Source organism: Alosa sapidissima, chromosome 4 (assembly GCF_018492685.1).
Source record: "Alosa sapidissima isolate fAloSap1 chromosome 4, fAloSap1.pri, whole genome shotgun sequence".
Classification (NCBI taxonomy): domain Eukaryota; kingdom Metazoa; phylum Chordata; class Actinopteri; order Clupeiformes; family Clupeidae; genus Alosa; species Alosa sapidissima.
The window spans coordinates 39,029,103-39,099,102 of record NC_055960.1 but is presented as its reverse complement, the minus strand read 5'-3'; the positions used below and the strand labels follow the sequence as shown (position 1 = coordinate 39,099,102).

Genomic DNA, 70,000 nt, shown 5'->3' with positions numbered 1-70,000 from the left:
TCCTTATTTTCTCTGCTGCAGGTGTGTGTGTGTGTGTGTGTGTGTGTGTGTGTGTGTGTGTGTGTCCTTATTTTCTCTGCTCAGTGTGTGTGTGTGTGTGTGTGTGTGTGTGTGTGTGTGTCCTTATTTTCTCTGCTGCAGGTGTGTGTGTGTGTGTGTGTGTGTGTGTGTGTGTCCTTATTTTCTCTGCTGCAGGTGTGTGTGTGTGTGTGTGTGTGTGTGTGTGTGTGTCCTTATTTTCTCTGCTCAGTGTGTGTGTGTGTTTTCTGCCCAGTGTCTTGAGGCCGTGTGGAGCTTTAGCGATGCGCCTGCACACGGACTTACCCCTGTCAGGATTCTCTCTGTACCCTACTGTGTGTGTGTGTGTGTGTGTGTGTGTGTGTGTGTGTGTGTGTGTGTGTGTGTGTTTGAGTCATCTGGGGCCCTGCACATTCATTCTGAGATGCCTCGACCAGAAGCTCGTGGGAAAGTTTCAGGGTCACGTTTCTCACCACCAACGAAAACACAGAACCACCACAGACAGGTCAGCAAGAGAGAGAGAGAGAGAGAGAGAGAGAGAGAGAGAGGGAGGGAGAGGGAGGAATAGAGAGAGATAAGGAGAAAGAGAGATTCTATGAATATATAAATATATTTTGAATGTATGATATATTTTATATTTTACATATACACTCTGTGTAAGTAAAGAAATTACAGTGACACATCATTACATCGTTGAAAACAGCTACTACTGCTAACTGCTACTACTACTGCTAACTGAATCTACTTTAACAGCATCCTACATTCTTCATTCATTTAAATCTGTAGATATCTGTTCTTTACAAACACAAGTCTTTATAAATCTGTAGATATCTGTTCTTTACAAATCTGTAGATATTTGTTCTTTATAAATACAAGTATTTACAAATCTGTAGATATTTGTTCTTTACAAATAGAAGTATTTACAAATCTGTAGATATCTATGGAGTGAGAATTGTCTCAAAATGATTTAAATATATATAAAAGGATATATATACATATACATACATTTATAAATATCCAAATACAAAATACAAATATAAAAATGTGACATACAAATAAATAAAAAAATTTACATAAATAAACGTGTCTTTGTAAATATATTTACGAGATTTGAAAATAAATATGCTTGACTTTGTATGTGGAATCTGCATTTGTGAATCTCCTTTTTGCTTTTATGTCGATGACGTAATTTTGAGACATTCCTACTGCACACCAAGATCCACAAATAAATACCACTAGATTTGAATGCGAAGACACCCTCCACTGAACAACCAGCAGATGGCAGTGTTGTACAACATGTCTGTTATCAACTGATAGCAACTGAATCTTTCCGACGCTGTTTTCCCTAGTTCAGTTCAGTTCAGTCAAGTGGTCTATGACTAGCAGGATTAACGACATGGAAGACACTGGATTAAATGGATAGGTAAGTAATAACAACTAGCCAGAACGATTTATTATCGGTTTTGATGTGTAGTGCCGTTTTTAATTTCATAGACTGTATAAATAAGTCAATTTAGTCAGCGTACAGCTGCTAACGTTAACAGCTAGCTAAACAGCTGGTGCCTGTTCAGCTATGTTGGTGCCTGCACAAAACACATTAAGTTAAGATTTCCCTTAAAATCCGATTTAGGGCCCCCTTAAAATAAAATGTAGTTTTCCCTAAAGTTATTGTGTCTTGCAACTCAAGTGACAGGCTGTGTTCGTGTTCGCTGTTTTACAGATGTTGCAGATCTTATGTTACAGATGTTAACATAGCTTCTAGGTTAACATAACGTGAGAGCCAGCTCAGCTGAGATCGCTATCTGACAGACTGCCATTAGCCTAATGTCAATATTGCTAAATGGACTTATGTATACAGTCTATGAAATTAAAAATGGCACTACACATCAAAACCGATAATAAATCGTTCTGGCTAGTTGTTATTACTTACCTATCCATTTAATCCAGTGTCTTCAATGTCGTTAATCCTGCTAGTCATAGACCACTTGACTGAACTGAACTAGGGAAAACAGCGTCGGAAAGATTCAGTTGCTATCAGTTGATAACAGACATGTTGTACAACACTGCCATCTGCTGGTTGTTCAGTGGAGGGTGTCTTCGCATGGTATTTATTTGTGGATCTTGGTGTGCAGTAGGAATGTCTCAAAATTACGTCATCGACATAAAAGCAAAAAGGAGATTCACAAATGCAGATTCCACATACAAAGTCAAGCATATTTATTTTCAAATCTCGAAAATATATTTACAAAGACACGTTTATTACAGTGCATGAAAATGCACTGTACTGTTCGTCCTAGGCATTTTAATATTATTATTCTTCTTCTAACGCAGTTAATGCAGCTTCAACCGTTTAACGTAGAAACTTCATTCAAACTATGTTACGTAGGTCTTACTTAGGACATGTGGGCTTTGTATTTTTCAGCTTTGTAACTTTTATACTTTTTAAACTATTAATTAAAAACTAGTCAAAATTTCCCCATAGACTTAACATGGGCTGATGACATCACAATAGAGCCGTTAAGCAATTAGAATCCTATGGCAGATGTTCGGGCCACCTGCATCAACTGCCAGTCTCAGGCTTTAAGCATACAAACTGGCCCTATTAAGACTACACACCCTGTTCAACTGCTTCCTCTGCCAAAAACTGTTTCAAAATAAAAGTCCTCACTACAATATTTCACTGTTAAACAATTTAACCAAAGATCCTTGATTACTAGCAAGATAGAGCAACGTAATTCGTTACTATGGGAGCAAAACGGGACAGTTCCGGTCTGCATAAGTGGGAGTGTCACCCTACGTCACTAAATAAACTTTCTCTCTTAATAAGCAATAAGAACAAATAAACATAATTGTGTTCACAGTATTATTGTATATAATCGTGTATGATACCAATGAATCATTCTTTAGGACATGATATGAATAATTTAATTAGTCATGTGAACCGAGCTAGCTTAAAATGCTATACAAGTGGATGGGAGTAGCTATGGCAATAGTACAGCTATGCGCTAACAAGTGACTAGTTGAAGGACTTCGCTTAAACTTAATATACTGTTGCAAATTCACTTGAGTATAAACTATCCACTTTAACTAATGTCAGTAATGTTATTCAGCTAGTTGTCATTTCAAAGAAATTACACTTCTCCATTTAAAATGTTACCTTAGCTAAGAGGCTAGCTAGCATGCTAACAACCGGACAGTAACTGGCAGCAGCATGGTCTGATATTAGGTTATTTTATTACAAATCCGAACACTAAAAAATTACACTTTTAGGCTTGAAATGATCCCAAACACTTACAGATTATGACAAAATTTTCCAAAAAAACCTCAACAAATCCAGAAAGACATAATGACCAATTTATTGGTAAAATTCCACAAGTCTCCATTGACATTAGTGCAGCGAGGGTTTACTCTGGTCTTCATAAAGGGGGATTTTCCCCCCTCCCCCTTGCAATAATCGAACGCGGAAATTGTCGAACGTTTGCGCCTCTTGCTCCGCTTTAACCCTCTCTGATTTAACCCTTTAAACTACTGAACTTTTCAACTGTTCAGCCATTGTAACTGTTTGTCTGCTTGTCATCAACTATGACTCCTACCCACTGTAGCTAGTTAGCTAAGTTAGCTAAGTAACATGGTTAGCATAGTTAGCATGTTAGCATTTTTAGCAAAACTGCTAAAAACGATTAGCTAAGTAACATGGTTAATATAGTTAGCATGCTAGCATGTTAGTTAGCATAGTTAGCATAACTGTTAAAAATGATTAGCTAAGTTAACTAAGTAACATGGTTAGCATAGTTAGCATGCTAGTTAGCATAACTGTTAAAATTATTAGCCAAGTTAGCTAAGTAACATGGTTAACATAGTTAGCATGCTAGCAGGTTAGCATGTTAGTTAGCATTTTAGCAAAACTGCTAAAAATGATTAGCTAAGTTAGCTAAGTAACATGGTTAGCATGCTAATTAGCATAACTACTAAATATGAAAACATTGGCTAAGTTAACTAAGTTAAGTAACTTGGTTAACATTATTATCTTTGATAACATAGTTAGCATAACTGCTAGCAAACATTAGAGCCATTCCAACTGTCAGTTATCGTCAATTATCTACCTAAATAATTTAACCATTTAAATTATTCATCTATTTAACCGTTCAATCATTCCAACTATATTAAACCTTATCTACCAAGCAAATCATTTAACTATATAAACTATCCACCTATTTAACTGTTCAGTCATTCCAACTATATTAAACCTCATCTACCTAGCAACCAATATAGTTTGTTTTTACTCTGTATGATATTTTACATCATATTTATTGCATTTTCATGCACTGTATTTCCTTCAGGAAATGCTTTTCTAGTTTATATAAATTTGTTTATTTATTTGTATGTCACATTTTTATATTTGTATTTTGTATTTGGATATTTATAAATGTATGTATATGTATATATATCCTTTTATATATATTTAAATCATTTTGAGACAATTCTCACTCCATAGATATCTGTTTTTAACAAATCTGTAGATATTTGTTCTTTCTAAATACAAGTCCTTACAAATCTGTAGATATTTGTTCTTTATAAATACAAGTCTTTACAAATCTGTAGATATTTGTTGTTTTTTGTGTGTGTGTGTGTGTGTGTTGTTATTGAGCCAAGTAGTTTCTGTTCTATGTTTTCTTTCACTCAGACTGTTATGTTGCCCTGTATTCCTTTCCAAAAGTTCCCAATTTGGGTATACTAGCACAAACACAGCAACAACCCCCCAGCCCCAACGTACACATACACACACAGCCCCAACACACACATGCACACATACACACACACAGCCCCAATACACACATGCACACACACACAGCCCCAATACACACACGCACACACACACACACACACACAGCCCCAATACACACATGCACACACACACACACAGCCCCAACACACACACATGCACACACACACACACACAGCCCCAACACACACACACACACACACACTCCTGTAGAAATGTAAGAAACACTGGAGATCTCTGAGCTAATTCATGGTAAAAAGTAAAAATAAATAATTTATTACTAATGTATTACTACTACTACCTACTACTACTATTACTACTTAAATATCTATAATATATGATAATGCATTAACACTACTACTATAGAATATATATGATAATGCATTACTACTACTACTATTACTACTTAAATAGATATAATATATATGACAATGTATTACCACTACTACTATTACTACTTAAATATAATATATATATATATATATATATATATATATATATATATATATATATATATATATATAATATGATAATGATATAATAGATAATATATATATAATATGATAATGTGTTACTGCTGCTGCTGCTGCTAGTAATTAAGTGTGGGAACATGTTGTATTTGTGTAGGTGCTGGTGTTTTGGGTCAGCACTGGGTTATGTAAATAAACTGTGTAGTGTAGATAAAACACACACACACACACACACACACACACACACACACATTGCACACTTCACACCTCATCTCCCTGTGTTTCACATGGGTCGTTTCACATGAGATATATATATATCTCACACAAGCACACATGCACAAACACACACACACACACACAGTCCCATGTGTTCAGTCCTGTGCACTGCAAAAAAAATAAAATCTAACCAAGTGTTATTAATCTTGTATTAAGCTCAAAAAATCTATATGGTATTGTTTTTAGTTTAAAGAGACTTACTTAGTGCTCTCTCGAAAGATCGTTTTGATTTAATTTTATGGCAGTTGACTTATTTTAAGGAGTCTTATCAAGAAAATGTTGCACATTTTACAAGAAAGCACAAAATAAGTCATGCTGAAATTAATCCCAAAGCGCTTCTACTGTAAGTCTCTTTACACTGAAAACTCTATCGACCTCATTGTTTGATCTTGATACAAGATTAATAAAAACTTGGTCAGATTCATTAGATAAGCAGGTTTTGTTTTTGTGTAAACGGAAACTCCCAGTGTGGGCTGATGCGAGGGCAAGGCTAGTGTCGAGAGTGTGTGAGTGTGTATGTGTGTGTATGTAAACCCAGTGCAGACCAATGCGATATTTCACATGGCTTTAGTTGCTTTCTCACACTGCAAAAACTGCTTATCCATATATCATACCAAGTGTTATGAAGATATGATATGTCTTATATTAAGATCAAACATCTAGTTGGTATTGTTTTTACTATAAAGAAACTTTCTAAGGAAGATCATTTTGATCAATTTAACATACTTTTTTAGACAATTTTGCTTAATGCACTGGCAGGCAAATTTGCTTGTTTTAAATACAAGAAGACTTTGATAATAATGTGTGTGTGTGTGTGTTACACGAGAATGCTTTGATTTGTAATAATGTGTTATATCTGGAGGGCCACTTTTGCAATGCAGAACTAGTGTTCAGCTTAGGTCAGGTTAGGTGTGAGTGCCGGTGCTGGTGTGTGTGTGTGTGTGTGTGTATGTGTGTGTGTGTGTGTGTGTGTGTGTGTGTGTGTGTATGTGTGTGTGTGTTCAGTGTTATATCTGGAGGGCCAGTACTGCAATGCAGAACTAGTACTGGTAATAGACAGTAAGCGTGTTCAGCTTCTGCTTAGGTGTTCTGCGTCCTCTGTGTGTGTGTGTGTGTGTGCGTGTGTGTTCAGCTTCAGCTTAGGTCAGGTTAGGTGTGAGTGCCCGTGCTGGTGTGTGTGTGTGTGTGTGTATGTGTGTGTTCAGGTTAGGTGTGTGTGTTGGCGTCGGTGCCCCCGCGTCTGACTGCTGGCACAGATGGCACCACCGTGTCTGCGCTCTGAATGAGACGTTTGATGTGTGTGATTCATCTGAAGGCTGCAGTGACCTGCTGAACTCTCACTCTCCATCAGCAGCCCTTTCGGCTGGGAAACACTCTTTACTCTTAAAACTGGCTTTTCACTCTCTCTATATGTGTGTGTGTATGTGTGTGCGTGTGTGGTGTGTGTGTGTGTATGTGTGTGTGTGCTTTCTGTCTTGATAGCGATCGTTCAAATGCGTGCGTGTTTTTCTCTTTATGTAAAGTTCAGAGACTCTGAATCCAACTCCGCTGAACATGTAAGATTAAAGTTTTTTTTTTTTAAACATGTTAACCATTCATTTTGATACAGTTCGCCTGTGTGTGTGTGTGTGTTTCTGTCTAACCCAGGCAACTCCATACAGCATGGCAACATTGAAACGTCATAAAACAATTTAATGTCAGAGAGCAGCAAACCGTTTTTTAAACCTCTAATATTATTGAAATAAAGAAGAGAGATTTAATACACAAAACACTTCAATATTGTTATATTATTATTCATATTATTTTTAAACCTCTAATATTATTGAAATAACTTTGGTTGAAACATTTGTGTGAAAAAGTTTTAAAAGAATTACTGACATAAAGAAGAGAGATTCATTACACAAAACACTTAAATATTATTGTATTATTACTCATATTATTCATTAAAAATCATTCCACAAAAAAACGTTAATATAATGTAATTAAATGCAATTTTCATAATAAACAAATGAGCTCATTGATTTCCCAGCTACGGACTTGTAAGTTATAAATCTCACAGTCGTCGGTACAGAGGAAACAAATGCTGACAGCAGTGAGGTTTCAGTGTGTGTGTGGCTGTCTTGCTAAGTCGTTAAGTACAGAGACATTTCTGAACGAGTGGTATGTGTGATTATAATACAAGACATCTTTAATGGTAAAAATATGTTAGTTACAAAAGCAGACAGAAATCCCTAGCTGAGTATTGTGTTCCGTTTGAAGCATTAGCTGGCTGTGTAAAATTCTGCTCTTTTTTGAGTTTTCTGTGTGTGTGTGTGTGTGTGTGTTTGAAGCGTTAACTTGCTGTGTAAAATTCTGCTCTTTTTTGAGGTTTCTGTGTGTGTGTGTGTGCGTGTGTGTATGTCTTTGAAGCGTTACCTTGCAGGGTATCTTTTCTAATGCCGGTGTGTGTGTAGCCCAGTAATGCTGCTGTGTTTGTGTGTGTAGCACAGTAATGCCGTGTGTGTTTGTGTGTGTGTGTAACACAGTAATGCCGTGGGAAACTACAATCCAGGACTACAGTGTGTAATTCTGAGTTCTTTGTGTGTGTGTGTGTGTGTGTGTAGTTCCTTTGTGTGATCACCACTCATCTCTGTAGTAAATGTGTGAGTTCCTTGTTTCAGGCAGAGGGCTGTGTGAGTGTTGGGTTTGTTTGCGTGCGTGTGTGTGTGCGCGTGTGTGTGTTGTCCTCTCAGGTCTTCAGGTTTAGGGAGGTCAGGCGGCTGCGTGTGTGTGTGGAGCCGGAGAGGCTCTCCCCGGTGGGTGATGAGAGCGAGTCGTGGGCGTGGCTGTTGCCATGGCGACCGCAGACGAGGCGTGCGGCGCGGCGTCTGAAGTGGCGGTCCAGCAGCAGGTAGATGGCCGGGTTGGCGCAGCTGTTGACGAACGCCAGGCAGGACGAGAGCAGCATTGCCCGGCCCAGATCGGCCTGCCGCACAGCGTCCATCTCTGCCCCCGTCAACCTGACCACCGCCAGCAGCGCCCGGCACACGCTGAAGGGCAGCCAGGACGCCACGAAGGCCGTGACGATGGCCAGGACGATCTTCAGCGTGTGGCGTCGGCGGGCCTGGGCACGGGGGTGGGCGGTCAGCGCGCAGTGGCGCTGCAGGTGCAGGCAGATGGCGCTGTAGCACAGCACGATGACCCCGACGGGCAGCGCGAAGGCCAGCAGCACCATCAGCAGGCTGTACGCCTGGAACGCACTCGAGTGCTCCGGGTCCACACAGAGGCCCCGTGCGTCCAGGCGGCGGAAGAAGAGTGCGGGCGCCCCTAGGGCCAGCGCCAGCGTCCAGACGAGCGCGCACGTAAAGCGCACGCAGCCGTTGCTGCGCAGCAGCCGCGAGTCCAGCCGCCTCACCACCGCCAGGTAGCGGTCAGCGCTCATGCAGGCCAGAAACGCCACGTTGGAGAAGCGGTTAACGGCCACCACGAAGCTGCTCAGCTGGCACAGCGGCTCGCCGAAGTCCCAGCGGTACTGCACGGACGCCGAGACCGCCCACAGCGGCAGCGTCGCCACAAACACCAGGTCGGCCACCGCCAGGTGCCGGACGAAGGTGTCCACGAGACGCCCCCCCGCTCCCCTCGACCACCCCAGCACCGCCAGCACAAACACGTTGCCCAGGAAACCCACCAGAAACACCAGGAAGTAGAGCACGGACACCGCCCGGTCCAGCCACTCGCCAGAGTCGTCCGGCGGCATCAGGGTCAGGTAGTAGTCGCCGGAGCCGTAGTCGTCAGAGTAATCTAACGGCAGCGCAAAGGCCGTGGTGTAGACAGTCATCGCTTCAGAGTCGTTATTGGTCAGCGCGGATACAGCGGCAGTGACAGCCATCGCTTCAGAGTCGTTATTGGTCAGCGCGGAGACAGAGACGTTGTATGCCAGCGCGGAGACAGCGGCAGTGACAGCCAGCGCTGAGGATGCGTCCGCTGAGCGCTCAGTGGCAGAGTGGCACCCGGAGACAAACAACTCTAGTTATGAGCAAAACCACAATGTGCTGCTTCTGCATTCAGCTCAGCTGTGTCTCTCTCTCTCTCTCTCTCGCTCTCTCTCTCTCTCTCTCTCTCGCTCCCTCTCTCTCTCTCGCTCCCTCTCTCTCTCTCTTTCTTTAACCAACTCTGTTTATCTCACCTCACTCTCTCTGTCTCTCTCTCTCTCTCTTTTTAACTGCCTCTCAATCAAAGTCAAAGGTAAAAATATGAGCACTAGCATTCTGTTTTATACACACTTGAGAGCAGTTAGGGAGAAAAACAAGTCGAGTAGGTCTGTTTTTAAACCATTTATTTCATTTTTTCCCCCAAAAATGTTCAAAGGTTTTTTTTACCCACAATGTGCAAAAGTGCAAGACGGTGCCAAAGAGCTGTGCAGACGTTTCAGTGCAAAAGAGGAGCTTATACAAACAGCCAATCAGTGCCTAGTACAGGTACAGGTGGCATCCAATCAGTGCCTAGTACATCACATCACATTACATGATTTGGCACAGTGATCAGACACTTTCAAGATACAAAAACAATCAGATACATACATTTGGCACAATTACAGAAAGCATGACATATCTAATTCCTCGTTTAAACCATGAGGGTGCAGTGTTTGTAAATCAAATATCTGCATTCACACTGCAACATTTCCAGCACGTCTTCCTGGAGTCGATAGGTCAATGCCACACAATTCCAAGTCCTTGATTGAATGATTGGCATCTGCAAAATGCCTTGCAACAGCTGATTTAGGATCAGCTCTGCGGATAGAACTTTTATGTTCATTAATTCGAAATCTGAGTTGTCTTGTAGTTTGACCAACATACTGGATACCACATTTCAACATTGCTAGAGCTACATGTAATAACTTTAATCTTATACTCTTGCATTTTAATCTTATACTCTCTCTTTGTCACAAAACTAGAAAACATGTTGACTTTTTTGCATTGGAACACGAAGCACAGTTGCGGCACAGGAAAGAAACCTGTGGCATTGGAACATTGTCCAGACACCCCTGACGGTGGACGTTCTGTGGCATTAGAACATTGTCCAGACACCCCTGACGGTGGACGTTCTGTGTGTCACAGACATATTTCGCTCTAGAAAAAAGAGAAAAGAGGAGGAAATATAATATATAAGATATTATAGTAGTATTTAATAGTATTTAACAACATCATCAATTGACAAGACATTCCAATGTTTTTTTACATCACATATAGAGTAGCCTAGTCAAAGATAATGAATGCGTAGCAAGATGGGTGGTCCTAGTTCATGCATATGAGGGCAAAGTGGAGTTCAGTCAGAGACGGGCTCTGGTTTAGTTCCCGCCTGCACAGGGGCGTGTCACTGACATATGACTGGTGTTTGAACGCCTCGGTTCCACGCCAGACAGAAGCCGGAGTACAAAACAAACTTGGTGTACACCTTCATTAATGTTGATTTTCTCCCGACTGGAGGGTCATACTGTCACGACATTCTCCTGAAATAGGGAGGAGGGTTTGGAGATCATGATACCGTGTCCAAAATGTGCATCCATTGCTCAGAAAAATAAGGCTTTGACAAATTCTGGGAAATTCTTGGATTCTGCCATAGACCTCAATGTTAAAAAGGGAGCCCGATCACTGCATAAATGGGGGATAGTGGCCCCCCCTCGTGCAGGGCGTGTACTACTGCTACCCTATTTGCATACATTTGCGGGGACAGGAAATGGCCTCTCAGGAAGTATCTTCGTATTCAACCATCTTTGGCCTAGTGGTAAGAAAGTGGTGTTAAAAACGCACAAAAATGATTTTTATCTTTTAGGTCTAGCTTTGTCAAGTAGATCATTTCTATTCCTCCCATGTGCTTTGGCAAACACCTAATTTCAGACTTCACAGGGATATCCTCTTTGCAACAACTTATCGAGAAGCGTGTGGGCCTCAACTTGAAAATCATCATCCCTCTCAGCCTGAGGAACTGACTAAAGGGCATTTTCTATCAGAGGGTTTGGTGAAGAGTGTGGTGTAGCTGTGTCATCATGTCCCATTAAAAATGACCCTCGTATCGAGGAAACTCACTTGGTGATGGTCATATTCCAGACTGAATTCAATTGACTCCATGCAATTATTTCGATGTTGGAGGAAGGTTTGAAGGCCACTACTAGAACCTCCCCAGATTAAAACTACATTGTCAATATATATTTTCCAAAACACAATAGATGGTGAGAAAGGATTGTTGTTGTAGAGAGGTTTGCGCAGTCAGGGCACAACTTGCACCATTGCTGTCTCATGTGTCTGGTTGCCATGGAGAAAAAGTCATTCTTTGTTAGTATTTCAGACATGTCAACCAAAACATCTGTTGGGGGACATTATCGGATCTGGAGTATAGGAAAAACTTCAGTGCATCAAGGCCATTAGAATGTGGCAGGTTGGTATAAAGACCACATCCACGGTGGCTAAAATGAGCTCACCACTACTCAAGGTCACATCAGAGAGTTGAGTAATGAAGTCACCACTGTCGTTAAGATATGATGGAAGTTTTTCCACTAGTGGCCTTATGTCATGGTCAACAAAACTAGATGTACCGCATAGCGGTACAAAATATGACCACCGCTCAGTCCTGTACATCCATTCCGCGAAAATAAATCATATAAATGAATTTGTCTCCATCTTCTACTCCATCCCCCACTCTTGAAACTTTTGTGTATGCTTGTTTGGAATGTGTGTTTGCGGGCCGCACACAAAGTAGCCTACTGGCGCTGCAAAGGTGAATAGATTTGTAGCACTTACCAAAAAATTTGTAGCATTGTTATAAAACCTTTAAAATATCTAAACAATCACAAGTAGGACAGTCCATCCATTGCAACTGGACTGATGAAAGGTCACTTACACCTTTAGGCTACATTGTATTTGGGAAAAGCAGAAGGTAGCAGCATAATGTATTTATTTATTTATTATTAAACAAAACAATCCCTGTCAGTTCCATGCAGTTTTCAACAGCTATCAAGAAGAGAGGTCATGTCATGGATTTTTGTGTTTCTTCTTGTACATATGCATAAGTTTAGTCGTCTAGTTCATATGATATTCAGCTTTATTGTCAATGCACAAATTAAAGGAGAATTCCGGTGTGATATTGACCTAAAGTGTATCGAAACATGATACCGAGTGTGAACGTATGTCTCATAGCCCATCTCGGCTTGTCCCCTGCACTCCAAAATCTGGCGCTAGTTAGCCGATGCTACCAACATCTTTTTCAATAGTGGTGCTTCGGCATCGGGCTAGCCATGCAAATAAATCACTGTTTTACACCCATTTACGAGGCTCAATGTATCTCCACACTTCATTGGTAGACTTCCGAGGGCCCTGACATTTAAAACTAGACATTGAGAACTTTGAAAAAGCACTGGTAGTTTACTTACAAGACGATTTATACAGACAGTATCTTCACGAAGTTTAGCGTTTGCAGCCATCTTGAATTTAGTCACGATAAGTCGAGCAACGAGTAAGAATGAACAGCTATGATAAGGGATCAGATTCAAAAAATAATTCAGTGGAAATGCATGGATTCCAGTTGCTGCTACTGGAAGAAACTGGAATCCATGCATTTCCACTGAATTATTTTTGGAATCTGATCCCTCATCATACCTGTTCATTCTTACTCGTTGCTCGACTTATCGTGACTAAATTCAAGATGGCTGCAAACGTTAAACTTCGTGAAGATACTGTCTGTATAAATCGTCTTGTAAGTAAACTACCAGTGCTTTTTCAAAGTTCTCAATGTCTCGTTTTAAATGTCAGGGCCCTAGGAAGTCTACCAATGAAGTGTGGAGATACATTGAGCCTCGTAAATGGGTGTAAAACAGTGATTTATTTGCATGGCTAGCCCGATGCCGAAGCACCACTACTGAAAAAGTTGTTGGTAGCATCGGCTAACTAGCGCCAGATTTTGGAGTGCAGGGGACAAGTCGAGATGGGCTATGAGACATACGTTCACACTCGGTATCATGTTTCAATACACTTTAGGTCAATATCACACCGGAATTCTCCTTTAAATACCAGTAGTCTAAAACAAAATGCCGTTTTACCCAGTGGTGCAAATAACTGACATGTCCAAAAGGGCCTTAATGAAATGCGTTGCTAGACTGTTCATACACATTTTAACGGGCCAAGTTGAAGAGCTACTATCCGTTATTGTTTGTGCAAATAATATGCTGATTCATGTTCCCTTGCATTTTGCAACTATGAGGTCCATGGTTAGTCTGGCTTTCGCCAGACCAAGCTCAATATTTTAAGAAATCGAAAGAAAGCGGCAGATCAGGCTGAGTTCACCCAGCCTAAATATTGTTTAATTTTGCGATTGAGATATCCACGCACTAGCACCCAGCCCCCCCCCCCCCTGCGACGTGTTCGCCCCCGGTTTCAGAGCTATTCCAAATGCAAAAATGCATAGAGGGAGTTATGACAAAGCCGTGACTGTTAACAAACTATAGGCTATATAAGGTAGGCCCTATGCTACCTATTACACAACATAAATTGTCACTAGGCTATGCTGGCGACCCAAATAAAATCTCCTTTGGGAACCAATGGCTTACAGTATCAAGCGGACTTAAGCTGCCACCTCTTGGCAAAAAGTTAATAGTTTTCCATATCAGTAGTAATACATTTCATGCAGCTGTGTGAATCACGGAAAGCGACACTTCTATATGGAACCCAACTCACTGTACAGTAGCTCAAGGTCTGTGGCTAAAGCAGCCATAATGAAAGCGTTATCATTGTTTGGATACTTCACACACACATGTTTTTTAATCACATAGACTACTACCAGAGAGGGTTAAAGCGGAGCGCTAGTAATCAAGGATCTTTGCTACTACTACCAAGCTGGAATCAAAGCACATCTACTCCCCTCTCACACCCTAAACACACTTCGAACAAACAAAAAACGTCTCAGTCTCACGGCATAGCCATAGGCAAAACTGTATTGGACCGGTGTAACGTTGGTACGAATGATTTTTGTAGCACGTGCAACGATACAGCCCTGCCCTGGATACATCTCTCAACGTGCGCTCTAAAAACATTTGGTTTAAATGGAGATGTAGATCACGGGTGCGTTAATAAATCTACATTGCGGCGAGTTGACACAAATTATTCACTTTGACGAATTTATGTCGTTTCAGTCCTAGTTACTTTACTTTGAGCCATGCTCTTCCTTACTTGAATCACCTTTGAAAATAGAGGATTGAAGTAGCCTATATGGGTGTTTGGGAATGAACGTTGACTCAGATGCTTTTTGAGACTTTGATCTAAATGTCCCAGCCCGGTGTTTAGGATGCATCATAGACAGGTTATCTTTCAGGTAGCCTACAGTATATATTTTCCATTAGAAAACCATCACGTAGCGAACGTGTTGTGGCTAACTCACTTAGCTCCTGTTAGTAGCCTAGGTTATGGTCATAAGCAAATGAGATGACAGTCGAAAGATGCAATTAGTGCTGTTATCAATTTGCTTGGTAGCCTATAACCGCATGTATGGTTTTCTACAAATACATCAATAATCAAATTGGCCTCCATCACTCAACCAATGCTAACGGTAACATTATTTTACCTACTCTAGGCTATTGATATAACTTAAGATTGCCTACCTGGAGTAAAAACCAAGCATGTCCGATAAACATTCTCAGATTTATTTCGGAATTACAGGTCATGCAGAAATCATCCTACCCTTATTAGACGTTCTCTGTGGTAAACTACAGTCTTGTCCTAGGAAGCATAGTGTCTTTCCAACCCACTTTAGATTAACTTCCAACAAAATTACGTCTCACTGCAACAATGCGCCATCTGGTGGACAAACGACTACGTGACGCCAATACTGGAAATGCAGCCAAATTATTATGATGAATATTTGGTTTTCCTACTGAATTTGTAATTATGTATCGGCCGTTGTAATTGCTGATACTGATGGTATGTGTGTGCCTGTGTGCGTGTGTATATGTGTGCACCACCATCAACAGGCCAATGAGTATACAGTTACTAAATGTACACATAACTTAATTTTTTTAGACCCCCCCATGGATGAAATTCTACGAAACTTGGCATACCCCCAGAGAATGTCAGGTTAATCATACACAAAAAATTTGGCGCAGTTCTGAACATCTTAACTGAAGAGAGGGGCGATTAAAGCAGAATGATATTGCATTTTCATTTTTTACCGGGGGGGGGGTGCAAATCACAAATAGCGAAGCGGTCATATAGGGTCAAAGTTTTTTGTTTTTTTTTCCCCCGTCATCTACTTCCTGAATTTTTGGTCAACGATACCCGGGACACCGAACCACATGAAATTTGGTGGGTATGTAGCCCCACTAGACTTTTATGGAAAAAATTTGTTTCATCCCCGGGGGCCACTCCCCCACCGTGCTGGGCCCCCCGAACCGCAAAAAAAGCAGTTTTTCCTAAATAACTACCTGAACCGTGGTACTGAGGATGAAGAATCTTTTATGGTATGTTGGTCTCAAGGGCCCACATCAACCTGGCCCATAATCACTCATTTGTGATTTGCACCCCCCCGGTACCAACGTTACACCGGTCTGATACAGTTTTGCCTATACATGCGTGAGACTGAGACGCCTGTTTATTTTGTTTTAAGTGCGTGCAGGGTGTGAGAGGGGAATCGATGTGCTTTGATTCCAGCTTGGTAGTTGTAGTCTGTGAAATTAAAAAGCATGTGTGTGTGAAGTATCCAAACAATGACACCTTCATTTCATTATGGCTGCTTTAGCAACACACCTTAAGCTACTGTGTACTGGGTCCCATTTAGAAGTGGCTACTTCATTCGCGCTTTCCTTGACTCATGGAGCTGCGTGAATTTTATTACAACTTTTCGCCACGATATGGCAGTTGATACTGTAAGGCGTAAGCCATTGGTTTCCAAAGGAGATTTTATTTGTGTCGCCAGCATAGCCTATTGACAATTTATGTTGTAAATAGGCCTACCTTATAAACCTTCGCTAACAGCTTTCTATTAGGATCTAGTTTGTTAGTTACAGTTTTGTCATAACTCCCTGATGCATTTTTGCATTTAGAATAGCCAGAGCTTGGATATCTCAATCGGAAAATTAAACAATATCGGGTGCCTATGAACTAGGCTGGGTGAACCCAGCCTGATCTGCCCGTTATTTATTTTTTGATTTCTTAAAAGATTGAGCTTGGTCTGATGAAAGCCAGAATAGCCAAGGACCTCAGTTACACAATGCAAGGGAACATGAATCAGCCTATATTTGCACGAACAATAACGGACAACAGCTCTTCAACTTTGGCCCGTTAAAATGTGTATGAACAGTCTAGCGACGCATTTCATTAAGGCCCATTTGGACATGTCAGTTATTTGCACCACTGGTTAGATGCAAAACAGCATTTCGTTTCAGACTACTGTTACTTAATTTGTGCATTAACAATAACGTTTCAGACTACTGTTACTTAATTTGTGCATTGACAGTAAAGTATTACATGAACTAAAGATGACTAAAATCTTATGTAGAAGAAGAAACATTCACAAAAAATCCATCCATCCAAAAATGACCTTTGTTTTTTTGATAGCTGTTGAAAACGGCATGGAACTGACAGATATGTTTTTGTTTATATATAAATAAATAAATAACATTATGCTGATACCTTTTGCTTTTCCCAAATACAATGTAGCCTACAGGTGTACAGTAAGTGACCTTTCATCAATCCAGTTGCAATGGATGTGATTGTTTAGAGATTTTAAAGGTTTTATAACAATGCTACATCTTCTTTGGCTATTCTACAATCTATTCACCTTTTCAGCACAAGTAGGCTACTTTCTGTGCAGCCGCACACACACACTCAGGCATGCCAAACAAGCCTACACAAAAGTTTCAAGAGTGGGGGATGGAGTAAAATATGGAGACAAATTGAAGTGTGATTTATTTTCGCGGAACGGATGTACAGGACTGAGCGGCGGTCATATTTTGTACCGCTATGCGGTACATCTAGTTTGTTATGTATTTATTTCTTACATGACCCTAATGACAAAGCTTGTTTTAAAAATAGCTCCATTTCACCTTTAAAGAGTGTGTTGGATCACATTTTACAGTCTATTGATTTCATCATCATACATTTCAACATCATACAAATGACAGCCCTCTGTTAAGAATCACACAGTCAATCATTACAGTCTCTGGTCTGATAGATGTTTTCCAGTTGCCTGCCTGTTTCAGCTGGCCTTGACTCCTTAAAGGTGATGATGCTCTGATGGTGAGGGTGAAACTCTCTGAAACATAAACTCTGACTTGCGCTCTGAAGCTGAAACTCTCTCAAACCTCTCTGTAGATTCCTTCTGTAGGTTTGTGGTCAGACAGTTCCTTCCCTTCACATTCACCTCAGACTTCCTCTCTATCGCATCTGTTAAAGTTGTCCAGACGCATCTGTTAAAGTTGTCCAGACGCATCTGTACGGATCTGTTAAAGTTGTCTTCAGACGGATCTGTTAAAGTTGTCCAGACGCATCTGTTAAAGTTGTCCAGACGCATCTGTTAAAGTTGTCTTCAGATGCATCTGTTAAAGTTGTCCAGACGCATCTGTTAAAGTTGTCTTCAGACCGATCTGTTAGTACTGATATGAAACTTGTAGTAATGTTGCTCAGATCACGAGAGCTGAGAGGGGTCTTGGCAGGAATGATAGAAGCCTATTAGCCTGTAAAAAGCTGTTTATGAGTAGCCTACAGTATTAGCATGTAATGAAATAGCTGTTTATGAGTAGCCTATTAGCCTATAATGAAATAGCTGTTTATGAGTAGCCTATTAGCCTGTAAAGAGCAGTTTACACTGCACTGTATGAACACGGAGTATGACCCATGAATGTAAATAGCCTATTTATTTCAGGTAGCCTATTTTTGCACCAAAAATATGTGAAAATCATGAAAGTTTAAAATGTAAAAAAAAAAAAAAAAACTCTCACGTTCCCAGCACCCCCCTAGGTTGTACGAACGCCCCCTTTGAGAAACCCTAGCCTACAAACTTCCGAAGTGGCTTCATTTCTAGCTAATAAATTGTTTTAAATGTAGGCCTAGGCTATAGTCATTTAAACATGTTTTACCTGCTAGGCAGCTGCTTAGCCACATAATATATGATTCCCTGGCAGGTGTAGGCCTAATAGAAAGAAACCAAATTCCAGTGGATATTTCACGTCTTAGCAAAGACTGGTGACTGTTAAGAGTGATGTTTTTTGTCCAAAAAAATAAAGCCAAGACAACGACCGTGAATTTAAGGATTAATGGGTCACCTCTATGATTAGATTGGTTTGTTTAGATCAAAGATTATAGAACTACTGTGTGTGTACACATATACATGTGTCTGTATGTGTTGCAGTGATACTCCAGGGCTTCCTAATGAAATCATGTCGCCTGGCCATTCAATCATTTTCTATCCAGTGCAAAACAAGAATCATTTAGAAAATGTCCGATGCAAAAACCCTTAATAAAGAACTGTTTGTAGCCTAGCCCAGGGGTCCCCAACCTTTTATGTACCATGGACCGGTTTGATTCCTATTTTTTTTTCACGGACCGGCAGCAATATGAACTATGAATATTGAACAACTTGAAGCTGCATCTATAAGTGTGAACATGCTTAACAAAATATGGGAACAAAACATGGGAACTTACGGAGCCCGGGACAGCTCACTTTAAGTGATATTTTTTATGGTCGTGATAATTTGTGAGCACGTTTTCCTTTAATTAGCCTAAGCCCTCGAATTAATAAAACGTGAGCACGTTTTTCTTTAATTGAGCCTTCGAATTAATAGCCTACAACGTGACCCCGTTGTAGGCCTAAATTGAGCTCTGGAAATATGTATTTCGTGCTCACATTTAGTAATTCCCGACATTTTCTCACCGCTCGCTGTGCTGTGGTGGCAACTTCGTGTTACCTTGACATGGACTAGGCCTACAGCTGTCTGTAACAGTTCATATTGGTAATGTGATGATAACCGTAGGCAGCTAATTAAAGACTTTAGGTGGTCATGGTTTATAGCGGACTTCTACTCTTTGTAGCAGGGGCACTGTGGTGTCAACCGCCAGCTATGGAGACCCATAATGGGGAAATTCTACTAGGCTACAAAGGCTACTTGGGCTCTGTTGTAATGACCGGTTTCCACTATCTCCTGGATTGTTGACTTAACTGTGAGGTCTAGAAGTCAATCGAAGCACATCACAGGGACAAGCTCCCAAACAATTACAACACGTAGACCTACTGTTGGTACAAATAGGCTACTGCGTATTAGTAGTATAGCCTAATACCCACCCAATACAATAAGGTTCCCTCTAGCGCCCGATGGGCTTCACCATATAACCCACGTGCACACCAATGATGCACACAACGAGGTAAGCTTTGATACAGACTATGAAACGGGAGACATAAACAGTGGCGTTCACGATGCTCAGCTCACACCGTTCGCGATGAACACCACAGCTCTGCATACACTTGGACCTCAACAAACACTCAAAACTTTGGCAAACATTCAGCTGGACGATGATGGCAAGGGGCCTGTACAAACACACACAATCATCTGCTCTCCCACCTACAGCCTACCTAACGGGGCTATATCCAGGTGCACTGCAATCAATGAGATTCCCTCTACGTCACTACAAGCGACACACCTCCCCACGTCATTCCCGGGAATACCCCTTGACACCACACTATGTTTTTGTGCACACAATTTAATTTCTTCAAGCCCACGTTTCAATTATTCGTGGGTGCGTTTTAGTAGATCTCGAATATACTATAACGTGCTCATGTTTACATGTGTCAAGACAATATTGAGTGCACGTTTTACAAATTGTGGCCACGTTTAAGTAGATCGTGCACACAATGTTCTAACCATGTTCACAAATCGTGCCCTCGTTTTAGTAAATCGTGCGCTCGTTTTAGTAAATAGTGCACTCGTTTAATAAATTGTGCCCTCGTTTTACTATGCTTAAAACGAGAGCTCAATTTAGTAAAATGAGCTCACACTATAGTAAAACGAGCGCACAATTTAGTAAAACGAGCGTATGATTTAGTAAAACGAGTGCACAATATAGTTAAACGAGGGCACAATTTAGTTAAACAAGAGCACAATTTAGTTAAACAAGAGCACAATTTAGTGAAATGAGCACACAATGTAGTAAAACGAGCGCACATTCTCTCAACATGCAAAACATTTTGTGATGACCCCTCTAGGGCTCCGTAGGAACTAAACGTGCATTACGAATATAATCAGTGGGAGCCCTGCTTGTTTCCCTGCAACAAGAAGCTTCCATCTGGGGGTGATGGAAGACAGTGACACCCTCAGTGTGTTTGAAATGTCCAGTCGATTGCGCAATTTGGTCTTAGTTGCAGTCATTGCCGAAAACCCGGCCTCGCATAGATACGTGGTGGGAAACGTTTTCAGCACTTTCTCGGGATATTCTGCTTTGTTTTTGATCCAAAAACCCGCCAGAGAGGTTTCCTTATACACACTCTTAAGACCACCGTCATTTGCAATTTCGATCAACTGCTCTTCCTCCTGCGCTGACAAGTTAGGACTATTCGGGATATTGACAAATGGGTTGCGGACCCACTCATTGGTTTGCCGTGGATCTTTGTTTGGAGGATGGGAAGTAACGCTCAAACTCATTTGAAAGCGCAACAAGGTGATCGCGCACCAGCTGCGAGAGAAAGGCCCCTGCCTCAGTCTCTCCCAAAACCCCCACTACTGTTTGGAACATATCAAAATACACCCCGGTCCACTCGTCATCCCCACAAATCAAGCTTGGCTTTAAATGCAGCGACTTTATCTGCCAGTTTAAAGACAGTCGTCATTCTCCCCTGGAGTGACAGGTTGAGGTCATTAAGCAACCCGAATATGTCACACAGGTAAGCGAGTTTTGACACCCAGTCCTCATCATAAAATGTGCAGCTAACGGTGACTTTTTTTCTGTAAGAAATCTCTGCAGCGGCTCTCGCAACTGAAACACTCTGGCCAGTGACCTGCTAAAGATGCTTGTTTTTTGTTGCTCATTCTAGCAGTTTAGCTAACTTCGTGTGACACTACTGTTCGCCAAGAACTGATCAAGTGAAGTGAGCTGACCTGAGGCTGCGCAGCCCTGAAGGCAATATGTAAAAGTGCTGAAGGCGGGACAGACAGACGTAAGAAAATAGACCTTGCAAAATGCAAACATGCGTGCAATCAAACAACTGCATATAGACCTTTGCCATGTAAAAACGTGACATTATTGCGAAATAAATTTAGTTTAGTTTGCATGCATTTTTTTAAACTCATGTCGTAGGCTACGGCCCGGTTAGGAATGTCCTGCGGCCCGGTGGTTGGGGACCGCTGGCCTAGACTATATTCTACTCAAACCAAACAACTCAATTGTTTGTTGTATACAAACAATGTATAAAATGAAACCGGCAGATATCCTATCACAAACAGCTCCAGAAGCACAGCTCTGAATTTGGTGAAGGCTTCTTATCTCTGGGTTTTTTTCTGTCTCAGCAGCAAGCAGGCTAGCCTGGTTGTTTATCACAGACATGTCATGTCACATGGCCTGCACACGCCCGGACTCACGTCCCCCAGCCCCAGCTATCGTCATCTCTATAGTAACGCCGATAAACATAACCCAAGTTTGCAGCTTAAAGGGACACAAGGCAACGTTTTCGTGTTAATTACTCATCTTTGTAAGTCGGTATATGGTTAAATGACTCATTACAGGGCGAATGAAGACTCTCTCGCCCGCCCCTACTGCCTGTAGGAAGAATATCCCGCTTGCAAGTTCAGTGTATCGTACCCGGCGACCGAAGCAGTTTCAGTTTCCATCCTGCATCCACAGCACAGAGGGAGGCTAACGAAACGCTAGCGATTATTGCAAACGTGTGTATAATGGCAGAGCCGGCGAAGAAGCAGCGAAAACCCTTGACGGAAGATGCAAAGAAAAGGAAAAGAGCTTCAGACCGAGCGAGGGGGAGTTTCGTAGAGAAAAAGCATCAGGCTTGCCTGGTGTCCCTTTAACAGTTCAATAACCAATGCTGATGTGGGTGTTTTTTTTTTTTTACCCAACCAGTCTCCTATTGATTCTAACAGTGGGCTAAATCTGCTTAATAATAAAATAGGCTCATAGGGACATTTTTTAAAAAAATACAGAAGAAACGAAAAGCACAGAAATGGGCTCGTCTTTTTTATTTAAGCAATATAGCATGAGTGTGAGTGGCCTTTAGCCTACCCAGGGGTGTAGTTTTTTTTTTTTTCTTTAATTGTGTGTGTGTTTGTGTGTGTGGGGGGGGGGGGGGCGTTTGCTCAAAAAAGGTTGAGAACCACTGCGCTAGCGTAATATACGTAACTAACAATGACTCAAACGAAATTCATTCTCTGTTGGAATAGTGATAGGGTTGCCAACTTTCTGAAGAAAACAGGTTTCCACCATTATCAGCTCAATTCTGATTGGCTGAGCGGCGTTCCGGTGATCTGTCATTGATTTGCACAAGTTGATTCATAATAATACGGAACAAAATGCGTTCCGTATCAGTTCAATACGGAACACATCTTTTTCCTTTCAAAAACGGGACGATTCCGTGTTTTACGGAACGGTTGGCAACCCTATGAGTAGCCTATTAGCCTGTAATGAAATAGCTGTTTATGAGTAGCCTATTAGCCTGTAAAGAGCTGTTTATGAGTAGCCTATTAGCCTGTAATGAAATAGCTGTTTATGAGTAGCCTATTAGCATAATGAGCTGTTTATGAGTAGCCTATTAGCCTGTAAAGAGCTGTTTATGAGTAGCATATTAGCCTGTAATTAGCTGTTTATGAGTAACCTATTAGCCTAATGAACTGCTTAAGTAGCCTATTAGCCTAATGAGCTGTTTATGAGTAGCCTATTAGCCTGTAATGAAATAGCTGTTTATGAGTAGCCTATTAGCCTGTAAAGAGCTGTTTATGAGTAGCCTATTAGCCTAATGAGCTGTTTATGAGTAGCCTATTAGCATGTAATGAGCTGTTTATGAGTAGCCTATTAGCCTGTAAAGAGCTGTTTATTAGTAGCCTATTAGCCTAATGAGCTGTTTATGAGTAGCCTATTAGCCTGTAATGAAAGAGCTGTTTATGAGTAGCCTATTAGCCTAATGAGCTGTTTATGAGTAGCCTATTAGCCTAATGAGCTGTTTATGAGTAGCCTATTAGCCTGTAAATAGCTGTTTATGAGTAGCCTATTAGCCTAATGAGCTGTTTATGACTAGCCTATTAGCCTAATGAGCTGTTTATGAGTAGCCTATTAGCCTGTAATGAGCTAATAGGCTACATAGGACAAGAGTATGGGGTGGGTGGGAGGGGGGTTGTCAGGAAACAGCATAAGGGGGGGGGCGGGCACTGAGGGGGTGGTTCCACTGGTGTCTTCACATCACTGACATTGTGTGTGTGTGTATGTGTGTGTGTGTCTTTCTGTGGTTTTCATGTTTTTTTTGTTGGACCATTGGCACTCACACACACCCAAAGTGCTCACACACACACACACTCGTCACAGCACTGCTCTTTACACACTTCCACCCCAGAGACGGCCCCCACCTCTGGTCCCTGCTGCTGCTTTAGCCACAGCGCTGGTTTGTGATGCTTCAGCATCCTTGGCTAATCTTGATTGACTTTGCTCAGATGTCAAGCCAAACACTCTTTTGCATGTGGTAGTCCCATGGGGAGGGTCCTTTCAGACTAAAGTCCATTTCTGGGGTCAGTAGTCATAGTTATAAAAGGTTCCCATCTTCTGACCCCTGGCTCCACCTGGGCAGGCCTGCAGTACCATGACCCACCAGCAGAGGCCTGCAGTACCATGACCCACCAGCAGAAGGCTCTGTGCCGTTGTTCACTTCACTGTTCCATCTCAGCATCTTAGGTCTATATGTGTAGATGTAAAGTTTTTGAGTTTTTTTCACACACACACACATAACACATACACACACAGATAGACAGACAGACAGACATATAGGTAGATAGATAGATAGATTTATGATTGTGATAGAGTATATTTATATTTGTGTGTGAGTGAGACACATCAAGAAAGAGAAAATGTGTGTGTGTGTGAGAGAGAGAGGAATGAAGAGGAGGGAGAGAGGAATGCTGTGGTCCTCTTCTCCTCTTCTCCTTTTCGCTCTCTCCCTCCCTCTTTCCACCCTCTCTCCCTTCACCCCCCTTTTCTCCCTCCACCTCTCTCTCCCACCCCCATCTCTCTCTCCCTCCACCTCTCTTTCTCTCATCCCCCTCTCCCTGCACTGGTTTAAATTAAGCAGACTGGATAGTGTTTGCTGGTGAAGGTGTTTCATTGTGGCTGCCCTCTCTCTCTCATTCCTCCTCTCTCTCTCATTCCCTTTCCTTTCTCTTTCTTTCTCTCTCTCTTTCTCTCTCTCTCTCTCATTCCCTTTCCTCTCTCTCTTTCTTTCTTTCTCTCTCCTCTCTCTCTCATTCCCTCTCTCTCTCTTTCTCTCTCCCGCTTCTCTCTCTCTCTTTCTTTCTTTCTCTCTCCTCTCTCTCTTTCTTTCTCTCTCCTCTCTCTCATTCCCTCTCTCTCTCTCTCTCTCTCTCTCCCTCTCTTTCTTGCCCCTCCCCCTCAGTTCGTTGTTTATCCGTTGAGGGACCGCCCCCTCCTCACACCCCACTGGAGAAGTCTTTCACTAATGAGTGTTCCCTCACACACACACACACACACACACACACACATGCATGCTTGCACGCACAGCGGGGCACAGAACTCTCTCACACCCCTCCCTAATACTCCTTGCCTCACTCAAGCTCTCCCTGCGCGCACACACACACACACACACTTCCCTTTAGGAGTACAACGGGACCAGACAGTTCTGAAACACACAAGCACACGCTTACTCACACAGACGGGCGTCTCTGGAGGAATTCTTTGCTGTGGAATCTGGGAGAGAGTGTGTGTGAGTGTGTGTGTGTGTGTGTGTGTGTGTGTGTGTGTGTGTGCTCTCCCAGTGGAATCTTGTGCTGTGGATTCTTTTCCATTCCCCCAGCCGCCTCCAACACCGACGCAGCAGAGCAGCAGCAGAGCAGAGCAGCAGCAGAGCAGCCATCGCTCCTCAGGACCCGACGCCCAGACGCCTCTCCTCTCCTCTCCTCTTCCCTTCCTATCCTCTCTACCTCTCCTCCCTTTGCTTCTTCTCTCTCTCTCTCCTCTCCTCTCTTCTCCTCTCTCCTCTCCTCCCTCTCTTCTCCTCTCCTCTTTCTCCCTCTCTCCTCTCTTCTCCTCTCCTCTCTTGTGAGTCACCTGCTGCTGCCAGTCAGACAGCTCATCCTGCTGTTAGTGCAGGACCTTCCAACAGTCTCCAGGACCTTCCGCTGATAACCAGGACCTTCTGCTGGTCACTGAGATCCTCCGCTGATAACCAGGACCTTCCTCCGATAACCAGGACCTTCGGCTGATAACCAGGACCTTCCGCTGATAACCAGGACCTTCTGCTGGTCACTGAGATCCTCCGCTGATAACCAGGACCTTCCACCAATAACCAGGACCTTCCTCCGATAACCAGGACCTTCCGCTGATAACCAGGACCTTCCTCCGATAACCAGGACCTTCTGCTGGTCACTGAGATTTTCCTCCGATAACCAGGACCTTCGGCTGATAACCAGGATCATCCGCTGATAACCAGGACTTTCGGCTGATAACCAGGACGTTCCGCTGATAACCGGGACCTTCCGCTGATAACCAGGACGTTCCGCTGATAACCAGCACGTTCCGCTGATAACTGGGACCTTCTGCTGGTCACTGGGACCTTCAGTTCTCTGTCCCACCCACTGGTCCTGCAATTCTTCACACACTGGTCATCTGGTCGAGCAGTGGTGTGGACTGGTGGTGTGTGTACTGGTCTTGCAGTGCGTGTGTGTGTGTGTGTGTGTGTAGTGTGTGTGCGTGTGTGTGTGTGCGTGCGTGTGTGTGTGTGTGAGGGCTAGTCCAGTGTGGGGATGCGCTGGATCCTGGTGCTGCTGCTGGTCTGGGCGCTAGGTGGGCGGAGCCAGTTGTGTGCGGGGGGGAGGGGCAAGGGACGCAGGTGGCAGAAAGACGTCCAGATCACCGAGTTGCTCAACGCCACGCTCACCAGCACAGAGGAGCGCAAGGTAACACACACACACACACATATACACACACACACGCTCACCAGCACAGAGGAGCGCAAGGTAACACACACACACACACATATACACACACACACGCTCACCAGCACAGAGGAGCGCAAGGTAACACACACACACACACGTATACACACACATATACACACACACACGCTCACCAGCACAGAGGAGCGCAAGGTAACACACACACACATATACACACACACATATACACACACACACGCTCACCAGCACAGAGGAGCGCAAGGTAACACACACACACACACACACATATACACACACACACACGCTCACCAGCACAGAGGAGCGCAAGGTAACACACACACACACACATATACACACACACACACATATACACACACACACGCTCACCAGCACAGAGGAGCGCAAGGTAACACACACACACACACACGCACACACACACATATACACACACACACGCTCACCAGCACAGAGGAGCGCAAGGTAACACACACACACATACACACACACACGCTCACCAGCACAGAGGAGCGCAAGGTAACACACGCACACGCACACACACACATATACACACACACACGCTCACCAGCACAGAGGAGCGCAAGGTAACACACACACACATACGCATGCACACACACACACACGCTCACCAGCACAGAGGAGCGCAAGGTAACACACACACACACACGCTCGCCAGCACAGATGAGCGCAAGGTAGCACGCACGCACACACACACGCTCATGCCACAGACATACACACACATACACAACACACACACGCTCGCCAGCACAGAGGAGTGCAAGGTAACATACACACACGCACCGCAAGACCAGCACACATGTATACACAAATCAGTGTTGTAGTCAAGTCACTATGCCTCGAGTCCGAGTCCAGGTTCGAGTCCCCAGTGTTCAAGTCCGAGTCAAGTCCAAGTCATTAAAAAAAAATCCAAGTCAAGTCCGAGTCGAGTCCACTACTCATCCGAGTCAAGTCACTATTGATCCACGTCGAGTCCGAGTCGAGTCCCTATTGATCAAGTCGAGTCCAAGTCCAGCACTAAAGTAAGCATAGCCTACATGTCGTTCCATTTTTTCCCATTGCAGATGAAATCCTTAAAAGCAAAACGGACAATCTTCTGTCTCCAAGCAGGGGTGCCATCACTTGTGTGAAAGTAGTATTGCCAAATTTCTTGCCAAACCCAATCATAAAAGGGCCTCCCCCGGGCATTTTTTTAAATTCTGGCTGTTAAATAGCCGACACAATTTTAGCGCAGTTTGGGAAGGACAGAAACAGAGCAGGCCCGTCTTGGTAGCTTCTTTCTGAGCTGGCTACCTGCAACTGCATAATTATGTTATCACTTCACTGACACTATGGAGACATATTTCACGTCAACAATGGAGATGAAAACTAGCTTTCGGTTAACGGAGATGCAGATCATCGTCCTAATTAATTTATTTGCGCAACAGGCCACATTCTATGTTTATTTCAGCGAGATGAGTGAAATAAATGTTTTTTTAAGCTGCCATCACCATAGGCTACTATTTGCTACGATATTCATAGAAATAGAACAAGTGGCTATTTCCTTTTTTTTCGTGCAGTGGATTAGGCTATCAAATCGCTCGTTTGAACAGTAATTCGTGGTTTTAAATAGGCCTATAGTTGTTTCTGGCCTACCCACGAGAGGTTCAGTTTGTCAGTTTCATTGCGCAGACACGTAGGCCTACATTGACACTCTACATGGACACTCTACTAGGCAATTTAATGTTATGCTTCTATATTTTATGACACCAAAATTAAGAAGTATGCTATATCTTGATTGGGAAAATTTTCAGTTTATTTTTCTTTAATCCGATAATAGCCTGCTGCAAATTAACAGACAGAAGCATGGCAGGGCACGCCCCAAATGAAAATGAATGAATGGAACCTCGCTTCTCGCGTCAGTCAGGAAAAACACTGTTCACCAAGTCACGATGATCAGCTATCCAGCAGCAGTGTGTGATGTTTAACCTAGGCTGAGTGTAATCTTAGGCAATGTCATGTCATGTATGAGAACTAATATTGCCTGGCAATACTACATTGAAATACAGTAGCGGCAGCCATGTCTCCAGGCATTTTGGTGTTAAAGTTAACGGTAGTTTGCTTTGCATGTGAACATGATGTGACTTGCGATGTACTATGACACGAAGCAGTAGCCTAACATTCCCTTGAACTAAAATTAGTATTACAAATAATTTAGATATTAAAACCATATAGCAAATTATAGCCTAATGACATACTACAATTATAGCCTTATGATATATTACAAAAAAAAGTTGAGTCCTCGACGAGTCATCGTGAGTGCGAATGCACGAGTCCGAGTCCAAGTTCGAGTCATTCAGTGCTCAAGTCCAAGTCAAGTCACGAGTCTCTAAATTTAGCTAATGACTCAGCTAATGAATGCATACTTAACATAACATGTACTGGTTACATGTTAATACTTTAACACACAGAACACTCATGCACCGTTTCCCACTTACACTCTGACACAATCTCACAAGTACACACACACACTCACAAACACAGACACAATCATACACACGTTTAATAACACACACACTCAGAAACACAGACACAAACATACACACGTTTAATAACACACACACTCACAAACACAGACACAAACATACACACGTTTAATAACACACACACTCACAAACACAGACACAAACATACACATGTTTAATAACACACACACACACAGAGACGTGCAGGTTTAGATAGATAGATAGATATACTTTATTTTCCCTGGGGAAATCCCAGGTTTGGCTTTGGCAACTCTGTGTTGGCAGAGAAGAGGCTGCATGCGGCGCTGCTTGGTCTTTACAATCAAATAGGGACACACACACACGTCACTGCAAGCTGTGTTGGGACATTACAGGCTCTTGTTGGGACATTACAGGCTCTCTCAAACACACACACGCCATGGCCTACTGGTTAGCGCTTCGGACTTGTTGCCGGTTCGAACCCCGACCAGTAGGCACTGCTGAAGTGCCCTTGAGCAAGGCACCTAACCCCTCACTGCTGTGTGTGTTTAGTATATATAGTATAAGTATATATACTCTTTTGATCCCGTGAGGGAAATTTGGTCTCTGCATTTATCCCAATCCGTGAATTAGTGACACACACAGCACACACAGTGAGGTGAAGCACACACTAATCCCGGCACAGTGAGCTGCCTGCAACAACAGCGGCGCTCGGGGAGCAGTGAGGGGTTAGGTGCCTTGCTCAAGGGCACTTCAGCCGTGCCTACTAGTTGGGGTTCGAACCGGCAACCCTCCGGTTACAAGTCCGAAGCGCTAACCAGTAGGCCACGGCTGCCCCAGTGCGGTGTGAATGTGCGTGCTGGTTGTGGTGTTTGTGTGTCTGTGAATGTGTGTGTGCTGATCTTGTGGTGTGTGTGTGTGTGTGTGTTCTGTGGACACATGTTGGGTGCTGGGTGCGTTGTGTATGTGTGCTATTTGCTGATCTTGTGGTGTGTGTGTTTGTGTGCTGGTCTTGTGGTGTGTGTGTGTTTCTGTGGCCTCATGTTGGGTGTTGGTTGCGTTGTGTATGTGTGAGAGTTGTGCTCTCATGTTAGATGTTGGTTGCGTTGTATATGTGTGTGTGTGTGTGCGTGAAAGCTGTGCCCTCATGTTGGGTGTTGGTTGCGTTGTATATGTGTGTACTGTATGTGTGTGTGTGTGCTGGTCTTGTGGTGTGTGTGTGTGTGTGCGTGAGAGCTGTGCCCTCATGTTGGGTGTTGGTTGCGTTGTATATGTGTGTACTGTATGCGTTGTGTATGTGTGCTATTTGCTGATCTTGTGGTGTGTGTGTGTGTGTGCTGGTCTTGTGGTGTGTGTGTGTGTGTGCTGGTCTTGTGGTGTGTGTGTGCTGGTCTTGTGGTGTATGTGTGTGTGTGTGCTGGTCTTGTGGTGTGTGTGTGTGTGCTGGTCTTGTGGTGTGTGTGTGTGTGCGCGTGAGAGCTGTGCCCTCATGTTGGGTGCTGCAGCTCTTAAGGCTTCATTCCCTCTGTAAACAAGAAGCCAGTGAGTGTGTGTGAGAGTCTGCACAGGTGTGTATGTGTCTGTGATGAGGTGTGATTATTTAAAAATCTTTACACAAGTGTGTGTGCATTCTGGTGTGTGTGTGTGTGTGTGTAATGCGCATGCATGTTCATGTTCCTGTGCACTGTCATGTGTGTGTGTGTGTGTGTGTGTGTGTATTTATCTGTTGTAATGTGCATGCATGTTCATGTTCCTGTGCACTGTCATGTGTGTGTGTGTGGGGGGCAGTTTATGTTAGGTCAGTCTAGTCTGCCATGATGGTGTGGGTTGCAAAGATGACTTCACCAGCCTGTGGGTTAACATTCCTGCTTTAGATCCACACCTCCCTCCTGTCACACTCTCACACACAAACTCACACACACAAAAACACACACACACTCACAGAAAAACACACACACTCACACAAACACACACACACTCACACAAAAAAACACACACACTCACACAAAAACACACACACACTCACACAAAAAAACACACACACACAGACACACAAAAACACACACACACACACACACAAAAACAAACACACACACACACTCACACAAAAACACACACACACAAAAACACACGCACACACAAAAACAAACACTCACACAAAAACACACACACACACTCACACAAAAAACACACTCACACAAAAACACACACACACACACAAAAACACACACTCACACAAAAACACACACACACACTCACACAAAAACACACACACACTCACAGAAAAACACACACACTCACACAAACACACACACACTCACACAAAAAAACACACACACTCACACAAAAACACACACACACTCACACAAAAAAACACACACACACAGACACACAAAAACACACACACACACACAAAAACAAACACACACACTCACACAAAAACACACACACACAGACACACAAAAACACACACACACAAAAACACACACACTCACACAAAAACACACACACACTCACACAAAAAAACACACACACACACACACACTCACACAAAAACACACACACACACTCACACAAAAACACACACACACTCACACAAAAACACACACACACACACACACTCACACAAAAACACACACACACACACACGACTCCCTGCATACTCTACCCACATTCTCTGACTGATCATACAGAGGGCTCTCTCTTTCTCTCCCTCACGCACACACACCACACATATTCACACACACACACACCACACATATTCACACACACACACCACACATATTCACACACACACACACATTCACCACACATATTCACACACACACACACACACACCACACATATTCACACACACACACACACATATTCACACACACACACACCACACATATTCACACACACACACACACATGCACCACACATATTCACCACACATATTCACACACATATTCACACACACACACACACATTCTTGAGCGCCTCCCCCACGCCCTCGCTCCCCACCCTTCCAAGACTAAAAGCAAACATCCCGCCGCCTGAACAGGTACAAGTGTTTACAGTGCAAACACACCTCTCTCGCCAGGGGTGTGTGTCTGGCTGTGAGTTAGACTGTGTGTGTGTGAGAGAGAGAGAGAGAGTTTACATGTGTGTGTGAAAGCTTGTAAAGAGAGGAATGGGATGGGTAAAAGACGCAGCAGCGTGTCAGGTCTTATAAACTATTTTGTGTGTGTGTGTGTGTTGTTTTTATTTTCAACTTTTGTAGGTATATACTGTATGTATGTTTCAACGTCGTTTCTACTTAAAAAGATAAAACAAGGATACATTGAATGCGTCTACGTTTACTAGTGAAAATAATAGAGTTGTTCACCTGATACGGAGAATATGTATGTTAAAGTAGCAGACATCATGTTAAAGTGACACACATCATGTTAAGGTGGCACGCATCATGTTAAGGTGGCACGCATCAGCTGCATGTGTGCGTGTGGAGTATACTATTTGGAGTGAGCAGAGCATACCAAGAGTAGCACCTAATGCAGTAGCATACTCATTAATAGCACCTAATGCAGTAGCATACTCCATAGTGGAATAGCACCTAATGCAGTAGCATACTCCATACTCCATAGTGTAATAGCACCTAATGCAGTAGCATACTCCATAGTGGAATAGCCCCTAATGCAGTAGCATACTCCATAGTGAAATAGCTCCTAATGCAGTAGCATACTCCATACTCCATAGTGGAATAGCACCTAATGCAGTACCATACTCATTAGTGGAATAGCACCTAATGCAGTAGCATACTCCATAGTGGAATACCACCTAATGCAGTAGCATACTCATTAGTGGAATAGCACCTAATGCAGTAGCATACTCAGCACCTAATGCAGTAGCATACTCCATACTCATTAGTGTAATAGCACCTAATGCAGTAGCATACTCATTAATAGCACCTAATGCAGCAGCATACTAATTAATAGCACCTAATGCAGTAGCATACTCCATACTCCATAGTGGAATAGCACCTAATCCATACTCCAGCACCTAATCATTGCACCTGTTTGACTGAGACGGTAGTGTAACACACAGCATGCTCTAATTGGCTAGAATCAGGAAAGGAGACCATCTCTCTCGTCCACACACAGGGTACGTTTGGACAAGCGTATCAATTGACCTGATCAGTTCTTACCTGAAATGACTCCTCTACCTTTGCTGCCTTTCTGTTTTTGTTGTGTAAAAAATGTTGTTTATGATTGTTGTTTATGATGGCATTGAAGTCTTGAGTTAGTGAATTGGTTCCATTCTTTGTTGGTAACCAAATAGCCTACATTTGTAATCGCTGCGTATGTGCATTCTCTCTCCTGCAGATTTGCGTTCTGTAGCCAAGTGCGTAATACTGCAAAAGTTGAAAAAATAAATTATTGTACAGAAAATAATTAGCCTACTGTCACACTGTCAGTTCATTGGCTACAGTGCAGTGAAGAGTTTGCGCCGAAGCGCTAACCAGTAGGCCACGGCTGCCCGTGACATTTTTGTGACATTCAGCAAATATCTCCTCACCTAATGTTAGTTGCTTTGGACAATATGTTCTACTCTAAGTGGAGTTGTCCTCCATCTCAGTTGCATCAGTTAGGCCTATCTAAACTTTTCCATTGAAACTCGGCATTTATGATTGGTTAGCCTATACAGTCGACATTCTGAAATTTCCTGCATGATCAAGGCCAAATTAACCAGTCATCACGCAGCCACTGTGTCAGCAGCACGAGCGCTGACAGCGATGGCGTGTTTCTGATGTCAGATTATTAGACTGTTCTCAGCGCTTTACTTATATGAAGTAGCATTAATCAATATGAAGGGCAGAGGGGGATAAATGTGGTGTGTTAGCAGTAGTGGTGTGTGTTAGCAGTAGTAATGTGTGTGTTAGCAGTAGTGATGTGTGTTAGCAGTAGTGGTGTGTGTTAGCAGTAGTGGTGTGTTAGCAGTAGTGATGTGTGTGTGTGTGTTAGCCGTAGTGGTGTGTTAGCAGTAGTGATGTGTGTGTTAGCAGCAGTGATGTGTTAGCAGTAGTGGTGTGTGTTAGCAGTAGTGATGTGTGTGTTAGCAGTAGTGGTGTGTGTTAGCAGTAGTGATGTGTGTGTTAGCAGTAGTGGTGTGTGTTAACAGTAGTGGTGTGTTAGCAGTAGTGATGTGTGTGTGTGTGTTAGCAGTAGTGATGTGTGTTAGCAGTAGTGGTGTGTGTTAGCAGTAGTGATGTGTGTGTTAGCAGTAGTGATGTGTGTGTTAGCAGTAGTGGTGTGTTAGCAGTAGTGATGTGTGTTAGCAGTAGTGATGTGTGTTAGCAGTAGTGGTGTGTGTTAGCAGTAGTGATGTGTGTGTTAGCAGTAGTGGTGTGTGTTAGCAGTAGTGGTGTGTGTTAGCAGTAGTGGTGTGTGTGTGTTAGCAGTAGTGGTGTGTTAGTAGTAGTGGTGTGTGCGTGTTAGCAGTAGTGGTGTGTTAGCAGTAGTGGTGTGTGTTAGCAGCAGTAGTGATGTGTTAGCAGTAGTTAGGGTTGCCACCTGTGTCTGACAAAAATCCTGGACATTTTGACCATCCAATCGACCTTTTTGTTTGTAAGCAACGGCGCCTTTCGCACATCTAACCCAAGATAAAAACAGTCATTCTAAGCGACAATTGTATAGCTAAAATTCTAGTTATTTGTTTAGTTAATTGCTTTATTTAATAGCAGACCTTTATTATTTTGTTATATTTTCAACAGTTTTTAGTTGTGGACACCTGGGGGCAGTATTGAGAAAAAAGGGGGAATACATAATTAGGTTCTGCTTTTTTGCTTATGTGGAATAAAAACAAATAATGTAATTTTTCAGTCTGTAAGAATAACCAAATGTAGCAATGTAAGGTGTAGTGTCAAACAGCTTAACTGATCACTTAGAGTGCTTGTCTTGTGATGATTTTGTCACCATGAAGGACAAAATTGCCTTTGTTTGACATGAGCTTTCGGTTCGATTTTGATGTTTTTTACTTTTGACGTGGTCATCTAATGCTTTTTTTCCTTCATGTTTTATGAGAAATTTCGCTGGGCACAGGGAGCAGCTAGCATAAGTTGGATGGCCTGGGCATGGTTTTAGCCACATAGCGTACTTCTCCTGTTTAGCCCAGTCACTGTTAAAACACGTTCACCTGGGCATGGTTTTAGCCACATAGCGTACTTCTCCTGTTTAACCCAGTAGTGATGTGTGTTAGCAGTAGTGATGTGTGTGTGTGTTAGCCGTAGTGGTGTGTGTGTTAGCAGTAGTGATGTGTGTTAGCAGTAGTGATGTGTGTGTTAGCAGCAGTGATGTGTGTGTGTGTGTTAGCCGTAGTGGTGTGTGTGTTAGCAGCAGTCACTGTTAAAACACGTTCACCTGGGCATGGTTTTAGCCACATAGCGTACTTCTCCTGTTTAACCCAGTCACTGTTAAAGCACGTTCACCTGGGCATGGTTTTAGCCACATAGCGTACTTCTCCTGTTTAACCCAATCACTGTTAAAGCACGTTCACCTGGGCATGGTTTTAGCCACATAGCGTACTTCTCCTGTTTAGCCCAGTCACTGTTAAAGCACGTTCACCCCTTTTGTTTTTTCTTAACTGGCCATCACCTCCTGTTGCACCCTCCTCGTCATCCGTCTCTCCACCCATTTCCACTGGATACTTTCCTTTCTCTGTCTCTCCTTGTTCCACACACTCTCCGTCTCCATCTTAACATTTCTAATGAACCTCCACGGTGCGTGCCCCCACCACCACCACCCATGTTATGCTACGTCATTTTTGTAGAGCCAATAAGGCTGTGCATACGTTTATGGACGTAGGCACGCTTCAATTAAACTGAAATACATATTTTGCGCATCATGTACAAAAATCCGGGACATTCTGTGTCCAGGATTTTTATTTTTATTTTCCTGGACAGACCATGAAAATCCGGGACAATCAGGAAAATCCTGGTGGAAACCCTAGCAGTAGTGGTGTGTTAGCAGTAGTGGTGTGTTAGCAGTAGTGATGTGTGTGTTAGCAGTAGTGGTGTGTGTTAGCAGTAGTGGTGTGTGTTAGCAGTAGTGGTGTGTGTGTGTTAGCAGTAGTGATGTGTGTGTGTGTTAGCAGTAGGGGTGTGTTTGTGAGGAGGGAGAGTTCCTGCTATATCACACACATAAACACTCTGTCTAATCCAGGAGAGCTCCCTCCGTATGAGGCTGAGGTTATGAAGGTGCCGTGTGGTTTAATCCGTGTGAGATTTCATAAGCGGCCCATGACGCATATCTGCATGTTTATACTAGACTGGAATGCACCTCATCACACACACCTCTGCAGGACTGCAGCTTTCGCCACACACACACCTCATCACACACACATATTGCCATACACACCTCATCACACACACCACTGCTGGACTGCAGCTCACCACACACACACACACACCACCACCACACACACAACTGCTGGACTACAGCTCACTACACACACACACACACACACAAACACACCTCATCACACACACCACTGCTGGACTACATCTCACCACACACACACAAACACACCTCATCACACACACCACACTACATCTCACCACACACACACAAACACACCTCATCACACACACCACACTACATCTCACCACACACACACACACACTGCAGCAGCCGCAGCACATCCACATCTGGCCCACAGTATTCTGATGTGTGTGTTAGTAGTCTGCTGTGTGTGTGTGTGTTAGTAGTCTGGTGTGTGTGGGAGTGTGTTTAGGAGTCTGCTGTGTGTGTGAGTGTATTAGTAGTCTGCTGCTGTGTGTGTGTGTTAGTGGTGAGTGTGTTTTAGACTGCTGTGTGTGTTTGTGTGTTAGTAGTCTACTGTGTGACAGTAGTCAGCTGTGAGTGTGTTTTAGTAGTCTGGTGTGTACAGTATGTATTTGTGTTTGTCTGTTTTGTAGTAGTGTGGTAGTGTGTGTGTAATAGTACTCAGCTGAGAGTGTGTTTTAGTAGTGTGGTATGAGTGTGTGTGTGTATGTGTGGTATGTAGATAGATAGATAGATAGATAGATTTTATTGATCCCTAAGAAATTCAAGGTCTCAGTAGCATACAGGCATCACAAACAACATGCACTTACAGCAGAAAAAGTAAAATAAGTATATAAATAAAAAAACTCCACTGCACAATAGAGGCAGTAGAAGATAAAACAAACTAAAATACTAAATACTAAAATACTAAATAAACTAAATCAAATATCCACATAGTGTGCTTAAGGATGATTAAGCATGAGGCGCTTGCAGTGACAGGGCAGGGACTGAGCCTGTGATTCTGTGTGCATGGTAAGGTGCTCTATGAGAGTGAGTGTCATGGTGATGGTGCAAATGAGTAAGTCCAACAGTGCAACAGTGCAAGAATAAAGTCTAGAGACCAGCATAAAATAAATATGGACGTATAAGAGAATAATGTAGACAATATAATATAAAAAACTATATCAGCGCAAGAATAGGTTGAAGTAATAGGGTTACAGCCATTGGTCAAGTGTTAAGTATTAAGTATTAAGTATTAAGTACGGCCACAGTCCAGGCTGTGGGAGGGGTTATGCATATGTGCTAATATAGTATGTGTGTGTCTGTGTCTGAGTGTGTTTGACTGCTGGAGCTGCTGTGTGAGACACTGTGTCCTGTTCTGAGGTGTCAGTGAAGCTCCAGGCTGTGACAGGTTTGGGTGTGTGTGTGTGAGATTTGGGTGTGAGTGCCATGGGATTAATGATGGCGGCCTATTCTGGCATCACTACAGCCCTCTGCTGCAGGAGTTTACACAGCCTGCCCTTAGAGGAATCCACACACACACACACATGCACAGCCTGCCCTTAGAGGAATCCACACACACACACACACACACATGCACAGCCTGCCCTTAGAGGAATCCACACACACACACACATGCACAGCCTGCCCTTAGAGGAATCCACACACACACACACACACACATGCACAGCCTGCCCTTAGAGGAATCCACACACACACACACACACACACATGCACAGCCTGTCCTGCGAGGAATCTACACACACACAAACACACACACACACACACACAGCCTGTCCTGGGAGGAATCTACACACACACAAACGCACACACACACACACAGCCTGCCCTGGAAGGAATCTACACTGATACCCAGCAGCCATTATGAACTAGCGCTCACAGACTGCAGGACTGGACACACACACACACACACGTCGACACAAACACACATACACGCACATACACCAACACAATGAGTGTGGCAGTCCCCCCCAAAAAACCTTGATGAAATCTTGAGACCCTCTGAAAGCCTCAAAATCATGTTTTAGGGTCTTTAGATAGGACACACACACGTGCACACAGGGGTCTTTAGATAGTATAATGTATATATAGTATATATACTCTTTTGATCCCGTGAGGGAAATTTGGTCTCTGCATTTATCCCAATCCGTGAATTAGTGAAACACACTCAGCACACAGTGTACACACAGTGAGGTGAAGCACACACTTGCCTGCATCAACAGCGGCACTCGGGGAGCAGTGAGGGGTTAGGTGCCTTGCTCAAGGGCACTTCAGCCGTGCCTACTGGTCGGGGTACGAACCGGCAACCCTCTGGTTACAAGTCCGAAGCGCTAACCAGTAGGCCATGACTGCCCCAGATAGGCCTTAGATAGAAGCAAAATAATAACATGTTAAATTGACAACAAAGATGTGTGGGTCAAATAGAAAACAAAGTTCAGTGTTTCAATTTTGAATATTGACATATTTAACAAATATATAGTGAAAATATATTTCAAATATATGTTTGTTGTGTATGGGAAGGAGCTGAGATATCCAGATCTAGCAGGTAGGAGCTAGCAGGTAGGAGCTAGCAGGTAGGAGCTAGCAGTTAGGAAGACACATTTAGAAAAGAGATGGAAAAGAAAGAGAGAATCCAATCTCACTCACTCATGCTCTGTTTTCCTCTCCTCTCTTACTCTCCCTTCTTCTCTCGCTCCTTCTCTCCCTCTCCTCGCTCTTACTCTCGCTCCTTCTCTCCCTCTCCTCTCTTCCTCTCCCTTCTTCTCTCGCTCCTTCTCTCCCTCTCTCTCGCTCTGTCCTCCCAGATTACGGAGCTCCATGCATTAGATCCTCAGGGGTCCTGGAGGGATTTTGTCAACCGTCCGGATGACTCGCTTCAACGTCGGTGCCGGAACAAAAAGAAAACTCTGGTTTGTGACCACTAGGGGTGTAAAGATTAACCGATACGTATCGGTATCCGTTTTTAACGTGTAAGATACGGCTACATCGATACGTGAAGCCCCGTATCGGAAAAAAACTGAAATGAACCGGTCGTTATATCGATTTACTTGTTATGAATCGGTGCACAACCTTTTCTGCTCGCTCAGACTCTCATTTACGTTCCAAGCACCGTGTTCACCCTACTTCCAGTTTTGAAACTATACGTGGCACGGAATTGTGGGTAATGCTGTTCGTTTTTGGTTACATTCATTGCCCAAAGTTGTCAAATGACCTCATTACCCATACATCTATTGCAACTTAAGCATGTGACAACTTGCACTCGGTCGGCTTTTGTTTTTTGAAATCAGCGCGAAATTAAGCACTTATAGCATTCCTAAACAGCAACGATAGTCTGTAGAGTAGCCTTACCTTTGATGAAGGGAATGTTAAATAATAATTATAATTCTTGTAGGGTAGGCTAGGCCTATATAAGAAAAGGCCAAGAGTGTCTTAAGCACTGTTTTATTTTTATTTGGTATTGTCTTACCTCAACAAGGCTACAGCTCCATGAAAACAATCAGATATAACTCTATAAAATCTGTCTATAAAAGTCTATAAAAATGTATTTTTATGTTGTATTTGGCTGCTGTGTTTGACTGAAATGTAGACTATTCTTTTTTCATTTCAATACAGTATATGAAACAAACCTCAGTTTAGATAATCATATTCACACATTTTGTTGCCTAATTGACAACCATGACCATGATAATTGATAATATAAAATTAATGTGCACCTTTAGCAAATGATAAAAAATCTTTCAGAATGCTTTCCATTCTTGAACTGCATCGAATTGCATCAAATCGTATCGCATCGAATCGTACTGAATCATTTTTTATAAACATGTATCTTTTCTTGTATCGAATTGTGCCCATGTATCTAGATGCGAATCGTATCGGCTTTTACATGAGAGATTCACACCCCTAGTGACCACCTTTCCCTCCATCAACAGCTCAAACGTCACATGTGCTGCCGACGATGCTGAGCACGAGAAACATTGGAGTGCAGCAGAGAAGGCCTACTAATCTTGGAGCTTTTGCAGAAATGATTCAGATCAGTGGAGTGGAGCAGAGAAGGCCAAATCACTTAGATTTAAGGCTGTTAACTGACATATCCCCTTATGTGCAGACAGCGCTCACCTATGCGTGTACAGCACGAGTCTGATTATATCTGATTATCACTCATCTGATTGTAACCATTGTAACCCCCCCCCCCCCAGCCAGGTCCCCCCGGCCCCCCAGGACCTCGGGGCCCCCCAGGATTGCCAGGAGCAGCCGTCACTCAGAGCGTCCTCCTGCAGGAGTTCAAACAGATGATCAGAGGTGGACATGGCCACAAACACATGGTTCTCACTACTCTAAACACTACTACTCTAAACATTCTACTACTCTAAACACTACTACTCTAAACACTACTACTCTAAACACCTCACTACTCTAAACACTACTACTCTAAACATTCTACTACTCTAAACACCTCACTACTCTAAACATTCTACTACTCTAAACACTCTACTACTCTAAACACTAATAGTGTTAATTTTGTCACCTATTTTTTATTTAGTCTTAGTCTTGTGACGAAATGTCCTTTTTAGTCTTTGTCATATTTAGTCATTCAAATATCATTTTTGTTAGTCAAGTTTTAGTCAACTAAAAGTCTCGTCATTTATAGTCTAGTTTTAGTCAAAAGAAAACTAAAGCTATCTTAGTCTCAGTCAGTTTTAGTCAAAACATTTTAGTCTTTTTTTATAACAAATTATTTCTGATTACCATTTCAGTCAAATAGTGTTTCACACATCTCAATTTTCTAACAATATTGTGTGTCCACAGGGCTACTCGACTGTTATAATTACTCATTCTGATTTTTTTGTCAGTCAGTACATGCACAGGTAAGTCGAGCTACAGTTATAGCTCGGCTGGTATTTGGCCATAGACAGTAAAAGATTTGACTGGACCACTGTCATGATCTTCATAGACCAGTGTTTCACAAAGTGTGGTCCGGGGACCACTGGTGGTCCGCAAGCTATCCCAAGTGGTCCACGAGCAGACGTGGTAAAATATAATATAGATGATTTGCAATATTGAACCAACTTGTATGTAAATTCAAACTGTTCTACAACACTGTCTATGTCAGATATGCCAGTTTAAATCATATGAATCCTCTGACACAATTAAACAAAGTGCAAAGACAATAAGCAAGGTGGTTCAGTGAGTATTGTGTAGGCTAATATACTGCTAGGTCTATTTTTTTTTTTAGCTAGGTGGTCCGTGCGTTTCTTTTTTATTGATTAGTTAAGTGGTCCTTCATCTGAAAAAGTTTGAGAAACACTGTCTTGGATCCAAGTATGAATGTTTTACTCCGCCACGCTAGATGGCGATATGCGCCCAAACGCAACACAAACTCTCAATCTTAGCTAACTTTCTAGCGAATTTTCCATATTAGCTTACTTGCTAGCAAACTTTGCATCATCAGTGTAACTAGTTAAATAGTTGACATTACTTGCTGAAAATGTTCGTATGGACATTCTGGGGGATGTTAATTTGTATATGTATGAGAGAAGCTTCAACTTCTGGGTATGTAGCATTGTGGCATAAAGCCTAGGTAGTTAGCTTGCTAACTCTGGCAGAAATCTCCGGTGTTCTTGTTCCATGTAGTTTCCTGCTGCAGCCACAGGGTTGCAGCAACAGCACGTAGACTAGCCTACAGGAAAGCTGCTGCGCATGAACCATGAACTCATTCGGAATATTTTGAAAAGGTAACAGCTATTCTGTCTTCTCATTTTGTAGACGAAAATGGAAGAGAAATTTTATCTTTAACACTACACTACTACTCTAAACATTCTACTACTGTAAACACTTCACTACTCTAAACACTACTACTCTAAACATTCTACTACTGTAAACACTTCACTACTCTAAACACTACTACTCTAAACATTCTACTACTCTAAACACTACTACTCTAAACACTTCACTACTCTAAACATTCTACTACTCTAAACACCTCACTACTCTAAACACTACTACTCTAAACATTCTACTACTCTAAACACTACTACTCTAAACATTCTACTACTCTAAACACTACTACTCTAAACATTCTACTACTCTAAACACTACTACTCTAAACACTACTATTCTAAACACTACTACTCTAAACACTACTACTCTAAACATTCTACTACTCTAAACATTTTACTATTCTAAACACTACTACTCTAAACACTTCACTACTCTAAACATTTTACTATTCTAAACACTACTACTCTAAACACTTCATTACTCTAAACATTCTACTACTCTAAACACTACTACTCTAAACACCACTACTCTAAACACCTCACTACTCTAAACACTACTACTCTAAACACCTCACTACTCTAAACACTACTACTCTAAACACTACTATTCTAAACACCTCACTACTCTAAACACTTCACTACTCTAAACACTACTATTCTAAACATTCTACTACTCTAAACACTACTATTCTAAACACTACTACTCTAAACACCTCACTACTCTAAACACTTCACTACTCTAAACACTACTACTCTAAACATTCTACTACTCTAAACACTACTATTCTAAACACTACTACTCTATTTTAAACACTACTACTCTAAACACTACTACTCTAAACACTTCACTACTCTAAACACTACTACTCTAAACACTTCACAACTCTAAACATTCTACTACTCTAAACACTACTACTCTAAACATTCTACTACTGTAAACACTACTACTCTAAACATTCTACTACTTTAAACATTCTACTACTCTAAACACTACTACTCTAAACATTCTACTACTGTAAACACTACTACTCTAAACATTCTACTACTTTAAACATTCTACTACTCTAAACACTACTACTCTAAACATTCTACTACTTTAAACATTCTACTACTCTAAACACTACTTCTCTAAACACTACTTCTCTAAACATTCTACTACTCTAAACACTACTACTCTAAACATTCTACTACTTTAAACATTCTACTACTCTAAACATTCTACTACTTTAAACATTCTACTACTCTAAACACTACTACTCTAAACATTCTACTACTGTAAACACTTCACTGCTCTAAACACTACTACTCTAAACATTCTACTACTCTAAACACTACTACTCTAAACACTACTACTCTACTCTAAACACTACTACTTTAAACATTCTACTACTCTAAACATTCTACTACTCTAAACACTACTACTCTACTCTAAACACTACTACTCTAAACATTCTACTACTCTAAACATTCTACTACTCAAAGCCTTACTACTCTAAACACACTAGTACTCTAAACACACTATTACACAACATACATACTTGTCACAGAAATAATGAATGAATGATGTCAGTGTGTGTTTGTCCAATCAGAGGCGACGCAGCGGAGGGAGCTGGCAGTTGAGGGAGGAACAAGCCCCACCCCCTCGGCAGGACTGGTTGCCCTGGGAGACACAATGTATCTGCGGCGGATCGAGGAGGCCTTCCACTGCAAACTAAAACAGCCAATCATAGTGGAGAAGAGAGGCATGGCAGAGATGCACAACTTTCAGATAGTATGTATGAAAACACACACACACACACACACCCCATTCCTAACCACATATTACGAGTACCCCACGCCCACGGTACACATCCCCCACCTCCCCCCAACATTCCTAATCAATTGTATTCCATCCATATTGCATCCATATTGCTATGTAGCATAGTAATATATTATACACCATTTGAAAGCTTGGACTCTTGGGAATCCATACATGACAACCTTTTTTTATGTACAATATGTACAATATATATATTGATTTACATTGTCAAATTAATCTTACTATGTTTCAATTAAATTTAATCAAAAATGCTCCCTCCCCCTCCGCTGCTTCCCTGCCTTCTAGCCGTAGTGTATACCCTTAGCACTGTGTAGAGTATACCCTTAGCACTGTGTAGTGTATACCCTTAGCACTGTGTAGTGTATACCCTTAGCACTGTGTAGCACTGTGTAGTGTATACCCTTAGCACTGTGTAGTGTATACCCTTAGCACTGTGTAGTGTATACCCTTAGCACTGTGTAGCACTGTGTAGTGTATACCCTTAGCACTGTGTAGTGTATACCCTTAGCACTGTGTAGGTGCAGCAAACTCTAAACATTCTACTACTCTAAACATAGTAGTGCCGTAGTGTATACCCTTAGCACTGTGTAGATGCAGCATATTTGGTCGTGACATATACACAAGAATCCATAGAAATAGAATAGCCATGTTGTTTTATCCAATCCAATTTATACAATCCAAATACTAATATTAATCCAATTTATACAATCCAAATACTAACTAACTAGAAAACAATATTCTAGCCTCTAACTCTGTGGAAGTACTTCAAACAATTATTCTGATTGTTTTCAAAGAAACTACAGGATTTTAGCTGTCTGAAGAATAAAGTATCTATCTATCTATCTGTCTGAAGAGGTCAAGCATTCAAGCCTAGAAATGGCATAAACCAGATGAAGTTAACATACTGTGTATGCACGTCAAGTCAAGTCAGATTTATTTTTAAAGCGCATTTAACATGCACATAGTGCAACCCAAAGCGCTCCACAAACAAGACACATTAACAAGACAAAAGATGCCGGATGGAGCGGCATAGTCGCCAGCGTACCCATGACATCAAGACATGACAAATACATTTAAAAAATAACAAATACAAAAAAAAAACAAATGCCGGACGAAGCGGCGTGTCGCCAGTGTACCCGTGACACCAAGACAGACAACAAATAAACAAATAAAAAAGAAAATATATTTAAAAAAGGGGGAAAAGTGATGTTAAAATTAGTCACATTTCCAAACCAGCTGAAAATGTCCAAGGGCAATGATGATCCGTGAAAACTGCGCACAGAGCTGTGTCTTCACAACCGATGCAATGCCAACAAAGTTCTTTAGCAATTGACCAACCCGGTGAATTCACTGGCAGTCTGGAGATAACGTTAACGTTAGAAGCTAGGCCTTGTAGACTGCCTTGTCTGGAGATGACTGGAAGCACAGTCCAAAGTAGTGGGCGATCGTGTAGATCCACAATTCGGTGGACTTAACAGCGACCGTTTGTTGCTCCGTGAGATTGCAGCTCTTCACCGTTAACGTTAGTCTGCAGTTGGCAAGGCAGCTCGCAGGTCAGCAACAGCTCGGCGGTCGCGGCAGATCTTTCGCAGAGTAGCTAGCCTAGGTCCAGCTGTCCCGAGAGATCCCCTCGACCAGACAGTGAAGTGCACTGTTCACAGATGGATGGAAGGATGTCAGAGGCCCAGTTAGTCTGCAGTTGGCATGGCAGCTCGCAGGTCAGCAACAGCTCGGCGGGCACGGCAGATCTTTCGCAGAGTAGCCTAGGTCCAGCTGTCCCGAGAGATCCCCTCGACCAGACAGTGAAGTGCTGCACCGCTCACGGATAGATGGAAGGATGTCCGATGCCCAGCTAGGGCAAAAGCTAGCCATAGCAAGCTCCCAATGGACAAATGTCAACGACATCAGCTGACTTAGAAGCAGTAAAAAGGACTAAGAATAACACGAAAACTATCAAAAATAGCGTAAATAAATAGGGAAAACATTTAACTAGACAAACCAATACAAAAAATAAAGATGACATTACATAAAATTACGAACATTACTTAAAAACAAACAAAAACATGATGCCAGACAGAGCGGCGTGTCTCGCCAGCGTCCCCGTAACCTAGCAACTTACCAGTGATGAGCAGGTCAACCAGTGACCTTTGGGTTGGGCAAATTCGGGTCAGCTTACCAGATAAAATTGCAGATTGCAGGTGGGTCAATCAAATGATTACAAATCAGTGTTTTCACAAGTTTATAAATAATCTCTAAAAGCCCAGTTGCGTTGGGTGGGAGGGGCTTTGTATTGGGTCAGTTGCGTTGGGTAGGAGGGGCTTTGTACTGAGTGGGAGGGGCTTTATGTGATGGGCATGGCTTCATATTGGTCCAATGTGGGAGCTCCACCTTCTCTTCTTCTGTCTGTCCCGTCTCAAACACACACGCACACCAGGGTGCAGAACCTGTGTCAATAATCTGCACTATCAAACTGTAACACCGCACAGCTCTCCACACTCAATGGGCTTTCACAACAGCCTGTAGGATGATCACATTTGGTTTATAATTATAGCCTAGCCTAATGTTGTGCTAATCACATTTGGTTTATAATTATAGCCTAGCCTAATGTTGTGCTAATCACATTTGGTTTCTAATTATAGCCTAGCCTAATGTTGTGCAGCCATATCATCATCAGTCTTCTTACCAGTTTACAATTGTGTGTGATTTGTAAATATTTTTCCTGAGTGGTTGTTCTGTGTGTGTGTGCTGTGAGTGTGTGATTTGTGAGTGTTTTCCCTGTGCTGTGTGTGTGTCTGTGGATGTGTGTGTGTGTGTGTGTGATTTGTGAGTGTTTTCCCTGTGCTGTGTGTGTGTGGATATACCGATATAGACTGATACCTGCTCAATGTTATTGTAACACCATTCAGTGTGCATAAACTAGAGTCAATGTTTTTTGATCGAGAGAATAACATAAATTTAGTTTTATTTGCATTTAATACTAGCTTACGTTTAAAGAGGGCTTCTTGCAGGGCATTGAAAACTAATTGCAAATGATCGAGTGCAAGTTTAATAGAATCAGCAATACAGTATATTATGGTATCGTCGGCATAGAGGTGGACATTGAGGAAAGATATGATGTCATTAATGTAGATGGGAAAGAGGACAGGTCCGAAGACAGACCCCTGTGGGACACCCTTCGTTAGAGGCAGGAAGTCTGATTTACTTGCTCCTAACTTTACACATTGGAATCTCTCGTTAAGATAACTGTGAAACAATTTGCAGGTATTAGAGTCAGACCCAATGGCATTTAATTTTTGTAAGAGTAAATTGTGATCCACAGTATCAAAAGCTTTGGAAAGATCTACAAAAAGTGCAGCACTGTGCCTCCTACTATCCAGAGCAGATATCGTTACATTGGTGACCCGGGCAGAGCAGATAGGTGACCCGGGTCGCAGCTGTGATTGTACTATGTTGTGCTCTGAAACCGGATTGATGTGGGTCTAATTGGGGCAGCCGTGGCCTACTGGTTAGCACTTCGGACCTGTAACCGGAGGGTTTCCGGTTCGAACCCCGACCAGTAGGCACGGCTGAAGTGCCCTTGAGCAAGACACCTAACCCCTCTCTGCTCCCAGAGCGCCGCTGTTGATGCAGGCAGCTCACTGCGCCGGGATTAGTGTGTTCTTCACCTGTACTTAAAGAGGTGGCGTTGTCAGGATTGTGGTTTAAATTGTAAGACTTGCTTACATTCTTCTCAAAGATGTGGCCGGCTACAGCGAAGTGTTTGTGAAAGGCAGAACAAATTTCTAATGGGTCTTAAAAGCTACAGGAGTCAGTCATCACAGAGCTTGGTAGTGAGGCAGTTGAGTTACAGTACCACCAATAGATTTGAAAGCTTTCCAGAAGAGTTACAGTACCACCAATAGATTTGAAAGCTCCAGAAGAGTGTAGGGTTTGAGTAAGAGCTGGAGAGCAAGTTGAGGGGATAGGTGGATAGTTGGATAGTTGGATAGGTGGAGTTGGTGGATAGTTGGTGAAAGTTGCCTCACCATTGCTGCACATTTATTTCTATTTTTTCTGAAGAAGGCCCAATCAGTGTCAGAGTTGGGGTGTCTGGCCAGAGCTATTATTAGAGTATTTCTGGATGGAAGTACGGCTGCGGTTCTGATGAGAACCAGGGATTCGATCTGTTCTTTACTCTAAACTTCTTAAGGGGGGCATGAGTATTAACAACCGAAAGAAAGACATCAGTGAAAAGGGCTCAACATCTGCAAATTCGCTTGTACGGTGAATGCTGCTGCCATACAAGTCACTCGAAAAGGCTTGGTCATCGGAATGCCTCAGGTTCCTCTTTGTAATGATGCGGGGGGGGGGGGGGGGGGGGCGTTCTTCAGATGAGTGTCCCTAACACAAGCAGTAGGACAGTGGTCACTAACCCCGAGCTCAAAGACTCCACTGACAGTAATTTTATCTGGTTTGTTTGAAAAAAATAAATTAATAGTGGTTGGCTTAGAGGGGTTTAAAAGGTTGAGCAGATGACCAATCACTATTAAAATCCCCTAAAATGATAACTTCAGTGTTGGAGTAGCTGGCTACTACTGACTGGTGTGTGTGTGTGTGTGTGTGATGTGTGCGTATGTGTGTGTGTATGTGTGCGTGTGTGTGTATGTGTGTGTGTGTGTGTGTGTAGACTGGTTCCCGCCTCCTCATCCCCATGGCCTAAATAAGTTCAAGTCTGCCCTCTCACACACACACACAGATCCTGTGTGGTGAGCACTCTAGGTGAAAGAGCTCTTTAATGTGTGTGTGTGTGAGCGCTCTAGGTGAAAGAGCTCTTTAATGTGTGTGTGTGTGTGTGTGTGTGTGTGTGTGTGTGTGAGCACTCTAGGTGAAAGAGCTCTTTAATGTGTGTGTGTGTGTGAGCACTCTAGGTGAAAGAGCTCTTTAATGTCTGTTTACTGTCTGAAAATCAGATACTCTCTTTTAGGATCAAATCTTGCTGGTCTTGAAGTCGTTTCCATTTCACCCTGTGATGGTCAGTACTGGCCTCTACTAACGTGTTTAATCCCGATGTCTTAACAGCCAATGGCGAAAGGCGGCTTTGTGAGGGGGGCGGGACTTGACCTCTCCTCTGGACGCTTCACCGCACCACTGACCGGCATCTACCAGCTCTCCACCAACCTGCACATCAGCAGAGGTGTGTGTGTGTGTGTGTGTGATATCTACCAACTCTCCACCAACCTGCACATCAGCAGAGGTGTGTGTGTGTGTGTGTGTGATATCTACTAGCTCTCCACCAACTTACACATCAGCAGAGGTGTGTGTGTGTGTGTGATATCTTCTAGCTCTCCAACAACTTACACATCAGTAGAGGTGTGTGTGTGTGTGTGTGATATCTACTAGCTCTCCACCAACTTACACATCAGCAGAGGTGTGTGTGTGTGATATCTACTAGCTCTCCACCAACCTGCACATCAGCAGAGGTGTGTGTGTGTGTGTGTGACATCTACCAGCTCTCCACCAACCTGTACATCAGCAGAGGTGTGTGTGTGTGTGTGTGACATCTACCAGCTCTTCACCAACCTGCACATCAGCAGAGGTGTGTGTGTGTGTGTGTGTGTGTGTGTGTGTGTCCTCTAGTTTAGTCCACACTACTCCATGAACACCTAGCATATGGGTTAAGCTACACAGACAGACAGCTGTATCCATGTAGAAGGCCAGGTGTAGTAGGCCAGGTGTAGTAGTGTAGTAGGCCAGGTGTAGTAGGCCAGGTTTAGTAGGTGTAGTAGGCCAGGTGTAGTAGGTGTAGTAGGCCAGGTGTAGTAGGCCAGGTGTAGTAGGTGTAGAAGGCCAGGTGTAGTAGGCCAGGTGTAGTAGGTGTAGTAGGCCAGGTGTAGTAGGCCAGGTGTAGTAGTCCAGGTGTAGTAGGTGTAGTAGGCCAGGTGTAGTAGGTGTAGAAGGCCAGGTGTAGTAGGTGTAGTAGGCCAGGTGTAGTAGGTGTAGTAGGCCAGGTGTAGTAGGCCAGGTGTAGTAGGTGTAGTAGGCCAGGTGTAGTAGGCCAGGTGTAGTAGTCCAGGTGTAGTAGTGTAGTAGGCCAGGTATAGTAGGCCAGGCCAGGTGTAGTAGGTGTAGTAGGCCAGGTGTAGTAGGTCAGGTGTAGTAGGCCAGGTGTAGTAGGTGTAGTAGGCCAGGTGTAGTAGTGTAGTAGGCCAGGTGTAGTAGGTATAGTAGGGCAGGTGTAGTAGGCCAGGCCAGGTGTAGTAGGCCAGGTGTAGTAGGCCAGGTGTAGTAGGTCAGGTGTAGTAGGCCAGGTGTAGTAGGTCAGGTGTAGTAGGCCAGGCCAGGTGTACTAGGTGTAGTAGGCCAGGTGTAGTAGGCCAGGTGTAGTAGGTCAGGTGTAGTAGGCCAGGTGTAGTAGGCCAGGTGTAGTAGGTGTAGTAGGCCAGGTGTAGTAGGCCAGGTGTAGTAGGCCAGGTGTAGTAGGTGTAGTAGGCCAGGTGTAGTAGGCCAGGTGTAGTAGGTCAGGTGTAGTAGGCCAGGTGTAGTAGGCCAGGTGTAGTAGGCCAGGCCCAAGTGCTGCAGAGAGCCCAGTGGCATCTGAATCTCTGAATCAGATCTGTGAATCCTGCAGAAGCTCTATGACTCATTCTGCCATCCAGGAAGTCTGCGGCAATAGAGGAAAGTGCACACGCCAGCATGCTGCTACCCTGAAATGTTAGACTGTGTGTGTGTGTGTGTGTGTGCGTGTGTGTGTCTGCCTGTTGAAAACAGCTCTCTGCCCCACTGAAGAGATGCAGCCTCAGAGGTTACGACCAGACAAACACACACAGACACACACACACACAAGACACGCATCCACAAAGGTTACGACCAGAAACACACACACACACACACAAGACACGCAGCCACAGAGGTTACGACCAGACAGGCTGTGAGTCAGCCAGACGGGAGATCTGGATCTGCTGTTTAGCTTAAATGGAAACTTATGCCAGTCGTGTGTGTGTGTGTGTATCAGCAGATCAAAGTGAAACACTCAGAAGCAGAGGTCAGCTGAGACCACAGGAGCATGTACTTGTTCACATCTGCCTCGAGTCCCTGTGCAACAGACACATGTAAGTAATCACACACACACACAAATACACATACACACGCATACACACACACACACAAAACCACACACACACCCACACAGAGAAACTCACATACACACAAAACAGCACACACACACACACACACACACGCACACACACACACACTATGACTTATTAATGATGTCAGAGGCTGACCACTCACACACCTTACTAGATAGATGGATAGATAGATAGATAGATAGATAGATAAATACTTTATTGATCCCCAAGAGGAAATTTAAGGTCCCAGTAGCTTAAGACATAACACACAAAATGCACTACAACATACACAGAATGATCAAATCCATATGACTAATAAGGACAGTAAAAGATATTAAATCAAACATCTACATGAATGTACTAACGATGTATAAGCATGAGGCGCTTGCAGTGACAGGGCAGGGACTGACCTTGTGATTCAGTATGCAGTGGTAAGGTGCTCTATGAAGTGTGTGTCATGGTGATGGTGCAAATAAGTCCAGTGCAGGAATAAAGTCAGTGTGTCACCTACTACACCGACAGTATAAGAGACCAGCGTTAAATACGGACAGTATAAGAGACCATTAAATACGGACAATATAAGAGACCAGCGTTAAATACGGACAATATAAGAGACCAGCGTTAAATACTGACAATATAAGAGACCAGCGTTAAATACATTCAATATAAGAGATAAGAGACCAGCGTTAAATACGGACAATATAAGAGACCCGCGTTAAATACGGACAGTATAAGAGACCAGCGTTAAATACGGACAGTATAAGAGACCATTAAATACGGACAGTATAAGAGACCAGCATTAAATACGGACAATATAAGAGATAAGAGACCAGCTTTAAATACGGACAATATAAGAGACCAGCGTTAAATACGGACAAGATAAGAGACCAGCGTTAAATATGCACAGTATAAGAGACCAGCGTTAAATACGGACAGTATAAGAGACCAGCGTTAAATACCGACAGTCAGACCAATCACAGGCTAGTCACCTTGATGCACTGGCTGGCCAATCACCTTGCTGCAAAGTTATAGGCTGTCCAACAACGGGCTAGCCAGTGATAGGCTGACCAATGACAGGTGGGCTAGTGATAGGTTGGCCAATGACAGGCTGACCAATGCCAGGCTAACCAGTGATAGGCTAACCAGTAATAGGATGACCAATGCCAAGCGTTCCAGTGATTGGCTGTTCAGTGGCAGGTTGGAGGTACGATGATTCAGAGCAGATGGAGTCACTGTGTATCTATGAGTGTGTGTATGTGTGTGTGTGTGTGTATCTGTGAGTGTGTGTGTGTATCTGTGAGTGTGTGTTTGTGTGTATGTGTGAGTTTGTGAGTGTGTGTCATGTGTGTCCATCTGTGAGTGTGTGTGTGTATGTGTGTGAGTCTGTGTGTGTGTGCAAGTGGATCCAGACGTACCTGGGCTATGTCAGAAAGGAAACCCAGAAATCATGAGAGAATTAAGTCAAACAACCTAACTGAATACCACACACTCACATACACACACACACACTCACACACACACACACACACACAGACACACAGACACACATACAAACTCACATACACACACACTCACATACATACACACACTCATACACACACACACTCACATACATACACACACACACACACACTCACTCACTCACACACACACACCACACCACCGCTCTCTTACAGAGTCCAACTCTAACCTGCAGATCCCTGGAGATGGTGGCCAGCCTAGAGGGCAAGGGACATTTCTTCACCGTGTGTGTCCATGGACTTCTGGAGCTACAGGTGTGTGTGTGTGTGTGTGTAGTCACATGAACCCTATTTGAAGCTATCACACTCATAGACATATTGAAAGTGTGTGTGTGTGTGTGTGTGTCTAGACATATTGAAAGTGTGTGTGTGTGTGTGTCTAGACATATTGAAAGTGTGTGTGTGTGTCTAGACATATTGAAAGTGTGTGTGTGTGTGTGTCTAGACATATTGAAAGTGTGTGTGTGTGTGTGTGTGTCTAGACATATTGAAAGTGTTGTGGTTGTGTGTGTCTAGACATATTGAAAGTGTGTGTGTGTGTGTGTGTCTAGACAGATTGAAAGTGTTGTGGTTGTGTGTGTCTAGACATATTGAAAGTGTGTGTGTGTGTGTGTGTGTGTGTGTGTCTAGACAGATTGAAAGTGTTGTGGTTGTGGTGCTGTGAATCTCGCTTCCTCTTTCTTGCTCCTGTGATTTGTGTGTGTTAAGTGCCCCCTGTCTTCCTCAGGTGGGGCAGTTTGTGTGTGTTAAGTGCCCCCTGTCTTCCTCAGGTGGGGCAGTTTGTGTGTGTTAAGTGCTCTCTGTCTTCCTCAGGTGGGGCAGTTTGTGTGTGTTAAGTGCCCCCTGTCTTCCTCAGGTGGGGCAGTTTGTGTGTGTTAAGTGCCCCATGGGGCAGTACGTGTGTGTTAAGTGCCCCCTGTCTTCCTCAGGTGGGGCAGTTTGTGTGTGTTAAGTGCCCCCTGTCTTCCTCAGGTGGGGCAGTTTGTGTGTGTTAAGTGCCCCCTGTCTTCCTCAGGTGGGGCAGTTTGTGTGTGTTAAGTGCCCCATGGGGCAGTACGTGTGTGTTAAGTGCCCCCTGTCTTCCTCAGGTGGGGCAGTACGTGTCTGTGTTCGTGGTCAATGAGTCGGCGTCTCCCATCACGGTCCAGGCAGGATCGGACTTCACCGGCCTTCTGCTGGGCTTGTAGTCTGGACACTTCCAGGACCCGTTTCAGCTTCGCAGCTTCAGCCGAGCTGCCGCGCCTCAGCCTGTGGGATGCAGGGCGTGAGATTATTCATATGATATGAGATCAGTATGAGACCATCCATATGATATGAGATCAGTATGAGACCATCCATATGATATGAGATCAGTATGAGACCATCTATATGATATGAGATCAGTTTGAGATCATCCATATGACATGTGGTCTGAATGATATGACCATGTTGCATTCGGTTGCTGAACATAAAGAACTCCTATAACTTCAAATACCCACAGCCTCATACTCTCAACACACACATACTCTCAACACACACATACACTCAACACACACATACTCTCAACACACATACACTCAACACACACATACTCTCAACACACACACACACATACTCTCAACACACACACACACATACTCTCAACACACACATACTCTCAACACACACACACACATACTCTCAACACACACACACACATACTCTCAACACACACATACTCTCAACACACACATACACTCAACACACACATACTCTCAACACACATACACTCAACACACACACATACTCTCAACACACACACACACATACTCTCAACACACACATACTCTCAACACACACATACTCTCAACACACACATACACTCAACACACACATACTCTCAACACACACATACACTCAACACACACATACACTCAACACACACACATACTCTCAACACACACACACACATACTCTCAACACACACATACACTCAACACACACATACTCTCAACACACACACACACACACACACACACTCAACACACACATACACTTAAAGTCAACACCAAGAGACACAACCACCTCCCTTCAAGACATAGCCACCTCCCTTAACCCTTAAAGGTGTAGGTTTTTGAACGTTCTAAGTTCCGCAACAATTGAAGGTTCTAAAATTCTATGTTGAATTCAATGAACCCAGATATTCTTTAGAACGTTAATTTCTCAACATTCCATGTGACGGTACTCCTTTAAGGGTTAAACACATAGCCACCTCCCTTCAACACATAGACACCTCCCTTCAACACATAGACACCTCCCTTCAACACATAGCCACCTCCCTTCAACACATAGACACCTCCCTTCAACACATAGCCACCTCCCTTCAACACATAGACACCTCCCTTCAACACATACAGACTCCTCCCTTCAACACATAGCCACCTCCCTTAAACACATAGACACCTCCCTTCAACACATAGCCACCTCCCTTAAACACATAGACACCTCCCTTCAACACATAGCCACCTCCCTTCAACACATAGACACCTCCCTTAAACACATAGACACCTCCATTACTGTAAAGAGCCCATGACTTAATGTGAAATGTAGAGCAATGGTCTTTATCAATGTTATGAAAACACACACCACCAACAGTGCATCAGCTGTATATACACACACACACACACATGGACTGCACCACAGGACCTCTGAGCACCAAGTGTAACTCCATAGAGTAGTCATGTTTGACCAGCTCTGCTAACTGGGCTTCTCATGAAATGTTTCATGTATTTTTATACCACAATGTTTCAATTTATATGCAAATAGTACCGGTATGCATTAATTTAAATAAAATATCAGAAATGTATCCAATGTCTATATAAATTCAAATGATACCACTCAGAAATCTCCATACAAATGTTTGAATGAATCTATGAATGTTTAGAGTGCTCTAATATATTCTGCAGTATGTTGTGTTATATATATCAAGGAACACTTATAATAAAACAGGTCCTGTGCCAAAGTGTGTCTCCTCCGTCCATATGACCAACATGAACAACATGATCAACAGCTTGAATTTCCCCTTGGGGATCAATAAAGTATCTATCTATCTATCTATCTATCTATTTCCCCTTGGGGATCAATAAAGTATCTATCTATCTATTTATTTCCCCTTGGGGATCAATAAAGTATCTATCTATCTATCTATTTCCCCTTGGGGATCAATAAAGTATCTATCTATCTAAAAGCAGTTCAGCTGCACCTGCACAGGCCAGGATCTCTCTCATGCATTCAGCATGTTAGCCTAAACCTCACAAGGCCCTAAACCCCATTCAACATGTTAGCCCACAACACACAAGGCCCTAAACCCCATTCAGCATGTTAGCCTAAACCTCACAAGGCCCTAAACCCCATTTAGCATGTTAGCCTAAACCTCACAAGGCCCTAAACCCCATTTAGCATGTTAGCCTACACCTCACAAGGCCCTAAACCCCATTCCGCATGTTAGCCTACGCCACACAAGGCCCTAAACCCCATTCAGCATGTTAGCCCACAACACACAAGGCCCTAAACCCCCTTCAGCATGTTATCCTAGACCTCACAAGGCCCTAAACCCCATTCTGTTAGCCTAAACCTCACAAGGCCCTTAACCCCATTTAGCATGTTAGCCCACACTACCCCATTCAGCATGTGTTTGCATTGTTGCACTGCAGGGGTGTGTATGTGTAGTGTGTGTGTGTGTGTAGTGTAGTGTATGTATGTGTGTATTGTTGCCCTGCAGGGGAGCTTGTTGGGTAATATGCTGTTGGGGGATTCAGGGATCCACACTAGGTAGTAATTAGCTAAATACTCCCCGCTCTGATGACAGAAGCTTAGTCATCTCTAATCCACACACACACACACACTCCCCTCTGTATTGGAGCTATTCCAACTGAAGTTGAGCAAGCCCTGGAGGGTGGTGCCAGTGGAGGTCTCTGCTTGTGAGTCTGAGTGTGTGCATGTTTGTGTATGCAGTTTTATCATTACTGCTAGCGTGTGTGTGTGTGTATGTGCATGTGTCTGTTTCTTTGTGTTTGTGAGTGAGTAAGTGTGTTTTTTGTGGACTGCGTGTATGAGTGTGTGTGTGTGTGTGTGTGAGTGGGCTGATGGTAAGTGTTTTGGCACATGTGTTTGAGAGTAAGTAAGTCTGTGTGTCTGTCAGACAGTGTGTGTGTGTAGTGAGCTAAGCTACCAGCTACTCTACAATAAATTCAGCTACACAGAAGCTACCACCCATAAAAATGTAGCAAGCTAAGTTACAAACTGTCAAAAGTAGCTTGATAGGCTACATTATAGCTACTTTACTGTTTTATCTAACTGTTTGAACTTCATCAGTTATTCCATCCTCCCACCTCTCTCCTACTTAATTCGTTTTGTTAGCTGATTTAAGCTTAATTTTATTCGTTGATGCAAAATAGAAAAACGGTAGTTCAATGAAATTCAGTCACCTGAACGTGTATTCGTATGGTTAGATAGATAGATAGATAGATAGATAGATACTTTATTGATCCCCAAGGGAAAATTCAAGTGTTGGATGTCGTTGACGTCGACAGGAACTTTTTCTTTGGATTACACAGAAGGCATCTGAAAATATATTTGTTTTCGCTGGTCTCGACTAAAGTGACGTACTTTTGAAGGTATGGCCACGGTGTAACATGTTCATGTTCTTCAACGGATCTTTGGCTCTCTGTCATTCTGTCTTTTCCCTCCAGTGTCTGTATGTATGTGTGTGTGTGTGTGTGTGTCACTTACTGTGGTGTGTCGTCACCGTGAACATTAGTCTGTAGGCCTACGCATGGGCTTGTTGCTCGTTTCGTGTTGTCGTCGACACAGAAACATCCTGTTTTCCTAATTTATGTGTTTGATGGCTGCAGGGAAACGCTCTTATGTGTGAAATGTCAGACATGTCCAGGAGAAATTAGCTTTCGAGAACGCTACTGCGCTACTTGATCAATAAAAGAGCTTAGCTACTGAAAAGTTACTTGGTTTCGTAAATAGCGACGTTACTGCCAAGCTACTGACAAATGTAGTTAAGCTACTGTAGTAGCTATGCTACAAGTAGCGAGGCTACTGCCCATCACTGTGAATGGGTGTACACTGTGTGTGTGGGTGTGTTGTACACGAACCCTGGATGGGTAAAATGCAGAGCACAAATTTCTCCTTGGGGATTAATAAAAGTATCTATCTATCTATCAAGTGTGTTTCAGCACTGGAACCGTTTCCCGCCTAAACCAATGCCTCTTCTCTGGGTCCTAAAGACCCCCTGCTCTTTTTTCATCTCAAAAAATCTTCAGCCTGGTTGGTGCTCACGGAACAGGACGCAGAAGTCAAGAAGGGAGGTCCAAGGTCTAACAGGAGCCAAGGAGCAGGACCGGAGCACTCAATGCTTAACAAGGAGCAGGACCGGAGCACTCAATGCTCAAGGAGCAGGACCGGAGCACTCAATGCTTAACAAGGAGCAGGACCGGAGCACTCAATGCTCAAGGAGCAGGACCGGAGCACTCAATGCTTAACAAGGAGCAGGACCGGAGCACTCAAAGCTCAAGGAGCAGGACCGGAGCACTCAATGCTCAAGGAGCAGGACCGGAGCACTCAATGCTTAACAAGGAGCAGGACCGGAGCACTCAATGCTCAAGGAGCAGGACCGGAGCACTCAATGCTTAACAAGGAGCAGGACCGGAGCACTCAAAGCTCAAGGAGCAGGACCGGAGCACTCAATGCTCAAGGAGCAGGACCGGAGCACTCAATGCTTAACAAGGAGCAGGACCGGAGCACTCAATGCTCAAGGAGCAGGACCGGAGCACTCAATGCTTAACAAGGAGCAGGACCGGAGCACTCAATGCTCAAGGAGCAGGACCGGAGCACTCAATGCTTAACAAGGAGCAGGACCGGAGCACTCAATGCTTAACAAGGAGCAGGACCGGAGCACTCAATGCTCAAGGAGCAGGACCGGAGCACTCAATGCTTAACGTGTTTTTATTTGTGCAAACTAACTAACATTTCGACGCCCATGCGTCTTCTTCAGAGTCAAACAGTCAATGGCAATGATGTACAGATTTTAAAGAGTCAGATACTAACATCTTTCAAAGCATTGGTTACTGGCCTAGGTGGGTGTGGTACATCAATTAACCAGTCCTGTGTAAGCCTGTGTATGTAGAAGATGTAGACAGAAAAGGGGAAAAAACAAAGCACCAAAAGGAAAATACTAATATATATATATATATATTAGGGCTGTCAATATATATATTTGTGTGTATATATATATATATATATATATATATATATATATATATATATATATATATATATATATATTAGGGCTGTCAATATATATATTTGTGTGTATATATATATATATATATATATATATATATATATATATTAGGGCTGTCAATATATATATTTGTGTATATATATATATATATATATTAGGGCTGTCAATATATATATTTGTGTATATATATATATATTAGGGCTGTCAGAATAACTGATTCATTTTGATTAATTAATTTGAGAAAAAATAACTGATTAAAAAGATAGTGCAGATTAATCAATTCCGTATGACCTTTGACCCCGAGCCGTTCTAGTCAGTAACCATTAGACTGTAAAATGAAGGAGAGAGAAGAAAATGTGCTGCCTAGATCATTGATTGGAACATTTACTCTTAAAAAACGGCCTGATGGTGTTGATAAAAATAAAATGTTGATTAAAATAAAGTCCTCTGCCATGTCTGCAGCAAGGAATTTGCATATGACCGGAGTTCGTCAACTCTAAAGTCGCACATCAATGTAAAGAAATAGTGTTGACATTGAGGGAAGTGTTATTTTTTTTTATTGTGTCCCCTAGGTTATATCTGTGGCCTGAAATGCCTTGTATGTGAAAAAAAAACTTCTTACTGAAGCACTTTTGAATTTATTTTCTCAGCCTATTAGGTCATATCATAGAATATTATGGCCATTATTTGAACAGTGAAAATAATAATAAAAGAGTTTTTGAACTTTAATGTCACTAATGCTGATTATTCAATGATTAATTTGAATTTAAATATTTAAAATACTTTCACAGTAAAAATTATATATGCGATTAATTTAGATTAATTAATCACAGAGTATGTAATTAATTTGATTAAATGTTTTAATCGATTGACATCCCTAATATATATATATATATATATATATATATATATATATATATATATATATATATATCTATATATATATATATATAAATATAAAAAATATACATTTAACAACTTCAAAGAAGAAGTACATGTAAAGGTATAGAAAATAAATATACATACAGACCCAACATTTATACAGGTACCCCAAAGTGTGGATTATAAAAAACATGAGAGGCCAAGTTCCTCATTAAGACCATTAACTCATTGAGTGCCAAAAACGTAATATTACGTTTTTAGCTTTTTTTTAAATTACAAAACTAGACACTCTAACACACCTTATATGTGATTTTGGGAACTCTGTGATGAATGGAAATTAAATATATGACAATCGAAAACTCATGAAAACGCACAATCTGGACATTTTATCTGGACATTTTATCATAACTCGGTTGCCGCTTTGGGTCGAATCAGTGACGCATGCATGTCAGGTCAAAACCAGGCCATTTTAGTGGGTCTATCACTAGGTGGCAGTCTCGCCAGGTCTCACTGATCACTTCCCGGAAAGTTTACAGGCAACACTTAATATTTCATGAAAGACGTTATATCTCCATTTCTAGAAAAAAACAGCAATTTTGATGAAAACTAGCCACTGTTTAGCTTGGGATTTCTCAGGAACAGAGGCGTGTAGAAATACACGGTTGGCACCCACTGAGAGCTTAAAGTCTCACCTTTTAAACGTGCCATTGTATGTGTTCATAGCTATAACACAGAATATGCTATGGCTGTACAAAAATCATCAACAATGGTCTAGATTGCTGGCACTCTAGGACAAAGCTTCCGAAAACAGCTTGGCATTTAATGAGTTATGACAAAATGTCCAATGTTTGTCCCTACACGTGATAGTGATTTTCATTCATCCCGATATCTGAATAGTCTTTCTCTGGTTCACCCGATTATTCTAATATTCCATAAAAAACTAAATGAATTAATGCATCAGGGTTCAGGCTGTGATAAGAGGAAATGCAGGGAGGCAGCTAAATGGCGCCATCTTGTGTTTTGAGATGGAAGTGTTTGGAATTTTACTGGTGAACTCACCAAGGAGTCAAACTGAGGCAAGCATCTCACTCAGGAAGTGCCGCTGAGTTATGCAACAGCCAACAACATTCCACTGGAAACATGCACAGTCTACTCACACACACACTCCACACAGAAACACACACAGTCTACTCACACACACACACACACACACACTCCACACAGAAACACACACACACAGTCTACTCACACACACACACAGTCTACACACACACACACTCCACACAGAAACACACACACAGTCTACTCACACACACACACACTCCACACAGAAACACACACACAGTCTACTCACACACAGTCTACACACACACTCCACACAGAAACACTTTAATTCTTTATTTAAATCCACAAATCATATTACAATAGACAGGATTCAAATATTTCAAGAGATATAATAGGGCTTTGTCACTCAATGGTATTCAGGGGTACAAAAAACATCTCCTGTGCCATACTGCAAGGCTGCCTATAACTGCAGATATGGAGCAAAACTTTGCTAGCTGCTTTGTTTTTCTGCTGGAGAGCCCTGCCAGCCTTAACCCACTGGAAACAAGTTTGTGGACATGCCCCAAGCTGCCAAAGATCAACACCACATAGTTTTGTCCGTATGGGTTGGTACTTCATGATTTTGTCATTAAAAGCCATGTCCATGTAGAGATCGTACACACATCCTATTTCAAGTATAAGTACTTCCCTTCTGTCTCGGTCTAAAAACACAACATCAGGGGTGTTAGGGATGTAACAAAACACATCAGTGGAGCTGTTAAACCATTCTGGCATAATACGTGAATGTTTACATTTACAGTACATGGTCACATTATCTGGAAGTACATCCTTAACAGTGTTAGCAATAAGGTTAACAATCCGGTCGTGACGTGCAGTATAAAGTCCTTTGTACATAGTACAGCCATTGACAATATGGGCAACTGATTCGAGGTGATGGTCAGAGTCTGAGTGCATTATACAGTGTGGATGGTGGATTGCAGGGTACCATAATGCAAGGTTGTATTTGGTGGGTAGCACCTGCAGTCTGGCTTTGATAGTGAAACAGAGGATGTCCTCCCCAACAGCGGCATTTGTGAACATGGAGTGTGAAACAGAGTGGTCGGCAAAGTGTAGGCATGCCAACTTTCCCTGCATTCCGAGTCCAGTCCAGTGTTGTTTGGTGTCTGTTTGTTTTATGTTAAGAAGGAATCTTCTTGCTGTTGTATTCTGTAGTGTGTGTTGTGCCTCGTTGTGATATACAGTAGCCTCTGCTGTTACAGATGAGTCTGTGACAACTGCATCAGATGCCTGTGGTGCTGTGTGTGAGTTGTGTTGTGTCCATTCCAATTTGACTGACATTCTGTTGCACAGATCATTTAGGTCCGGCCAGTCTGATCGGACTCCAAAGCCTGCAGCTTGTGTGTCCAGTTTCCCGCTGCTTTTCCTCCTAAAGCCTAGGAAACTGTCCTGGCCTGGTTTGGCCAGAGGGACCTTCCTCTTCCTGATGTGCAGCAGGAGGGAAGCTCTGGCTAGCTCTCTGACAGTGGCATCGTCATTGTTGAGCATGCAGATGATGTGTGTCAGCCTGGTGGCAGTGTATACCCATTCCACGTTTGGGACACCCAGCCCCCCCTCTTTGCGTGAGAGGAAGATGAGGTCCCGGGTAGAGTGAGAGTTCAACCCCAGCCATTTTCTGACAGCCTGGACGGTTTTATTGTTCATGTCGCGTAGGACATTTTGCGGGATGTGGACGTTTGCAAAGAGGTGTTGTACCTTTGCCAGGGCCACCTCTCTGATAGCGTCCAGTTTCATGACTACAGGGAGTCGATTAGGTCGATCCTGTTCTTATAGGCATGGCATAGCTCCTGTACCTGCTCCCCCCACTCACCTGCAATGTTGATGTTATGGCCAAGATAGGTGTATGACTCATGGCGTGGGTAGACTCTGATGGGCTGCCCCATGAGGGTGAAGGAGGGGGGTTTGTCCGATTTGGCTTTATACCAGCGGTTGCCACCGCTGCGTCGCTCATATCGTGCTGCGCACTTTGTGTGTTTTACCTCCAGTTTTGACCAGCGAAGAAATTCGTCTGTTCTGGCCAACATATTATGTATGACGCCCTCATCACTGGAGGAAATCTCTACGTCGTCTGCATACCCCTGAACAGGGTTTGGGGATCTGGTATGAGGTGGTGCACACTGACAGAGCCACTTGAGCCACTGGTTAATGGCAAGGATGAAGTTCACCGCACTCCAGGGGCAGCCTGTTTTAATCCCAACCTGGAGAGGAATGGGCTCTGTGAGTTGGTGTCCACAGATCACCTGCAGAAAGGATCCCCTATATACATCCGTTATGATGTCTACAAAGGGCTGGGGTAGATGGATCTCCTCCAGTGCACTCAGCATCATTTTGTGTGATAGTGTTCCAAAGGCATCTCTAAAATCCAGGAATACAGTATAAAGTTTACATGATTCGTGTTTAAAATCATCCACTCCAGTTTTAAGGCAGAACACATGCTCGTTCATACCCTGTCTGTCTATATAGGCTTTTTGTTTGGGTGAGAGGATGCCTGTGTCTACTAAGCAGACATTTCATAAATATTTAGTAAATGGTGGGAAGGAGAGAAATGTCCCTCCATGTGGATGGGTCGTTTGGAATGTTGTCTTTCTTAGGTACTCTATGGATGAGGGCCCCCTTCCATGATCCTGGCACCTTACCATTACAGACACAGTCTACTCACACACATACAGATACAGTCTACTCACACACACACACACACACACTCCACACAGAAACACACACAGTCTACTCTCAGTCTCAGGAGCACTGCTAGAAACACACAGTCCACACACACACACACACTCCACACAGAAACACACACAGTCTCCTCACACACACACACACTCCACACAGAAACACACACAGTCTACTCTCAGTCTCAGGAGCACTGCTAGAAACACACAGTCTACACACACACACACACACTCTCTCTTTTATTTTATTTTTAAAAAACCACAAAATAATAAACAGAATTATGTAGTTTTTACCCCATAATATTATTTATTTTTCGCAAAAAAGTAAAACAAAGTATCATATCATATTCACCCGTTGCCCACAGGCAACATTGTACCGTTGTGGAACACTATCATAAACAAATAATATCTTCATCATCATCATGTAAATTATTTTAAATGACTGATTATTAAAATTAAAAGTAGTAAAAATCATTACAATAGGTAAAAAAATCCCCAACATTCCTTAAATTATATCACGTATGGCCTATTCTGATTCCATTACGGTACAATGTTGCCTGTGGACAACATGCAGATTTTTGCTATTTTTTTAAAATATACATTATTTTATATATACAGAAACATGATTGAAAATACATCTTTACTTATCAATGAAGGTTGTCATTTTTTGAAGAATGTAAACTTAGTGAAATTAGTGAAATTCACACTTTTCTAGGGAGAAAATATGATACCCAGCCCAAACGTGTGCATCTGCTGAATATGCGGCGGTGGTAGTGTAGTGATGGGCGGTGGTAGTGTAGTGGTTAAGGAGCTGGGCTAGCGTGCAGTAGTGTAGTGGTTAAGGAGCTGGGCTAGCCTGCAGTAGTGTAGTGGTTAAGGAGCTGGGCTAGCCTGCAGTAGTGTAGTGGTTAAGGAGCTGGGCTAGCATGCGGTGGTAGTGTAGTGGTTAAGGAGCTGGTTAAGGAGCTGGGCTAGCCTGCAGTAGCCTGAAAGTTGTCGGTTCAATTCCCGGCTTCCACCGTTGTGCCCTTGAGCAAGGCACTTAACCCCAAGTTGCTCCGGGGACAATGTGATCCATTGTAATATAGCTGACATATGTAAGTCACTTTGGTCAAGAAGTGTCTGCTAAATGTAATGTAATGTAATGTAAATGTAAATGCTGAAAGAAGGGTTAAAATAGCTGCCTGTGGGGCATGTGACCACTATTTTGAATTTTCATTGGTTAGTATTGAGTTGTCTAGTTCTTAAAGAGGTATTTACTTCTTTAAGGGATGTCTCAAGGCAAAATAGGCTATGTTGCCTACAGGCAACACCGTACCATAGAGGGTTAACACAACATTAGAGAAAAAGTTTTAATATAAATCGGAATTGTAAATCAGGTTTCTAGGTCAAGTATTTGGTCTCTGCATTTATCCCATCCGTGAATTAGTGAACACACAGTGAACACACAGTGAACACACAGAGCACACACACAGTGAACACACAGAGCACACAGTGAACACACAGTGAGGTGAAGCACACACTAACCCGGAGCAGTTTGTATACGCACGTGTGACTGGGCCGTAAGACGCACAGGTGAGTTCTTCAGAGCGTACATGTGACTAGACCGTAAGTAACCCAAGTAAGAGATGGTGAAGTTGTGGGTTCTGATGAAGGCATCATTTATCATTTATGCATAGTTTCCGGGCTCTCCTTAAAAGAAAAGTCATAGATGTTTTTATGGTTTTGCATGATTTTAAAAATGCCCCCAGAGTTTATCACTGTAGCTACCTGGGTCCTCTAGCTGTTGGCTGCAGCAACTTGAGCACCAATATATTTTGTTTTTGTTTTCATACCGACAGTACTCTGTGACCTTGAGAAACAGAGATCTATGTGAAAAGAGAGAGAGAGAGAGAAAGAGAGAGAGAGACAGGAAGGGGTGAGCAAAAGTGAACTGCAGCAACCCAGTGGAACATGTAAATAGTGCAACATCACCTTTTTGACTAATCAAATCAAATAGTGTTGACAAATAATACAAATCACCGATACAATAACAGTCCAAATGCATGCATGTACTCTTAAAGGGATATTCCACCGTTTGGGGATTACAATCATTTTCCACAAACAGTGAAACAATTGATTTTTACCTTTCTTCAGTTCATCCAGCCATTCTCTGAGTCTGGCGATACCACTGTTAGCTCCAGCCTAGCATAGATCATTGAATCTGATTGGACCATTAGCTTCTCGCCTGCTAGCAACACGTTTAAAAGTGACTAAGATTTCCGGTAATTTTCCTATTTAAAACTTGTCTCCTCTCAAGTTAGAAAGTGTAAGAAGACCAATAGAAAATGAAACGTGGCGATTTTCTAGGCTGATTTGACATGGAACTATACTGTCATTCCAGCGTAATAATCAAGGAACACCATGGGCACAGCAGCACAATGATATCATGCAGCACCTGAAAATAGTCCCCATAGGCTAACTTCTAGCAGGTTGAGCTGCAGCAGGCGAATTGGTCAGTGACTAGATTATTATTATCGACTGCTGCTGGGAGGATCAGCTCTTGTGCAATTGTATGAGGCTTCTTGCATTTTACTACTCGCTGGGCAACTAAAAAAGAAGTCTTCTGTTCTCTCAGATGTTGTGACCAAATTAGTCAGCTTTGTTCGCTGGTGGAGATACTCTTCGCTTTTCCGGACGAAGAATTCCTTCGGTTTATCCATGTACTCTGGGTGCTTGGTTATGAGGTGCCGCTGTAGCGTAGCCGGTTTCATCGCTTCGTTTGCTAACACCTGAACACACACAAAGCACATCGGCTTCCCACCGCTGTTCTCAATAAATCCAAAGACAATATGGTTTTATTGTTTTTATATACTCACTTTGCTTGGGATTATCAGTACCTAACCTTTTTAAATATGTATCCATTGTGGATTCTTCTCAGTTGGCTACTTAGCATGTTCAGACTGCTTTGACAGATTAGCATGTTCAGACTGCTCTAACAGATTAGCATGTTCAGACTGCGTTGACAGATTAGCATGTTCAGACTGCGTTGACAGATTGATGTAATGCAACAACAGAGCCTCTATTGGCCCAAATGATGAAAGCGGGGGGAGTGCTGAACACAATGCGCCTGTTTGATTGGCTGCTCCTGTGCTGAACACAATGCGCCTGTTTGATTGGCTTTCATTTATTCATTCATTAGCTGTAAGACGTGAAGTTAAAGCCTGAGAGAAATGTTTTGGCATATTGACGTAATGTAAAAGTGTTCATTGGTTTAACGTTACACAGGCGGGAGTAATGGCGATAGGCCCTGCACGTTCTCCGGGCAGCAGTAATGGCGATAGGCCCTGCACGTTACACAGGCGGGAGTAATGGCGATAGGCCCTGCACGTTCTCCGGGCAGCAGTAATGGCGATAGGCCCTGCACGTTACACAGGCGGGAGTAATGGCGATAGGCCCTGCACGTTCTCCGGGCAGCAGTAATGGCGATAGGCCCTGCACGTTACACAGGCGGCAGTAATGGCGATAGGCCCTGCACGTTCTCCGGGCAGCAGTGATGGCGATAGGCCCTGCACGTTCTCCGGGCAGCAGTAATGGCGATAGGCCCTGCACGTTCTCCGGGCAGCAGTAATGGCGATAGGCCCTGCACGTTCTCCGGGCAGCAGTAATGGCGATAGGCCCTGCACGTTACACAGGCAGCAGTGATGGCGATAGGCCCTGCACGTTACACAGGCAGCAGTGATGGCGATAGGCCCTGCACGTTCTCCGGGCAGCAGTAATGGCGATAGGCCCTGCACGTTACACAGGCGGAGTAATGGCGATAGGCCCTGCACGTTCTCTGGGCAGCAGTAATGGCGATAGGCCCTGCACGTTACACAGGCGGAGTAATGGCGATAGGCCCTGCACGTTACACAGGCGGAGTAATGGCGATAGGCCCTGCACGTTACACAGGCAGCAGTGATGGCGATAGGCCCTGCACGTTCTCCGGGCAGCAGTAATGGCGATAGGCCCTGCACGTTACACAGGCAGCAGTGATGGCGATAGGCCCTGCACGTTACACAGGCAGCAGTAATGGCGATAGGCCCTGCACGTTCTCCGGGTATGTTTATATTTTATAGCAAACTTTCCACGGACCCCCTTCCACTATTTGGCCAAGATGGCGTAAAGTGTCCAGTGTTGCACACTCATCTTTTTGACCGTTGCACCATCCGGGGACTTGCAGCGCCCTTTGTGTAGTTGGAATTTTCAGTGTGAACGCCTTCACGTACTCGAATTAGGTATTGTAGTGCAGAAGTACGCGATTTGAGACTGAGTCCCAGTGTGTGGAAATCGATTTGTACTGTGTTAAATTATGATTACTGACTCATAAAAGGCACACATTATCACTGACTCGTGTGAGTGTCAAATGCGTATTCCCCCTTCAAGAGGAAAAGAGGGTGGGAGACCTGGAGAGGGGGAGGAGGAGGAGTGGAGGAAGGGAAGAGGAGGAGTGGGGAAGAGGAGGAGTGGAGAAAAGAGAGAGAGAGAGAGAGAGAGAGGAAGTAACTGAGGACAGAAATAGAAAGTTTAAGCTAAACAGGAAAAAAAGCAGAGATACCAACATTAGACTAGGTGGTGTGTGATGAGAGCGAGAGAGAGAGAGAGAGAGAGAGAAAGAACACAGGAAAGAGAGAGAGGGAGAGAGAGAGAACAGGATGAAGTGTGCCAACAACAGTTCCAGATGTGAAAGTTCCCTCCCCCTGAATTTATCCAAACATTCCAGTCCAGCAAGAGCCTACAGAGCAGGAGCGTGACACACACTCTCCCTCTCCCTCTCCCTCCAACACACACACACATACACACACTCTCCCTCTCCCTCCAACACACACACACATACACACTTGAAGAGGCCAGTGAGTTGGATCGCTGCTGAAGATGAAGCCGGTTCTGTTTGTGGTTCTGTTTGTGGTTCTGCTGGGACTGAGTTTGGATCTAGCGGCAGCACAACAGCAGGCTCTCATGGATTACCTGGAGAGAAGGTTACAAGCCATAGAGGTGAGCTCAGCATGCACACACACACACTCACACACACTCGCACTCACACACACACACACACTCTATGCATCTCCTCCGCTTCATGACACTGATCTGAGGCAGCCTTGCCAGTGTTATCTAACTCTTCAGGGAAAGGTCAAGGGTCAAGCATGACGTGAACTCCATTCCCCAGTGTTCTTCTCACCTCTCCTCTATTCCTCTCTCTCCTCTCCTCCTTCATCTCTCTCCTCTCCTCCTTCTTCTCTCTCCTCTCCTCCTTCTTCTCTCTCCTCTCTATTTGTCTCTCTTCTCTCCTCTCCTCTATTCCTCTCTCTCCTCTCCTCCTTCTTCTCTCTCCTCTCTATTTGTCTCTCTTCTCTCCTCTCCTCTATTCATCTCTCTCCTCTCCTCCTTCTTCTCTCTCCTCTCTATTTGTCTCTCTTCTCTCCTCTCCTCTATTCATCTCTCTCCTCTCCTCCTTCTTCTCTCTCCTCTCTATTTGTCTCTCTTCTCTCCTCTCCTCTATTCATCTCTCTCCTCTCCTCTTCTCTCTCTCCTTCTTCTTCTCTCCTCTGTCCTTTCCTCTCTCTCCTCTCCTCTTCTCTCCTCTTCTCTTCTCTCACTTCTCATCTCATATTCCTCTTCTCTCTCTTCTCATCTTCTTTCCTCTCTTCCTCTGACTTTCTCTTCTATCCCCCACTCCAGCCCCTCTGTTATCTCTCCTCTCCTCTTTCTCTTCTATCCTCCTCTCGCAGCAGACAGGTGGTCTCTGCAGTAGGAGCAAAACCTGCACTGTACTGTTGCTGCTGGTGCGGGCCACACGCCTACTGTCCCACGGCTAACTAACCCAATAACCCAACCCATGGGACAGTTTTACTAACCCAATAACCCAACCCATGGGACAGTTTTACTAACCCAATAACCCAACCCATGGGACAGTTGGCTACTATACCAACTCTAACTAACCCAATAACCCAACTCTAACTAACCCAATAACCCAACCCATGGGGCAGTAGAGTACCATGGGGCAGTAGACGGGTACCATGGGGCAGTAGGAGACAGTCGCTCCACCAGTTCAGTGCAGTTCTGGCTCTACTGCCTCTCCACAGTGATGTTGGCTTCCAGGAAGCATGACAGCGAGTGACTGGTTCTGACCAGTGGTGGAAAAGGTGATGCAATGCCAGGTCCATGCTAGCTGGCTGTGTGTGTGTGTGTGTGTGTATGAGTGTCTGTGTGTGTCAGGTCCATGCTAGCTGGCTGTGTGTGTGTGTGTGTGTGTATGAGTGTCTGTGTGTGTCAGGTCCATGCTAGCTGGCCGTGTGTG

The 70,000-nt window shown here is 43.2% G+C and overlaps 3 protein-coding genes across 9 annotated transcripts in view; 2 read left to right on the top strand and 1 right to left on the bottom strand.

Moving 5' to 3' along the window:
* Positions 1-21: 21 nt before the first annotated feature.
* On the bottom strand, positions 22-9,618 carry gpr25 (G protein-coupled receptor 25). Of its 5 annotated transcripts, none has more exons than XR_006031095.1 (2): positions 8,069-9,618; positions 22-66 (listed from the first exon to the last, which is right to left on the bottom strand). XR_006031095.1 is itself a non-coding variant. In XM_042088604.1 (2 exons), the coding sequence occupies exon 2, from the start codon at positions 9,362-9,364 to the stop codon at positions 8,276-8,278; it is 1,089 nt and encodes a 362-aa protein (XP_041944538.1). In that variant the 5' UTR covers positions 9,365-9,381; positions 9,436-9,618; the 3' UTR covers positions 7,842-8,275. The 5 variants fall into 5 exon arrangements, 2 of the variants coding, with proteins under 2 accessions (XP_041944538.1, XP_041944537.1); XR_006031097.1 differs by lacking the exon at positions 22-66 and adding an exon at positions 82-122; XR_006031096.1 differs by lacking the exon at positions 22-66 and adding an exon at positions 195-232.
* A 15,608-nt stretch (positions 9,619-25,226) lies between these two features.
* c1qtnf12 (C1q and TNF related 12) lies at positions 25,227-54,337 on the top strand. 2 transcript variants are annotated; one of them, XM_042088615.1, is made up of 8 exons: positions 25,227-26,674; positions 39,320-39,424; positions 40,712-40,814; positions 43,882-44,063; positions 49,170-49,284; positions 51,103-51,199; positions 52,914-52,992; positions 53,826-54,337. In XM_042088615.1, exons 1-8 carry the CDS (start codon positions 26,522-26,524, stop codon positions 53,922-53,924), a joined length of 933 nt encoding a protein of 310 aa, XP_041944549.1. In that variant the 5' UTR covers positions 25,227-26,521; the 3' UTR covers positions 53,925-54,337. The 2 variants fall into 2 exon arrangements, with proteins under 2 accessions (XP_041944549.1, XP_041944550.1); XM_042088616.1 differs by having other exon boundaries at positions 25,229-26,674; positions 51,106-51,199.
* A 14,079-nt stretch (positions 54,338-68,416) lies between these two features.
* Positions 68,417-70,000, top strand: part of olfml3b (olfactomedin-like 3b) — a 29,107-nt gene continuing 27,523 nt past the window's right edge. The window contains exon 1 of one of the 2 annotated variants that reach the window (XM_042088596.1): positions 68,417-68,697. In XM_042088596.1, the coding sequence (XP_041944530.1) occupies positions 68,578-68,697 (120 nt within the window). In that variant the 5' untranslated portion in view covers positions 68,417-68,577. The remainder of the gene's footprint in view (positions 68,698-70,000) is intronic. The other variant, XM_042088595.1, reaches the window with a different exon arrangement.

What these genes read in the sequence shown, in the direction of transcription:
- c1qtnf12 (XM_042088615.1), top strand. Translation starts at nt 26,522, where the DNA reads ATGCGCTGGATCCTGGTGCTGCTGCTGGTCTGGGCGCTAGGTGGGCGG. An exon ending in TCCCTGTGCAACAGACACAT is followed by an intron (nt 51,200 to 52,913) that starts GTAAGTAATCAC and finishes TCTAACCTGCAG; the next exon opens with ATCCCTGGAGATGGTGGCCA. An exon ending in ATGGACTTCTGGAGCTACAG is followed by an intron (nt 52,993 to 53,825) that starts GTGTGTGTGTGT and finishes TGTCTTCCTCAG; the next exon opens with GTGGGGCAGTACGTGTCTGT.
- gpr25 (XM_042088603.1), bottom strand. Translation starts at nt 9,415, where the DNA reads ATGGCTGTCACTGCCGCTGTATCCGCGCTGACCAATAACGACTCTGAA.